The 72,089-nt window shown below is 40.8% G+C and overlaps 1 protein-coding gene across 4 annotated transcripts; it reads right to left on the bottom strand.

Annotated features, from left to right (window-relative positions):
* Positions 1-40,128: 40,128 nt before the first annotated feature.
* Positions 40,129-54,608, bottom strand: LOC137949995 (protein SUPPRESSOR OF GENE SILENCING 3 homolog). 4 transcript variants are annotated; one of them, XM_068796313.1, is made up of 7 exons: positions 54,445-54,608; positions 52,203-53,173; positions 45,933-46,227; positions 41,180-41,412; positions 40,914-41,068; positions 40,506-40,818; positions 40,129-40,429 (listed from the first exon to the last, which is right to left on the bottom strand). In XM_068796313.1, the coding sequence occupies exons 2-6, from the start codon at positions 53,160-53,162 to the stop codon at positions 40,521-40,523; spliced, it is 1,941 nt and encodes a 646-aa protein (XP_068652414.1). In that variant the 5' UTR covers positions 53,163-53,173; positions 54,445-54,608; the 3' UTR covers positions 40,129-40,429; positions 40,506-40,520. The 4 variants fall into 4 exon arrangements, with proteins under 4 accessions (XP_068652414.1, XP_068652413.1, XP_068652416.1 ...); XM_068796312.1 differs by lacking the exon at positions 40,129-40,429 and having other exon boundaries at positions 40,464-40,818; XM_068796315.1 differs by lacking the exon at positions 40,129-40,429 and having other exon boundaries at positions 40,464-40,818; positions 54,448-54,608.
* Positions 54,609-72,089: the final 17,481 nt, after the last annotated feature.

Raw genomic sequence — 72,089 nt, 5'->3', positions numbered from 1 at the left:
TAGGGGTGCCCATTTCTGATTCGCACTGATCATTGCAGCCTCAAGTATCTGCTTGAGCAGTTCCTCACTACCTCCCCGCAACAACATTGGTTAAGTAAACTTATGGGGTTTGACTTTACTATAGAGTATAAACCTGGGAGTTTGAATGTAGGGGCTGATGCTTTATCTCTTCGGGACATTCCAAAGCCGCAATTACATGCCATAAGTTAGCCCATAGCTCTCTTGTTGGATTCTGTACGGGAAGAGGCACAATAGTACCCGGAAATTATAGCTTATATCATGAGATCCGGCAGGGGACATCGGCCACCCATTGGACGGTTCAGGACAATCTGATCCTCTACAAAAACAAAATCTTTCTACACCACATGTCCCCACTGATTCACAACATTTTAGCCTCCTTCCATGGCAGTACACATGTGGCCCGAAAAAAAAAAAAATTTCGGATCAGTCGGGTATTTTATTGGAGGGGCATGAAGCGCAGTATAGCCGATTATATGGCGGCTTGTCAGATTTGCCAACGGAATAAAGCTAAATTGTTAAGCCCAGCTGGGTTGCTCCAACCACTTCAGCTTTCGTCACAGGTCTGGTCTGATATTTCTATGGACTTCATAGATGGACTTTCCTCTTCGTCAGGCAAATCCGTTATATTTGTAGTGGTTGATCGTTTCTCAAAGTACGGGCACTTCATCCCTCTAGTGCATCCTTACACTGCAACTCAGGTCGCTCAGCTCTTTATGGATAATATTGTCTGCTTACATGGGATGCCTAATTCCATTACCAATGACAGGGATGCCTTCTTTACAATACATTCTGGAAAGAACTATTCAAGCTACAGGGCACAACGTTAGCATTCTCTTCAACCTACCATCCACAGACTGATGGTCAGATAGAGGTCATCAATAGAACAATTGAAATGTATCTTTGTTGTTTCATGGGGGACTCACCTAAAAGGGGGGTTAAGTGGCTCACCTGGGCTGAATTTTGTTACAACACCTCCTACCACAACGGACTCGGCACAACCCCATTCAAGGTAGTATATGGGAGAGACCCGCCCAACCTTTTATCATATGAACCGGGTGCCTCCAAGGTTGCCACTTTGGACCAAGCATTAGCCGAAAGAGACACCTTGCTCACTGAGGTGCGTATTCATCTCCAGGAGGCACAATATACTATGAAGTTGTATTATGACAAGAAGCACCAGGAAGTCTTCTTTTCTCTAGGAGATTATGTATGGCTACGTCTCCAACACTACAAGCAGTTGTCGCTGACAACCTCCAAATGCCACAAGCTCTCTCCGAAGTATTATGGTCTCTTTTAGGTTATGGACCGCATTGGTACAGTTGCCTATGGCTTGCAGCTTCCGCCAGAGGCCAGGATTCACAATGTGTTTCATGTCTCCCAACTGAAGGCCTTCCAAGGTGATTCTCCCTTGCTGCACACACCTCTACCCCCACTACATGAGGGACGTGTCCTTTCTACTCCAGCATAGGTATTATAGGCTCACTGCATTCAGGGTGATTGGGAGATCCTAGTGCAATGGGCTGATGCTGATCCTAGTGACACGACATGGGAGCCATTAGCTGCGTTCTGCACCCTCTACACCTACTTCGAGCTTGAGGACAAACTCTTTCTCCAGGAGGGGGGGGGGGGGGGGGTGATGTTATGGACTCCATAGCATCACGAGTTATCCATAGGCATAGGAATTAAATTATGTCAATTTACTTTTAATGTAATTTCATTTGGTTTGGTTTGGTTTAGATGTAATGTGGCATGAACCACTTGACCTATGGGTCACTTTTGTAATTCCGTCCTCAACCCTATTTAGGGGAACGTCAAGGGAAGGAGAATTGAAGTATTGAGAAAATTAGAGTAAATAGGTCAGATTCTCCCTCTGAGGTCCAGATTGAGCTTCCTTCAAAGCTCCATCATTCTATTCAATTTCCATCATTCCACGTTCCAGAAACAAGAATCCTCTTCTAGCGTCAAGAACAACCATGGCGGGAAGAGAGCAAAGAAGGGTGACTCGATCCATGACTCGGGAAGAACCTAACAGGGCACTAAGGAGGCCATAGTAAATTTATGGCCAGATTTAGAAATTAAAAAATAAGCTAGACAACATTTGGGGTAAAAAAGATTAATATTGATACATTCTAATCCATTATTGGGATTCAATCCCGAACTGTCCCTATCATATTTTTTTTAAATGTATGCATAATTTTATATATAATTTATTTGACATATATTTTATGTAGAGTATTAAATGTAAGTTGAAGCTCAAACTTGGTTAAAATTATTAGACTAGAGCTCGATTAAAATTTTAGGCTCGAGGCTAGAGTTGGCTCGAGCTCGAGTTCGAAATATTTTAATCAAGCACAGCTCGAACATAGGAAGGTTCGGGCTCAACTAGATTCGATGCCACCCTTATGCCCAATTTTAAGTAAAGGTCATGCCAAATTTTATGTAGAGGTCATGCCCAATTTTATGTCAAATGTATGCATAATTTAATATATAATTTATTTTATATGTATTTTTTGAAAAGTTTTAAATGTATGTTGGAGCTCGAACTCGATACATGTATTTTTTGAAAAGTTTTAAATGAATGTTGAAGCTCAAGCTCGGCTCGAACTTGGTTAAAATTATTGGGCTCGAGCTTTAGTTCGAAATATTTAAATCAAGCTCGGCTCGAACATAGGCAGGCTCAGGCTCGGCTTGGCTCGATGCCACCCCTACACCAAAGTACTTTGGGCATTTTCCAATTATTCAACGAGTGGGACCAGTGGCCTATCAGCTGCAACTTGTTGCCACGGCCAAGCTGGACAATGTGTTTCATGTGTCCCTACTGAAACACTGTAAGTTCTTTCTCCAAGGGAGTGGGAGGGAGATGTTGAGGACTCAATAGCTGATCGAGTCTTCCAAAGGAGGCACACTGAGTCACTGAGTTAATTGATTTATTTCCATATTATTTTAAATTCGTTTTTTTGCATTATTTAAGTTAAATTGCCATAGGAGCAGAATTGTAAACTTAAACCCTAAACTATGTTGACGTCAACCCTACTTAGAGGGGAAGGAGAATGAGAAAAGTCAAGTCATGAATTAGGTTAAACAGGGTTCAGAGTTCTCCTTGACGAACTCTAAGTCCGGGTTCTCTCTTGAATCTGAATTTCTTTCTTCTCTTTTTGATTTTCTGTTTTACAATACTCTTCACCGAGAACAAGGAAGGATTCTGTCCTTTTTTGAGTTCAACAAGAGGCCTTTAGCCTCTTATCAGGGCACTGCAGCAAGAGAAGAATTTTCCTTCTTTTTTTCTAGCAAAGCTGGAGGCTTTCCCTGCCCCTAGACCGAGAGAAGCAAGGCCAGAGGTTCTCCAACCTCTAAACCAGAAAGGAGCAAGGTTAGGGACTCCTAACCCCTAATCAGTGGACTGCCCAAGTTAGAAGCTTCTCAGCCCCTAACCCGGACAGCAGCTTGTAGGGACCTAACCCTTTCAGCCGTGAGTAGCAAGGGGGCCACCCCCTCCTTTCCGTGAGCAGCAAGAGGCTTCCCAACTCCTTACCGAAAGCAACATCATAGCTACTTAAGGGAGGATCTTTTACCTCTAATCCAGCAGCTACAAGGTCTCTCTAAGTCTCTACCTAGAGCAGCAGCAAAAAAGAGGGTCCTTTCCTACTAACCAAGAGCAAAAGCTTTCTCTAACAACTCTGGATTCACCAATCCCATGCCGAGTTACTTGATCCATGACAAGGGACCATAACAGTCCTTTAATCTATTGAATTGTAACCCTATGGGCATTGCAACACAATAAATAAGAGCATTGGCTAAGAGGTAAGGCATTGAAGCCTTCTTCTCTCTTTCAGAAATCGTCCAACCTCCTTCTCTTCTCCCTTGACACATTCTCTCCTTCCCTTAATCCAAACTCTCCTCTCTCACGTCCTTCTCCTTCCTCTCTCCTCTTTCTCTTCTCGCCTTCTTCTTCCATGTTAACCTAGAGTCATTCTCATGGGGTCCTAACTTCTACACCCTTTTAGGTATTCTTCATAAAGACAGAATGATCTACTGAGCACTATCTGACCCCAAACAACAACATTGTTTGACTAAATTTCTCAAACCAAGCCCGAAGAGTTATTTAAGCCCATATAGAGACTTCCTCAGTTTGCATACTGACTCCCACTCAACCACAAAACCGGGTGGTTGATGCATAAATATCTCTTTGTTGGAAGATAGGCCCAAGCCCACACGACCAAGGAAGACTCACATATCTAAGAGTATTATAAGATGGGCCACACGCCCAAGGAAGGCCCACATATCTAAGAGTATTATAAGATGGGCCACACGCCCAAGGAAGGCCTACATATCTAAGAGTATTATAAGATGGGTCACACGACCCAGGAGGCCCACAAGATGGGCCCTAACACATAAGAAATAGGATCCACCATGATTATCGCAAGCTGAATCCTTATCACATAAGTTGGAAGATCAAGAAGGACTCACAAAGGCATCTTTATCTTATGGTCACGTCCTAGAAGAGTTCTAGTTTGAGTTATGTTTGTCTTTTATCTATATTGAGTTATTTAATTATGCTATGACTTATCTTTAAGTGTTAGAGTTTGGGTGTAATTGGAACAAAGGTAGTTTTATTGTAATTGGACTCTACTACCTTCCTCTATTATAAATAAAGGTTCATGTACTCGGATTATAATAAGTTTATGAAGTTAATGAAGTATTTCTCTTTTCCATAAATTCAACATGGTATCAGAGCAGATTCTGTGAGTTGACTTGGTCAACCCACAGAGATAATGAGATTCTCTTCTCTAAACATTAAACCCTAAGTCTATGTTCGTAGTTATTTTTTTTTCAATCCCTACACCTGTAGTTTTATTTGCATTTTTCACCTCTATACTAAGATTTTAATATTAAAAATTATATATTTATGAAAGAATATTTGAGTCTAATTTCTAATGAAAAACTATTTTTTTCCAATCGGAGTTATCTACAAAGAGAAATCGATATTTGCATGAGCAAAGGTCAGATTGCAAAAGAGGTTCGAGTAGCATCAGAAAGCTTCAAATTTTGAGGTATTTTATGCTATCAAGAACGAGACTTTATATGGAGATATATATATATATATATATATATATATATCAAAAGAAATATATGTAAGTATATTATCTTACATATTCAACCAATTTTCAATCGGAGTTATCTACAAAGAGAAATTGATATTTGAAGCATCGAAGGTCAAATTGAAAAAAAAGGTTTAAGCAGCAGGAGAAAGCTTCAACTTCCGAGGTATTTTATGCTATCAAGCACGAGAATTTTTATGGAGAATTATATAAAAAAATAAATATATGTAAGTATATTTTCTTAACTATTCAACCAATTCTTGGTCTGAATTTTTTATAAGGAGATATTGATCTTGGAAGAGTCAATGGTCAAGCTGGAAAAAATGAGAAACAGTGCTTAGTTCGGCCAGATGATATAGACCAAAATCTATCAGATTGTTTATCTTCTTATAATTATATTTTATGACAAGATATTATACTTGGATGAAAGGTATTTAAGTCTAGTTTTAGAAGGAGAAAATTTCATGTCAATGTGATCTATATTAAAAGATATATTCACTTTGGAAGAATCAAAGGTCATGCTGGTATTTTGTTATATTGAAAAATTCGAATTTATGCCCTTAGTTTTGTGTCATTGTTTGAGTTGATATATCAGGAAAATATCTCACTTCTCCCTGGTTTAAGTGCTTATTACAACATCTATGTAATTTGGTCTTATTGTTGTATTTATGATATTTGGTTCAAGTTGGGATCACTGCCATTATCTCCCAGTTTGAGGGGGAGAAGTACAATAAGTATAAGAAAGAGGTGTTTTATTCCATATGTTGTGGATAAGTTTATGTGACCAAAATATTCAAGATAGGGGAAGCACAAAAGATGAAGCTTATGCATGTAAGAAAAAATATTTATATCGGATTATGATTATTTCATGGGTCCTTCTACAAGGATTATTATTTTGGTTCATGTTATATGTGTTGGAAGATGGTCGTGTTACATTACAGCTGCTGCTATTATGCCTCTTTGGATGAGACATTATTATTGAAGAAGAGGTGGCCTCAGTACCTTTTCTCATACCATAATTTATTTGACCTTCAAAAATATCATGGTTGGGATACCATGAGAGTAGGTGCCCGGATTGGGACACCATGATAAATTTAACTCTCAAAAATATCACGGTTGGGATACTAAGAGAGTCGGTGTCCGGATTGGGACACCATTATAAATAAACCCACTACTCCCCCTGTAATTGCTTTTATTACTCCTACCACTTGAGAGTCGTTGTACTGTGGAGGGACACGGTGGTGGAGACTTCAGAGCAATGCCGATAAACACACTACTGATAGAAGACGGAGTGTGCCCTACATCCAGCATTGGGATTGGAGTATGAAACAATGTCTTACCGGCTAGGAGTGATTTTTACTCTCAATTATATTCTGACAATAGGACCTCATGGAAGGACTCAATAGCGTGAGGGGGAGTTTTGGAAGATGAAGGCATATTGGTAGATGTGCCATTTTATACAAAAAAATTATATACATCATTTGCAGCAAGCTAGGAGTTCATGTTGTTCTCTCACCCCCAGCTTGAGGGGGAGTGTTGGAAGATAGGCCCAAGCCTACATGACCAAGGAAGGCCCAAATATCTAAGATTATAAGATGGGCCACACGACTAAGGAAGGCCGACAAGATGGGCCCAAGCACATAAGGAGGAGGACCCAGCATGATTACCACAAGTTGGAATCCTTATCACATAAGTTGGAAGGTCAAAGGAGTCACAAAGGCATTTTTATCTTATGGTCACGTCCTAAAAGAGTTCTAGTTTGAGTTATGTTTGTCTTTTATCTATATTGAGTTATTTAATTATGCTAGGACTTAGCTTTAAGTGTTAGAGTTTGGGTGTAATTGGGACAAAGATAGTTTTGTTGTAATTGGACTCTACTACCTTCCTCTATTATAAATAGAGGTTCATGTACTTGGATTATAATAAGTTTATGAAGTTAATGAAGTATTTCTCTTTTTCATAAATTCTACACTCTTCTTTTATGTCCCCATTAAAAAAGATATTTTTAACATTCAATTGATATACCGCCCATAAGGAATTAGCAACCATAGATAATAAGATACGTATAGAGTTTAATTTAGCCACTGGGAAAAATGTTTCCTCATAATCTACTCCATAAAACTAAGTGTATCCCTTGGAAAAGAGTTAGGCTGTGAGATGAGCAACAGAACCTTCTAGATTGTGCTCGATAGTGAAAACTCATTTATAACCTACGGGTTTCTTGTCAGGATGAAGAGGAACTAGGGCCCAAGTCTAATTCTCATATAAGGCATGCATTTCTTCTTCCATGGCCACCTTCCATCCTGGATGTCTTAGAGCCTCCTGATGTGATAGTGGAACTGATATTGGAGAAATAATATATGCAAGAAATTGATAGCATGAAGAAGACAATTGATGGTGAGAAACAAAATTGGATATAGGATGAGAAATGGAGGGCCTAATGCAAGTCTGGAGCTCCTTTCGTAGAGCTATGGGCCAGGTATCAAATTGTGGCCAAATACAATAGGGAAAGATGGTCTTACCTTGGAGGGATACATAAATACCACAAGTGAGGTGTTGACCAAGTCTTCAGGGGGCTGAAGTACACTTAGTGCACTTTGAAAGTGAATTACCTAGTGAAAGAGAAAGTGAAAGTAAAAGTGAATTAACTAGTGAAAGTTGTAAAGTTGGGTCCAAGGCCCATCCCAAAATAAACTAAGCAACTTAGGAAGCCTCTTTCCCAAATAAAAACTCAAGATCTTTGTACTCACTAATCCATGTGGGACTATTCCGTAACACTCCTCCTCACTTGTAGGCCCTCTTTTGAGGTTCTACATGTGGATAATTTTGGTGGAGGCCCACATATGAGTACTTGTTCTGATACCATGTTATGTTGGGTTCAAGGCCATCCCAAAATGACTAGCCAACTTAGGAAGCCTTTTTCCCAACTAATAAACTCAACATCTTTGTGCTTGTTGATTTTCAGGATTCCATGGATTTAGCTCATGGAGAAAAAGAGAGAGGGACTCATTGGGAGAAAATAGGAGAGCAAAGAGGTTATGGACTTATGTCCTAACCCTTCCCCCGAAGCTAAATTTATTGATTAATAATCCTAAATATTACAGTTATGTCCCTAAACTAACTAATTACATCATTGTTATCTTTATGAGATGACTCATTATTTACCATAATGCCATCATTTTTTGCCTTCTGCTTGGTCTATGGGCCTTGAACCCATATTTTAAGACATTTGGATGTGTGGGTCTTCCTTGGTCGTGTGGGTTTGAGCCCATCTTCCAACACTCCCCCTCAAGATGGGGGTGAGAGATCATCATGAACACCCAACTTGCTGAAAATGGTGTAAAGGATCTTCCCGTATAAAATAGTAGTCCACCATATCTTCCAACACTCCCCCTCAAGCTAGTGGTCTCTTAGAGAACCAATTAGCATAATATAACAGAGTAAAATCACTCTTATCCATAAGACATTGCTCCATACTCCAGTCAAATGGTCATAGTCAAAAATATTTTCCACTCAATTTCACAGGTGAAAAAGTAACCCTATTGTGGGGCACAAAATCTACCCACTTTCTCAAGGCAGCTAAAAAAACACTTCTTGGGTGAATAATAGACTTGACTCACGCAGGATGTTGGGCACACTCCTATCCTCTGTAGGTTGTAGGTCTATAGACATTGCTTAGAAGTGTAGTAATAAACTCCTCCATCACGGTGTCCCTCCATAGGGCACCGACTCTCAAATGGTAGGAGTAAATATGCCAATTAAGGGGGGTAACAAGTAATCACCTGGAAGATAATATTTTGGGGCCACTATGTGCTTTCTTCTTCATCAAGTAACCGATGTTGATAACAATCAACAACTGAGAAGTCCTTCAATAATAATGTCTTAGGCAAAGAGACACAATAGCAGCAGTTGAAATGGGTATGGGCCTAATAACACGTATCAAATAATGAAAATTGTGTAAAAATGACCCATAAGATAATTCATTGATAGTCCATCACTAAATAAGGAAGTTGCACCAAATAATATGCTGGAACCAAAGTAATAATCGAAGTTAATAATCTAGTCGGAGACAAGGGACCGAGTCGAGCCGAGTCAGATATCAGACCATTATAGCTGAGTCAAGGAAGAAATAGGTATAGAACTCGGGACCCAAACTTGTATAAAGAGGCAATATGAGAGTGGGCTGAGTCAGATTGACCTAGTAGAGATGGCTCGGTCCGAGTTGGCCCAACTCCCTAAGTTAACTTGCTGAACCAATCAGCCACCTAACTTAGGTGGGATTTTAGTTCAGAACCAGTGTCTACCCCGGGCCGCTGGCCTTCGAACATCGCGGCACAACAGAAAATTAGAGAGCGTATTTGGCGATGAACCAGCAAGAATTTACCAAAAAATAGAGCAGCAGAGTGAAGGAAACTTTCCGAGAGTGTACCAAGGATATCCAACGGCTAGCTAAAAACATTTCGACAAGTTGACAGTCAAACCAGCATAGAGACAATAGACAAAGGAGATCAATCATTGAGAACTTTCCGAAAATAATTCAATCCAGCAGAGAGCTTTCCTCGAAAAAAAAATGTTATGGCTAAGGAAGATAATATGCCTTAATCCGAGCATAGTCAAGCTTCTACTCAATCACTGGCGCAAAATAATCTCACGGATTTCCTGTCCGTCTTCCTCGTGATGTCAATGCAACCAAGAACTAGGCAAGCCAGTGATCGCCGATGACGGTAAGTCGGATGAGTTGTGGAGAGTAAGATGGCTAGTAGAAAATTTTTGAGAACTTTCCAAATAAAAAATCAATCCAGCAGAGAGTCCCAAAAAAATTATAATAGGGATTTTTTCCATAGAGACAAAGGTGGCCGACTTCACAACCTTACCAAAGTGAGTGAGATCAAGAATGTTTCCAAGAATAGCTTGCACAAGTGCAGGATCTCTTTGTAGAAGTTGCCATCGTATTTGAATCTCGACTAACATGCTGCTGGAAGATGTCGGGATTTGTAACAGAACCATCCAAGTTAAAACTAAGGTCATTGGTGGATGCATGAGAAGTACTTGACATCATCATAACCAGATCACCATCTCTTGCACCAATAGAACTCAAGTGCTCAGAGTTCCTCATTTCGCTTCCATTGAACACTAATGACTACTGCTGAAGTGACACATAGAAGGGTATGTTTTTACTGGCATTGTCTTGATCGTCTCCTCCACCTCAGACAGACGGCTTGCACGGCCAAGAAGACCATGCATCTGTAGTGACCAGAGTCATGAGGAATTTGATAAAATTAAGTCATAAGATCAAAATATTTGCGCCCCTTCTCTAGCAGACCTGCATGGCTCCATGCAGTTAAAGACTCTGTCGAATGTGATGTCATCTAGTGTCATGGCAGCACACAGTTAAAGACTCCGTTGAACATGTTTCCCCATACTCCACCAAACCTGATGCCTAGGTCTTTTGATCCTCCCAATTTTCCTCCCCCATTTTGTCATACTAACAAGGATAGTGAAACACACAAGTGAAAACAAAAAGTGGCTTAAATGTTGTATTATAGATAATATTTTCTTTTTCTTTTACAAAAAGTGTGTACAAGGCTTTATGTTGAATTTCTGGAAAAAAAAACTTCACTAACTTGATGTAAGTTGAGTACATGAATCTCTATTTATAATAGAGGAACCAAGTAGAATCCAATTACAATTAAACTATCCTTATCCTAGTTACACCCAAAGTTAAACCATAAAAGATAAGTCCTCCATTAACTGAGACTCTTCGGTGAGACCTCCTTCAATAATAGTTCTAGCTCTGTAAGACTTCTTGTTATAAGAGTCACGTGAGACTCTTCCATATCTTCTCTTCAACATTGCCTTTATGCAAGAGTTCATAACTTCATCTTATAATGAAAAGGATTATGGGTCTTCAATTTTCTTTTGCAAAAAAAAAAAAATTCTTCATAGATGAAAAAACATCATCTTTTGTGATCCTCATTTATTGAATTTTTTGGTCACATAAAAATTATCACAACATGTGGAACAAAATACCTCTTTCTTGTACTTTGTCTTCTACTTCTCCCCCTCAAGCTGGGGATAAAAAATACAGAGAGACCCAGTTTGGACAAAATAGAACGTGGGAGTAGAAAATCACTCCTAGCCGTACAACAAAGCTCCATACACCAGCCAAAATGGTCATAGTCTAAAATGTTAGGAAGTAATGGGGCCGGTGTCAGAGAGGTGGGCCCCTAACGACTTTTTCTCTCTCTGTCGTGTGCTGTACTCAAGCCACATTAAAGGAGGGGGGGGGGGGGGGGGGGGGGGTATCGCTCCATTTTATTGAGTTTTTAGAACTTTAAATCGTTGGGACTTACAGAGAGTGAGCGAAAAATAGAGTAAGTCTCGGGACTTACAGAGAGGAGAATTTTCGAGTGACTCTCGATGTTGTTGCTGTAAGAGAGTGAGCTCTGAGACTCAAAGATGTTGCCGGAAGAGAGTGAGCTTTGAGAGTTGGAGCTGTTATCAGAAGAGAGTGAGCACTGAGACTCGGCATTATTTCTAGAAGAGAGGAGCTCTTAGACTGCATCGTTGTTGCCAAAAGAGAGCAGCTTGGGACTGCATCGCTGCTGCCGGAAGAGAACAGTTGTGTGACTCGTTAACGCTGCTGAACAGAGAGCGTTCGAGACTCCCTCTATTGTATTGTGATTCCTCTCATTTGAATAAAAATCCATTGCAGCTCCCCTGGACGTAGGCAATTTTCCGAACCATGTAAAATATTGTGTCATGCGTGATTACATTTCAGTTTATTGTCATCATTTTTTTCAAAACAACTGGTATCAGAGCTGAGTTTGGGTCTGAGGGAAAATGATGGCTGGAGATGAAGTGAAGGTATCGGGAATCAAGCAGTTCGATGGCACAAACTTTAGATACTGGAGGATGCAGATAGAGGACAACCTCTATGGGAAGAAACTCCATCTTCCACTGTTGGGGAAGAAACCGAAAAAAATGGAGGAGGCCGATTGGAATCTGTTGGATCGACAAGTTCTGGGGATTATTCGGCTAACCCTGTTGAGATTGGTTGCACACAACCTCAACAAGGAGAAGACGATTGGGGGTCTCATAGAGGCTTTGTCCGGTATGTATGTGTTAGGATCCTCATGAGCCATGGATCTTGTCACCCTCCTCTCTTCTCTTCCTTCCATTACCTTGCTTGACATTGAGATGGAATGAGGGGTTGAAGGGAATTGAATTTCGGAAAGGAGAATTGGGGAAAAATGGAAGAGAGCTTGAAGGAGCTCTTGACCTGTTTATCTAAATTACGTTAGCTAAAGTGAACTCAATTGATAATTCTCATTACCCTAGCCGTCCCCTTAAATAGGGTGGAGGACGTCCAAAACCCTAAAGACCTCTTGGGTCAATGGTTCAAACCAATAAATGCTAAACCAAACCAAACCAAAGACAAAACCAAACCAAGAAACAATTACACGGAAATTGAAAAACACATTCATTAATTCCTACGCTTGTTGGTAACTCGTGATGCTATAGAGTCCATAACATCACCCCCCTCCTGGAGAAAGAGCTTGTTCTCAAGCTCGAAGGAAGGATATAAAAATCAAAATGCTGATAACGGCTCCCGTGTGGTGTCACTAGGATCAGCATCTGCCCACTGGACTAGAATTTCCCAATCCCCTTGAATGTGGCGTGCTTGTATTACCTGAGCCGGAATAGAAAGGACTCTGCCCTCATGTAGTGGCGGCAGTGGAGTGTGCAGTAGGGGCGAGTCACCCTGGAAGGGCTTCAATTGGGAGACGTGAAATACATTGTGAATCTTTGCTTCTGGTGGTAGCTGCAAGCGGTATGCCACGGGCCCAATTTGGTCCAATATCTGAAATGGACCATAATATTTTGGAGACAACTTATGGTGCTTGGCTGCAGTCAGGGACAGCTAGCGGTAGTGTTGAAGCTTTAACCACACATAGTCTCCAGGGCAATAAGATGCCTCCCGGTGCTTCTTATCATAAAAGTGTTTCATAGAGTGTTGGGCCTCCTGCAGATGTTTACGTACCTCAGTGAGTATAGCGTCTCGTTCAGCTAATGCTTGGTCCAAAGTGACGACTTTGGATGCCCCAGGTTCATATGGTAACAAACGAGGTGGATCTCTGCTATAAACTACCCTGAAAGGAGTAGTACCCAGTGCTGTGTGGTAAGATGTGTTATATCAAAATTCTGCCCATGAAAGCCATTTCACCCATCTTCTAGGTGCATCCCCCACAAAACAACGAAGATACATTTCAATCGTGCGATTGACAACCTCTGTTTGGCAGTCTGTTTGTGGATGATAGGCAGACGAAAATGCCAATTGGGTGCCCTGTAATTTGAATAATTCCTTCCAAAAGAGACTGGTAAAAATGGCATCCCTGTCACAGATAATGGATGAGGGAATTCCATGTAATCGGACAATGTTGTCCATATATAATTGAGTGACCTGAGCAGCAGTATGTGGATGCGCCAAAGCAAGGAAGTGCCCATATTTTGAAAACCGATCAACGACGATGAATATCACCGATTTACCTGATGAAATGGGAAGTCCAGCAACGAAGTCCATGGAAATATCAGACCAGATTTGAGATGGTAGTTGCAGAGGTTGCAGTAGGCCGGCCGGACTTAAAGATTCGGCCTTGTTTCTTTGACAAATCTGACAAGCTGCTACATAATTAGCAATTGTGCTCTTCATGCCCTTCCAGTAAAAGTCCCGACTGATTCAGAAATATGATTTCTGTCGACCCTCATGTGTGCTATCATGGATAGAGGATAGGATGGTGTGAAGAAGTGGGGATTTATTATGCAAAAAGATCCTGTTTTGTAGAGAATGAGACGATCCTGAATCGTCCAATGAGGAGCAGCTGTCCCCTGTTGAATATCCTGATATAATGACATGAGATCCGGATATTGATGTACTTCCTCACGAATAGAATCTAATAGCAGTGCACGTGGGTGACTGATAGCATAAATTTGTGTGGCGGAAATATCTGACGTGATAAGGCATCAGCCCCAAATTCGAACTACCTGGCTCATAATGAACCGTAAAATCGAAGCCCATGAGTTTAGTTAACCAATGCTGCTATGGGGATGTGGTGAGGCGCTGTTCAGGAAGATACTTGAGGCTGCAATGATCTGTACGAATGAGAAACGGTCATCCCCAAAGATAAGGTCGCCAATGTTGGATAGCCTTGGCTAACCCAATCAATTCCCTCTCATATGCTGCTAACTTATGGTGGTGTTGTCCCAACTGACGGCTGAAATAAGCAATGGGGTGTCCCAATTGTTGTAACACTGCCCCTATACCTCCCCCGGAGGCATCACATTCCACCACAAATTCTGCCTCAAAATCTGGTAATTGTAGGACTGGCGCTGAGGCTAAGGCCTGTTCTGCTGAAGAAGACCAGTGGAAGACATTTTTTTTTAGCAGGTTGTTGAGTGGTGCTGCTATCTGGCCATAAGATTGGATAAATTTTCTATAATATCCCACTAAGCCCAAAAATCCCTTTAATGCTGTGGTGGAGGTGGGAATCGGCCAATCTGTAACTACCTGTATCTTGCTCTGGTCAACTTTCATGCCCACAACTGATATGACGTGGCCCAAATATGCCACCTAAGATGTACCCATAGAACATTTCGATTTATTCAAAACCAAATGATGAGAGCGTAGAATGGTAAATACCTGATGGAGGTGGTGGAGATGTTCTTCCCAATTTTTGCTATAGACCAGAATGTCATAAAAAAAAACTAACACATAGTGGCGCAGAAGTGATGAAAAGACCTCACTCATGAGGGCCTGAAAGGTGGATGGTGCATTGGAGAGACCGAAAGGCATGACGAGGAACTCGAAATGACCGTGATGTGTGCGGAAGGCAGTCTTCTCCACATCCGCCTGGTGAACTCGTATTTGATGATAGCCCGATTTCAAATCTAATTTGGTAAAAATTGTTGCACCATGTAACTCATCCAGCAACTCGTCCACGACTGGAATGGGGAACTTGTCCTTAACTGTGTGCAAGTTGAGTTGCCTATAGTCGACACAAAATCTCCAAGATTTATCTTTTTTACATACAAGTAACACTGGTGAGGAGAAAGGAGATCGACTGGGCTGGATCACACCCTGAGCGAGCATATGCATGCACTGTCATTCTATTTCATCTTTCTGGATATGCGGGTAACGATAAGGCCGCACCACTACTGGATCAGTTCCCAACTTTAAATGAATGCGGTGATCGCAATGACGCACTAGTGGTAGACCTGTAGGGTCATTAAATAAATCCGCAAATACTGTAAGTAAAGGAGTTAACTGATCATCACTCGTGTGTTGAATATGCAAAGTGTGAAGTGCGTTAGGGACCTGTGCCACAATGCCTTGTAATGTAATCTGGCCCTGTGGTGCTGAAAATGTCATAGTCCAAGCCTGAAAGTCCCATAATATCGGTCCTAATAACTGGAGCCATTTGACCCTGAGCACCAAATCAAATCCAACCAATGGAATGACTAGTAAATCTGCCTGAAAGGAATGCCCCTCAATGGTGAAAGGGGTGTTAGCACATAACCCCACACTAGCAATTTTGGCCCCATTGGCCACTGAAACTGAGAGTCCCCTTTGTTGTTGAATTTCCAATCCCAATTGTTGCACGGCTGGTGCACTGATAAAATTATGTGTGCTGCCCGAATCAACTAAAGCAAGTAGCATGAGATGATGTAACCTGGCCTTTACCTGCATGGTATTAGAACTACGCAGGCCATGCATGGCATGGAGGGAGAGCTCTGCTTCTTGTTGTACCTCTTCAACAATTTCATTTTCAAGAAGCTCTTCTGAATCTTCTTCCAACAATTCAATACTGAATAAACGTTTACAGGTATGTCTGGGCAGAAATTGTTCGTCACAATTAAAACATAGGCCCTTTGCCTTTCGAGCGTCCATTTCCTGTTTAGTCAAAAATTTACGTGGCATAGAGTGTGGAGGCACACTGGTAGCCTGATCTGCTCGGTAAGGGGCAGAGGACCCAAAACGTGGACCAGATGCAGTACCCTGTTTTCTGTTTTGCCAAAATGGTTTTCTTTGTAAAGACTCTTTTAGAACTCTCTGTTTGTGTTCCACAGCTTTGGCATAATTCATTGTTGAGTCAAAATTTGTCGGACCAAGTAATTCCACTTCCAATCTGACTGCCTCTGTCAATCCAGCAATAAAAATCTAAACATGTAGGTGAGGAGGAACAAATTCACTAGCTCTGGCCAACCTTTCTTGGAACGTTTTTTAGTAAACCTCTACGGTGCTGATCTGTTTGTAGTTGATCAATTCCCCTACTGGGTTGCTGCTAGCTGGAGGTTCGAACCTCAACTGGAAAGAATGTTTAAAGTGCAACCAATCCTGAATGGAGTGGACATTTCGGTAGTGATGGAACCACATGAGCGCTTCATCGAGCATGTGGTAGGCGGCCAAAGTAACCTTGTTTATTTCCACCGTTTGTTGATGATAGAAGAATTGTTCACATTTCGTGAACCATAGTAAAGGATCTTTAGAGCCATCATATGTAGGAAAGTTGAGTTTAAAGTACCTGGGAACCGTTGATGGTCCTTGTGCGTGAGTTGCCATTGAACCCATTGGTTGGCGCAGGGTTGGATTTGGTGGTGGCGTGAATTGTTGGTGGGGAACTGGTTGTGGTTGAAAATTGGTTGCTGGTGGTGGCGTTGGTGCTTGAAGTGCAGCAAGTTGTCGGAGGATGGTTTGTAGAGATGATTCCAGTGTTTTTAAGGTAGTATTGATGTGAGAAATTTCAGTACCTTGAAGAGTGGATCGTTGTTGTAGTTCTGAAAGTACTTGACGTATGTCCTCTGGAGAAGAGGAATCACCGAGGGTGGACCTGTCTGATACCACGTTGTTAGGATCCTCACGAGCCATGGATCTTGTCACCCTCCTCTCTTCTCTTCCTTCCATTACCTTGCTTGACATTGAGATGGAATGAGGGGTTGAAGGGAATTGAATTTCGGAAAGGAGAATTGGGGAAAAACGGAAGAGAGCTTAAAGGAGCTCTTGACCTGTTTATCTAAATTACGTTAGCTAAAGTGAACTCAATTGATAATTCTCATTACCCTAGCCGTCCCCTTAAATAGGGTGGAGGACGTCCAAAACCCTAAAGACCTCTTGGGTCAATGGTTCAAACCAATAAATGCTAAATGAACCCAAACCAAAGACAAAACCAAACCAAGAAACAATTACATGGAAATTGAAAAACACATTCATTAATTCCTACGCCTGTTGGTAACTCGTGATGCTATAGAGTCCATAACAGTATGAAAAGCCTTCAGTGAATATCAAGATTCATTTGATGAAAAAGTTATTCAATTTGATGAAAAAGTTATTCAATTTGATGATGGCAGATGGTACATCTGTTGTACAACATCTGAATAATTTCAATTTTATCACAAATCAATTATCGTCGGTGGAAATTGAATTTGATGATGAGATACGTGCACTGATACTATTGGCTTAATTGCCAAATAGTTGGGAAGCCATGAGAATGGCTGTCAGTAATTCTACTGATAAATCAAAGTTGAAATATGATGATATTCGTGATTTGATTTTGGCTGAGGAGGTGCACGGGAGGGATTCAGGTGAGACCTCGGGTTCGAGTTCAGCATTGAATGTTGATTCTTGGGGGAGATCACATGACAGGAACTCAAACAGAGGCAGATCAAAATCAAAGAGCAGGGCCAAGAGCAAGTTAAGGCCTGGTCAGTAGGTAGCTTGCTGGAATTGTGGCAAAGTTGGCCACATAAAGAAGAACTGTAAAAACCCTAAGAAGACCGAGAATGATAGTGCTAATATGGTAACTGAAGAAGTACAAGATGCACTATTGCTTACAGTTCATAGTTTAGTTGATTACTGGATACTGGATTCAGGGGCTTCCTTCCATACATCTTACCATCGGGAGATAATGCAAAACTATGTTGGTAGTGACTTTGGCAAGGTCTATCTGGCTGATGGAGAGACTTTAAACGTGGTGGGGATGGGAGACATTGACATTGCACTGCCCAGCAAGAACAAAAAGACCTTATAAAAGGTCATGCACATTCCTGAGTTGAAGAAGAACCTCATTTCTGTTGGACAACTTGATGATTGTGGCCATTCAGTGGTGTTCTCAGATAGCACCTAGAAGGTCACCAAAGGGGCATTGATACTGGCTCGGGGTAAGAAAACTGATACACTCTATTCGACTACTAGTTTGAATAACACTATTGCTATCACCATTGCAAAACGCATAGTAGATTTGTGGCATTGTAGGCTTGGCCATATGAGTCAAAAGGGCATGAAAGAACCGTTGTCCAGAGGCAAGCTACTAGAACTGAAATCAATTAATCTCGGTATGCATGAAAGTTGTATTATGAGGAAACAAAATAAGGTCAGTTTCTTGAAAAGTCGCAGAACACTGAAGGCAGAAAAACTGGACATAGTGCACACTGATGTGTGGGGACCTTCCTCAGTGGCATCCCTTGGAGGTTCTCATTACTATGTCACGTTCATTGATGATCACAGCAAAAAGGTATGGGTTTATTTTTTGAAGCATAAATCTGATGTATTTAATGTGTTCAAAATTTGGAAAGCCATGGTTGAGGCAGAGATAAGCTTGAAACTGAAATATTTGAGGTCTGATAATGGTGGTGGGTACATTGATGGCGGGTTCAAGGAGTACTTTGCAGCTTTGGTATCAGAATGGAGAAGACACTTCCCAGGACACCACAACAAAACGGAGTTACTGAACGTATGAACAGAACCATAAATGAGCGTGCTAGAAGCATGAGGTTGCACGCTGGATTACCACCAACTTTTTGGGCAGATGTAGTCAATACTGTAGTCTACTTGATAAACAGAGGGTCATCAGTTTCGTTGGATTGTGGATTGCCTAAGGAGGTCTAGAGCGATAAAGAGGTCAAATTTTCTCACCTTAAACTTTTTGGTTGTCTTTCTTATGTTCTTGTTGATTCTGATGCTCGTAGTAAACTTGAGGTTATGTCAAAGAAATGTTATTTCATTGGCTATGGAGACGAGGCATTTGGCTATCGTTTTTGGGATGATCAGGGTTAGAAGATTATAAGAAACAGGAATGTGATTTTCAATGAGAAGATTGTGTACAAGGACAAGCCCAGTACAATTGTTGAAGCTGCTCCTCAGGAGTCTGAGTTCATGAGATTGGATGACCTACCAGAGGCCATCGTGCAATGCAGAGATGCGAGTGACTGGGAGAGTGGGTCCAGTGCACCCATTCCTATTATTCCGTAGTCAAATTCAGAGTTGTCCACTCCTACAGCTGAAATTTTCAGGTTAGTTAGGACTATTTGGCCTCCACAGTGTTTTTAACCTACTTTGAATTATATTCTATTGACAGATGGTGGAGAACCGCAGATTTACGAAGAAACCTTGCAAGATGAAAATTTTAGCAAGTGGGAGCTGGCCATGAATGATGAGATGGATTCCCTATTAGGGAATCAGACATGGGAGTTGACAGAACTTCCACTAGGGAAGAAGGCATTGCAGCACAAGTGGGTGTACCGGGTGAAAACTAAGTATCATGGCAGTAGGAGGTACAAGGCTAGACTTTTTGTAAAGGGCTTTTAGCATAAGCAAAGTATTGATTACTTCAAGATTTTCTCTCTTGTGGTGAAGATCACAACCATCAGGTTAATACTGTCAATGGTTGCAACTGAAGATTTATTTCTTGAGCAGTTAGATGTGAAGACAACTATTCTTTGTGGAGACCTTGAAGAAGACATCTATATGCACCAACCTGAGGGGTTTATAGTACAGGGAAAGGAAGGTTCAGTTTGCAGACTGAAGAAGAGCTTGTATGACCTGAAGCAAGCTCCTTGACAATGGTACAAGAAATTTGACAAATTTATGTGCAGTGCTGAGTACATCAGATGTCAGACAGATTACTGTTGCTATGTCAGGTATTTTGCCAATTCTTACATTATTTTTTTGTTGTATGTGGATGACATGCTTATTGCGGGGGCTAGTATTGATGAGATCAGTAATCTGAAGAAGCAGATGTCAGAACACTTTGCAATGAAGGATTTGGGACCTGCGAAGCAAATCCTTGGTATGAGAATTATTAGAGACAGAGTCAGAGGCACGTTGAGGCTCTCGCAGGCTGAGTACTTAGCAGGTTAAATATGGACAAGGCCAAACCAGTTGTCACACCCTTCGGCAGTCACTTCAGACTCAGCAAGGATCAATCACCCAAGTCAGAGGAGGAACAAGATTACATGAGTAAGGTTCCTTATGCCTCAGTCATTGGTCCATTTATGTATGCAATGGTTTGCACTAGACTGGATATTGCCTATGCAGTGGGAATTGTGAGTAGATACATGAGTAACCTAGGAAAACAACATTGGGAAGCTGTGAAGTGGATTTTGAGGTATCTAAAAGGCTCCTCAAAAACATGCTTGTGTTTCTCAAGAAGGAGCTTAGAGGTGAGAGGCTATGTTGAAGCTGATCTAGTTGGAGATATTGATAGCAGAAAAAGTACCATAGGGTTTGTTTACACTCTAGGTGGTACTGCAATTTCATGGGGTTCAAATATACAGAAAACAATTTCTTTGTCTATTACAGAAGCTGAGTATATTGCAATATCAGAAGCTGCAAAGGAGATGATCCAGCTACATGGTTTCTTGGAGGAATTGGACAAAAAGAATCAGAAGGGTACTCTCTATAGCGATAATCAAAGTGTCATATTCCTTGACAAGAACCAACATTTCATTCCAGGACTAAGCACATTCAGATCATGTATCATTTTATACGTTCATTGTTAGATGACAAATAGTCGTTACTTGAGAAAATTTGTGGAAGTAAGAAACCCTACTGATATGTTGACAAAGGGTGTTATACTTGAGAAACTAAAGTTGTGTGCAACTTCAATTGGTCTTCTAGTATGAAGACAGGGGCAGTGAGTTGCAGAGGTGGAGGATATCATGTTTGAGAAAGAGCTGTTGTATTGATATGTGTGAAGACAGATTGATATCAGTCTTCAAGTGCAAGATTGTCAGGAAGTAATGGGGCTGGTGTCAGAGAGGTGGCCCCCTAAGGAATTTTTCTCTCTCTGTTGTGTGTTGTTCTCAAGCCACATTAAATGGGGGGGGGGGGGTGTTTCTCTCCCTTTTATTGAGTTCTCAGAACTTATTGTAAATCTTTGGAACTTACAAAGAGTGAACAAAAAAATAGAGTAAGTCTTAGGACTTACAAAGAGGGGGTTTTTCGAGAGACTCTCGGTGTTGTTGCCTGAAGAGAGTGAGCTCTAAGATTCGGCGCTGTTGTCAGAAGAGAGTGAGCTCTGAGAGTTGGCATTTTCTTCGAAAGAGAGGAACTCCGAGACTGCGTCGCTGTTGCCAGAAGAGAGCAACTCGGGACTATGTCGCTGCTGCCGGAAGAGAACAGCTCTGTGATTCATTGACACTGCTGAACAGAGAGGGTTCGAGGACTCTCTCTATTGTATTGTGCTTCCTCTCATTTGAATAAAAATCCTCTGATGCTCCAGTGGACGTAGGCAATTTTTTGAACCACGTAAGATATTGTGTCATGCGTGATTACATTTCACTTTATTGTCATCGTTTTTTCATAACATAAAACTCACTCCGCTCAATTTTAAAAGTAGAAAAATTGCCCAACTTTAGGGCCTAATTAAGAGACTACTTGCTTTTTAGGGGTAGCTCAAACACAAATCACCTTTTGGGTGAAGAACAAAAGACTTGACTCAAGCTGGATGTTAGACAAACTCTTATACTTTTAGGTAGTGGGTCTAGGCATTGCTCTCAAGTGATAAAAATACGAGATGATAACGTGAAGAAATACTAGAGAAAAACAACTTTAGGAAGGAAGTGATTATGCAACGCTCATACTTCCAAAGTGACCTTTAAAAAAAAAACTATAGGAGACTATAATGGTAGAACTTAATAAATTTGACCAAGTACGAATATTTTTGGGGTGAACACAATTTTTTAGAGTTAGCTCTACTAAAGATACACAACCAAGTAACAAAAAGGCAAAACTTGAAAGCAACATCGAAGCAAGATATTGCAAACCATGAATGAGCACATGTTGGAATGATTAAGTCTGACCAAAACTCACAGATTACAAGAGAAATTTTAATAAAAAAAAACTTGGATTTTAGGAGAAAATGAAACTCAATTCTCATCAATGCATGGAGAGATAATAGGAGAGAAAATAAGGGGGAAAGAAATTTTTGGCTGAATTGACCTGTGGTACTTCTAATCTCAATATCTCCAAAAATATATCTTAGAATCACAAATGGTTTGTTGATTAAGAAACTAGACTCAAAGAGATTTAATTTTGACACCTAATTTGACATAAAAATATTCGTTCTATGACCTCTTGATTTTCTTCATTTTGTAGATAAATCTTAGCTGACTCCAATGCGAATATCTCCTTAAATATAGGTCAGGTTGGCATGAAATATTGAATTTATGATCCCAAGACAAGGTCTTTGGCCATGGTCATGAAATAGGAGAGGAAGAAAAGGAAGAGAAGAAAGGAGAAGAGAGAAAGAAGAGAGAACTTGGCTAGAGAAATGGAGAGAGAGAGAGCTTGGGAGAGGAGACAATTCTAAGGACTAATCTGAGAGAGAAGAAAGGAGAAGAGAGAAAGAAGAGAGAACTTGGCTAGAGAAATGGAGAGAGAGAGAGCTTGGGAGAGGAGACAATTCTAAGGACTAATCTGAGAGAGAAGAGAGGAGAGTTAATGATCTACCCCATGCCTTGAGCCTCTATTTATAGTTGTGGTAGGAATTTTACAATGACTAAAATACCCTAAGGGCTACAAGCTTTGAAAATTAAAAGACATAAGTAGACATACATCTTCTTAGATAATCACACCCTTATGCCATCCTTATGAGAAAACCTTTTAAATTACTTCTTTTGCCACTTCATTCACATGGGGATGGTAATTACATTGATGCCACTTGGAGGTGTCTTCCAATAAAATTTTCTCCTTTTGAAATTAGAATCCAATACCTTTCATCCAAGTATATTTTTTCTTCATAAAATATACTTCTTTTAATAGAAATAATCTAATAGATTTTGTACTCTATAATCTGACCGAACTAGGTACTCTTTCTTTTTTGGCCAGTATGCCCATCGACTCTTCTGAGATCGATATCTCCCTCTAGAAACGTCAGATTGGGAATTGGTTGGATAGATAAGAAAATAGAATTATAGATATTTCTTTTGATATATAATTTTCATATAAAGTCTCGTTCTTAATAGTATATAATGGCTTAAAAGTTGAAGTTTTTTTTCTACTACTCGAACCTCTCTTGCAATCTAACCTTTGCGGCTTCAAATATTGATTTCCTTTTGTAGAAAACTCCAATTGAAAAAAATATTTTTGCGTTGGAAAGTAGACTTGAAGATATTTTCGTCAATATATAGTTTTTAATATTAAAATTTGAGTGTGAAGGTGAAAGCACCAAGAAAACAATGGCTACAGGGACAGGAAAGATAAGAAAAAAGATAGAATACAAACCTCAACTACTAGAAGTGATAGATCTTAAATAAATATCACATTATCTCTATGGATTAATTGAGTCAACTCAAAAAACCCACTTAATGCTATGTAGAATTTCTAGAATAGAGAAAATTTTCACTGACATGCTGTAATTTAAGTACATGGGCCTTGTTGGAAGATGGGCTCAAGCCCACAAGCTCAAGGCTAAAAACCCACACATCAAAGGAGTGGCAAAGTGGTTATTTGTGGTATGTTCCATAAGGATGGTATGAAGATGTAAATACATTGACTTTGTCTTTTAATCTATTGAGTTGTAACCCTAAGGGCTTTGTAACACTATAAATAAGAGCATTGGCTAAGAGGTAAGGCATTCAAGCCTTTTCCTCTCTTTGGAAAAACGTCCAGCCAACCTCTCTTCTCCCTTGAAGCATTCTCTCATTTCCTTAATCCAAACTCTCCTCTCTAACGTCCTTCTCCTTTCTACCTCTTCTCTCACTTCTCTCCTTCTTCTTCCACGTTAACCTAGAGTCATTCTCATGGGGTCCTAACTTCTACATGGTATCAGAGCTTGAAGGTTAGGATCCTTATTCAAGTAGTTATGCCATCCATTCAAGAAGTGTGTATAGAAGGAGTTCTGCCATGAAGAGATAGGTAAAATCTTTTTTTTTTTTTTTTGCATATTCTCTCTTTACAGTTTGAGTTTTTTTCTCTCTTCTTAAATTCTTGATTCATGTCAAGGAAAGATAATCTTCATAAACATTGTGAATATCTATCTTGTATGACTAAAAGGATATTGTAGTCATGATCATCTTGTAGAAAAATTAAATGATTGATCAACGGTTGGTTTTTCGGTTCATTATTTGGATTCAATTACCTTTATGTAATGGGAATCACATATTGTTGATATGGGATTCCACCATATGTTGCTGTCAATAAGCTAACGTTACTCATGGGTGAGAGGTGGCTAAGACTCAGCTTCTTAGTTCCTCTGCCCTTCCCTCTTTTGATGACATCAGTGCTACATTGTTAAGGATTCCTGATCCATCTCCTCCTTCTCCAATTGATGCTCCATCAGCTATGTTCTCTGGTAATCGGGGTATATCATCCCCATTTCGAGGACGTGGAAGAAATACAAGAGGAGGCCACAATAGAGGTGGTTGAACGGGTCCGACCCATTCCAGCACTGAGCCTCGATTGTGCACTTATTGTGGTGGTCATAACCACCTTGTGGATTCATGCTGGAAACTCCATGGTAAGCCTGATTGGGTGACAATAAATCTAACCTCAGTTAATGTTGAGAAAAAGGAGGATAGGACTAATTCTCATTTCGGGAATGTGACCATCTCTACTGAAGACTATGCTATAATTCAGAAGCTTAAATCCTTATTGGATCAGTTCTCTACTCCACCAGGTCCTACTGCTACCACTACCATTGCCTCAGGCATGCTTTCTTCCACTTCAACCCCTTCCTCTTGGATCATTGACTAGGGGCTTCCAAACAATTGTTAGGTAACAAACACATGCTTCATTCATTGTGTCCATATCTTCCTCCTAAATTGGTCACTATTGCTAATGGTTCCCAAACAAAGGTGTATGGCAAGGGTTCCTCCTCTCTTACCGTGTCTATTCCTCTCCAAGATGTGTTATTTGTTCCTCAATTTCTGTTAAATTTGCTCTCTGTTAGTCTATTAACTAAACAATTGAATTGTTCTATCACCTTCTCACCATCTTCGTGTATATTTCAGGATCTAACTATGAAACAGGTGATTGGTGGCGGCCATGAAAAAGGGGGTTTATACTATTTTACTCTTCCACCAGTAGCTGCTATTTCATCCACTAAATTCGAGGATCAACTGTGGCACAACCGGCTTGGTCATCCATCTACCTCGTCACTTTGTTCATTAGTTCCATCTCTTAAATCTTTGTCTAATTTTAATTGTGAGGCATGTCAATTAAGTAAGCATGTTAGGAGTACATATTCTCCTAGTCTTAAAATTATTAGTACTGCTCCATTTGCATTAATACATTCTGATGTATGGGGACCTTTAAAGGTCTCTAACCTTTCTCAAGTTCAATATTTTGTTACTTTTCTGGACGATTTTACCAGAGTGACTTGGTTGTTTTTGTTTAAAGAACGATCAGAAATTCTTTCTATTTTTAAAAACTTTCATGCAATGGTTCTAACGCAATTTGAAAAAAAAATTCAAATCCTTAGATCCGATAATGCTAAGGAATATTTGTCTAATGAATTTAAATAGTTTTGTGAGGGTAATGGGCTTCTTCATCAAACATCATGTCCTTATACCCCTAAAAAAATGGTGTTGCTGAAAGAAAGAATCGTCACCTCCTTGAAGTTGCTCAGGGTCTCCTCTACTCCATGAAGGTACCCTACTTTTATTGGCCTCATGCTATTCTTACAGTAAGCTTTATCATCAATAGGTTACCTTCATCAGTAATTAGAAATCAAACTCTGTATTTTGTTGTGTTTCATGTTGAAGATTCATTTTCTCTTCCTTTTAAAGTATTTGGTTGCACATGTTTTGTTCATGATACTTCACCACATAAAAGTAAACTTGATCCTCGGTCTCTGAGGTGTATTTTTTTGGGGTATTCTCGAACTCAGAAAGGATATATTTATTATAATCCTACACTTTGGAGGTTGATGGTATCTCGGGATGTGACTTTCTTTGAAGACACTTCCTTCTACTCCTCACATGAGGCTCCTCCAGGATTTACATTTCCTCTTTCCACTCCATGCCCCCTTGTGCCGTTTCATGAAGATATTACTCAACCCCCTAAAGCACTAGCTGTCCCTCACCTGTGGAGTTGTCCGATCCACCAGAGGTAAGTCTTTCTCCTCCTCCTTTGTTTGGGCCTGAATTTGATACTTAGCCTATTGCATTACGAAAGGAACCCCATTCTTGCACTACTTCTCATCCAATTGCCAATTTTATGTCTTCTCATCTCTTATTTTCTCAGTGTGTTCAGTTTCTTGCTTCTCTTTCGTCTGTTTCCATACCACAATCCTATCAGGAGGCCCTGAAGCATCCAGGATGGAAGGCGGCTATGGATGAAGAAATACAAGTATTATATGAAAATCAAACTTGGACATTGGCATCGCTCCCAAAAGGGAAAAGACCGGTTGGTTGCATATGGGTTTTTTTGGTGACACACAACCTAGACGGGTCGGTTGCTCACCTTAAAGCACGTCTGGTTGCAAAAGGTTATGCTCAGTGCTATGGGATAGATTATGACAAGACTTTCTCTCCAATTGCAAAACTGAACTCGATACGTATCATCCTCTCTATTGCTGCTAACTCATCTAGGCCAGTATATCAACTCGATGTAAAAAATGTATTTTTAAAGGTGATATACGCGAAGAAATTTATATGGTCCAACCACCAGGATATGTGGTTGAGGGGGAGTCCGTATGCCGGTTAAAGAAATCTTTATATGGGCTTAAACAGTCCCCTGGGGCCTGGTTTGATAAATTCAGTCAAGCGCTTCTAGGTTTTCATAGGTGCTCGATTAATCACTCAGTATATGTAAAAGATACTATCAAAGGGAAGATATTATTGGCTGTGTATGTTGATGATATTATCTTGACTGGAAATGATGCTCATAGTATACAAGAAGTGAAGAATATGATATGTAAAAAGTTCAAGACTAAAGATTTGGGTAAGCTCAAATATTTTCTGGGTATAGAAGTCCTTCAGTCAAATCATGGAATAGTATTGTCTCAAAGAAAATACGCCTTGGATCTTCTTGAAGAAACATGAATGAAAGGTTGTAGACCAGTTGATACACCTATGGATGCGAATGAAAAATTGTGTGCCACAACTGGAGAAGATGTTGACACTGGCAAATATCAAAGACTTGTGGGAAAATTGATCTATCTCATGGTAACCAGGCCAAAAATATCATATGATGTAAGTGTGGGAAGCCAATTCATGCACAAACCACAAATTACTCATTGGCAAGCGTTGAAGAGAATACTATGATACTTAAAAGGTGCTCTAGGAAGAGGATTGTTATATAAACAACATGGTCACTTCAATATAGAAGGCTTCTCAGATGCAAATTGGGTTGGATCACCCGATGATAGAAAATATACGTCTGGGTATTGTACCCTTGTTGGGGGGAACTTGGTCACATGGAAAAGCAAAAAGAAAAATGTGGTTGCAAGATCTAGTGCTGAAGCAGAATACTGAGCTATGGCCCACACTGTAAGTGAACTTTTATGGATAAAGACTCTTCTTATCGAATTAGGATTTTATAAAGGAGGCTCTATGGGTCTACATTGTGATAATCAAGCAGCTATTCACATACGTTAAATCCAATCTTCCATGAAAGAACTAAGCATATTGAAGTGGATTGTCATTTTATACGGGAAAAATTTCAAGCAGGAATAATTTCTCTTAAGTATGTTTCATCTCAAGAGCAATTAGCTGATATCCTCACCAAACCGGCAACATCCAAAATTCTATCTTATATATGTGGCAAGATGGGTATTTATGATGTATTTTCTCCTCCATCTTGAGGGGGAGTGTTGGAAGATGGGCTCAAGCCCACAAGCTGAAGGCTAGGCTAGAAGCCCACATGTCAAAGGAGTGGCAAAGTAGTTATTTATGGTATGTTCCATAAGGAAAGCATGAAGATGTAAACACATTGACTTAATGTATCTTTTAATCTATTGATTTGTAACCCTAAGGGCTTTGTAACACTATAAATAAGAGCATTGGCTAAGAGATAAGGCATTCAAGCCTTTTCCTCTCTTCGGAAAAACTTCCAGCCACACTCTCTTCTCCCTTGACGCATTCTCTCATTTCCTTAATCACAACTCTCCTCTCTAATGTCCTTCTCCTTTCTACCTCTCCTCTTTCTTCTCTCCTTCTTCTTCCACGTTAACCTAGAGTCATTCTCATGGGGTCCTAACTTCTACAGGCCTTACTTAGGATTACAATTGAACTACCCCTGTCCCAGTTAAACCCAAAGTTAAACACTAAAAGGTAAGTCCTAGAACAATTGAACAACTAAACATAAATAGAAGACTAACATAACTAAAATACCTTTAACTGAAAATCTTTTATGAGAGTCCTTCCATAATAATTTTGGCTCTATAAGGCTTCATTTTGTGAGAGTCATGTGAGACTCTTTCATACCTACTCTTCAACATAAATGAGTACATACAATTATATCATCAACAAAATGTACATTGGCAGTAAAAAAGATGGGTGGATCCTAAAGTGACTAAGCTAGAAGCGGGAGATGGTTGACAATGGTCTCGAGGAGGTGCTCGATCCTCTACTATCCAGCCTTCAATTGGTTTTGTATGGCAAGAATAGCTGCTTTAAGTTGCCACAACATCATCAACCGTTGTCTCTAATGCTTTAAAAGCTATCGATGGAGTCTGGGCTTCCTACTTTTGTGAGGCATCTCTTCATCAATTCAAACTGGTCTACAGGAGACTCAGGGCTCTCCTAAGGGTGCACGTTGTGGTACAGATTCCTTTGGGATCTTCTCCTCTTGAATCCATTGTCCCCTCCATTTGGCAAATCCAAGTTTTCCCACTTTTATTTCTCCTATGGACATCTTCATTATCATGTCGACTAACACTTCATTCGATAAATCTACTCCACAAGAGAATCCTTAAATCCTAACAGTATACTTAATTAGGGTTAGGGTTAGGGTTTAGTGTATTTAGGGTTTAGTGCTTAAATCCACTCGAAAACAGTTTCTAGTATTAGTACCCCAATATGATAAAAATATAAAAACAAGAGAATCCTTAAATCCTAATAGTATACTTAATTAAAACATAACCCTTAAATCCAAAATTAGGTCAAACATGCATTATTACTATACGAATAAGTAATTTCATGTATAATTAAAATACTTATTATATTATTTAACAATTACATTTTATTGTACATTAATACAGTAATTACGTTAGCCAATGAAATTCGCACGTGATTAATTATTAAAAATAAATAAATAATATTATAAATAACAGCAACGAATGTAATAAGTTAAGTTATTAATTTATTAATAAAATATGATATACTTTAACCTAAAAATGAATGATTAAACAGGAAAAAGTTGATCTAATCATAACTTTAACACACTATATATTTGTACGTATTATTAATTAATAATATGTTTCCATTAAATTTAAAATCATTGATTTTATTAAATAAAAAATATTTTAATTAAACCAACATAATTGATCAAATGCTTGATTTAACAATATCTTAATTACCACTATTAAATCACTAATATAATAAAATAATTTAAAAATAAATATAATGAATAAATAAAAAATTATTTCATTAATAAAAGAAAATGGATATTTTATGTGGTATTAATTGATTATATATTTTCGAAAAATTAAAAATAATTAATTGATCAAATGCATATTGTAGCTATATTTTATTTACAAGACTTAAATATCTAGTTTAATATTGTAATAAAATTTAATTTAATTAATATATAAATAAATAGTTAACTTCATTAATAACCTAAGAAAGATTATTCTAATAATGAGCTCGTGCCTTTAATATTAAAATCATCAAATTACAAGTTTAGTACATAAGAACATTACATGTTCAAAAGCAATAAGATACAATCATCATTTATCATTCCACATGCAAATCGCTATGTCATCTCGAAATTGTGCGCCTCTGGATTCTAATGTACGCTGCCTCCAAAACCTTGTTGATTGGGTATTCTCTTCCACAAGACCATCGCTATCATCGTTGTTTGTATCATCCGTTATAGCTAATTGGAGTCCATCACCTCCTCCACCGAACTTGTCATCCGAATCATCATCTTCCAATTCAAATATATCTTTGTAATCCTCTCTACGTATATAATTGTGTAATATGTAACAAGCAATTACAATTTTTGTTTGTACCTCAATGATGGGGCTTGGATTTCGTTAGCCAATGGACGTCAGTCTAGGCGAGTTAGCCTTGTTTGAACTGGACTAAACACCCCAAACTCTAAACACTAACCCTAAACCCTCAACCTTAATTCCAAAACCTAAACCCTAAACTACATATCTTAAAACCCCTAAAAGCCCCAAACCTTAAAACCTAAACCCTATCACCCCAAAACCGAGAACCCTAATTTTTTTTTAAAAAACCCTAAACCCTAAACCCTTAAATACCAAGCACTAAACCCTAAATACACTAAACCCTAACCCTAAACCCTTAAATACCAAGCACTAACCCTAAATACACTTCAAGCAGGCCTACCTAATTTACGAGCTTCATGGAGATTATGGCTATCTCAACATAGCTATGTTGAGAAGGTGTTGGATAGGTTCAATGTTATGGACTCCATAGCATCACAAGTTATCCATAGGCATAGGAATTAAATTATGTCAATTTACTTTTAATGTAATTTCATTTGGTTTGGTTTGGTTTACTTTGGTTTGGTTTAGATGTAATGTGGTGTGAACCACTTGACCTATGGGTCACTTTTGTAATTCCGTCCTCAACCCTATTTAGGGGGCGTCAAGGGAAGGAGAAATGAAGTATTGAGAAAATTAGAGTAAACATGTCAGATTCTCCCTCAAAGGTCTAGGTCGGATTCTCCCTCTGAGGTCCAGGTCGAGCTTCCTTCAAAGCTCCACCATTCCACGTTCCAGAAACAAGCATCCTCTTCCAGCTTCAAGAACAACCATGGAGGGAAGAGAGGAAAGATGAGTGACTCGATCCATGGCTCGGGAAGAACCTAACATTCAACATGGGTAATGCAAAACCAGTAAGTACACTTTTGGCGAATCATTTCAGATTGTCTACCACTCAATGCCCGAAGACAGGTGATGATGTTCATGACATGTCAAAGGTCCCATATGCCAGTGTAGTGGGGTGTTTAATGTATGCTATGGTTTGTTCAAGATCAGATTTGGCACAAGCTATCAGTGTGGTTAGCAAGTTTCTATCAAATCCGGGTCGACAACAATGGGATGCAGTCAAGTGGATTTTTAGATACTTGAGGGATACTATAGACTATGACATCATGTTTAGCAGACAATAGAGTGATGCTTCAATTATGGGATATGTGGATGCAGATTATGCAGGGGACTTGGATGACAGGAGGTCTACCACAAGTTATGCATTTACTCTTTTCGGATGGCCTATTTGTTGAAGGTCCATGGTACAGTCTATAGTTGCACTATCTACTACTGAGTCAGAATATATGGCAGTAACGGTGGCTGCCTAGGAGGCTTTGTGGCTTACAGGGTTGGTTAAGGAGCTGGGTGTCCAACAAGGTGGAGTTCAGTTGCATTGTGATAGTCAGAGTGCCATTTATTTGGTAAAGAACCAGGTGTATCATGCAAGGACCAAGCACATAGATGTGAGGTTTCAACGGTTCATTGAATTGGTTTCATTAGGTGAACAACTACTTGAAAAAGTTTACACTTCTGAGAATGCAACAAACATGTTGACAAAGCCTATTACTATAGATAACCCTACTTAGTGGGGAAGGAGAATGAGAAAAGGCAAGTCTTGAATTAGGTTAAACAGGGTTCATAGTTCTCCTTGACGAACTCTAGGGTTTGGAGTTCTCCTTGATGAGCTTTAGGTAGAGGTTCCCTCTTTAATCTGAATTTCTTTCTTCTCTTTTTGTTTTTCTGTTTTACAATACTCTTCACTGAGAACAATGAAGGATTATTCCCCTTTTCCAAGTTCAACAAGAGGACTTTAGCCTCTAATCAGGGCACTGTAGCAAGAGAGGAATTTTCCTTCTCTTTTTGGAGCAAATTTAGAGGCTTTCCCCGCCCCTAGACCGAGAGAAGCAAGGCCAGAGGTTCTCCAACTTCTAAACTAGAAAGCAGCAAGGTTAGGGACTCCTAACCCCTAATCCGGGGACTGCCCAAGTTAGAGGCTTCTCAGCCCCTAACCCGGACAGCAGCTGGAAGGGACCTAACCCCTCTCATGCGTGAGCAGCAAGGGGCCCACCCCCCTCCTTTCCGTGAGCAGCAAGAAGCTTCCTATCCCCTTAGAGAGAGCAGCATCATAGCGGCTTAAGGGAGGATCTTTTACCTCTAATCCAGCATCCACAAGGTCTCTCTAAGTCTACCAAGAGCAGCAGCAAAAAGGAGGGTCCTTTCCTCCTAACAAGAGCAGCAGCTCTCTCTAACAACCTTGGATTCACCAATCCCACGCTGAATTACTTGATCAGTGACATGGGATAATCATAGTCCTTTAATCTATTGAGTTGTAACCCTAAGGGCATTGTAACACTATAAATAAAAGAATTGGATAAGAGGTAAGGCATTGAAACCTTCTCCTCTCTTTTAGAAATTGTCCAGCTACCTTCTCTTCTCCCTTGACGAATTCTCTCCTTCCCTTACGCTAAAATCTACTCTCTCACACCCTTCTCCTTCCTCTCTCCTCTCTCTCTTCTCTCCTTCTTCCACGTTAACCTACAGTCCTTCTCATTGGGTCCTAACTTCTACACCCTTTAAGATATTCTTCATAAAGACAAAATGATCTATTGAGCACTAGCTGAATCCAAACAACAATATTGTTTGGCTAAATTTTTCAAACCAAGCCCGAAGAGGCTGTTTAAGCCCATATAGAGACTTCCTTAATTTCCATATTGACTCCCACTCAACCACAAAGTTGGGTGGTTGATTGCACATTTATCTCTTCTTTTATGTCCTCATTCAAAATGATATTTTTTTACATCCAATTGATATACCGCCTATGAGGAATTAGCAACTATAGATAATAAGATGCGTATAGAGTTTAATTTAGCCACTAGGGAAAATGTTTCCTCATAATCTAGTCCATAAAACTAAGTGTATCCCTTGACAAAGAGTTAGGCTTTGAGACCAGCAACAAAACCATCTAGATTGTGCTTGATAGTGAAAACTCATTTATAACCTACGGGTTTCTTGTCAGGATGAAGAGGAACTAGGGCACAAGTCTAATTCTCATATAAGGCATGCATTTCTTCTTCCATGGCCACCTTCCATCCTGGATGTCTCAGGTCCTCCTGATGTGACTGTGGAATAGATATGGGAGAAATATATGCAATAAGTTGACAGCATGAAGAAGACAGTTGATGGTGAGAAACAAAATTGGATATAGGATGAGAAGTGAAGGGCCTAATGATGGGCCAAATACAACAGGGAAAGATGGGCTTACCTCGGAGGGATCCATAAACTCCACAAGTGAGGTGTTGACCGAGTTTTCAACGGGCTGAAGCAGATCTACGTCAAGTGGCACGATGGGCTTCAGAGCTGCCTAAATGGATGAAAGACCCGAGGTGCATTTTTTGAGTAATAAAAAAATGTGTCATAAAAAAGGTGACATCCCTAGAAACAATTATGTCCCAAAGAGAAGGATTATAATAGACATAACCTTTTTGTGTACTAGAGTTAAATACACTTAGTGCACTTTGAAAGTGAATTACCAAGTGAAAGTGAAAGTGAAAGTGAAAGTGAATTACCTAGTGAAAGTTGTAAAGTTGGGTCTAAGGCCCATCCCAAAATAAACTAGCCAACTTAGGAAGCATCTTTCCCAACTAATAAACTCAAGATCTTTGTACTCACTAATCCATATGGGACTATTCCGTAACACTCCCCCTCACTTATAGGCCCTCTTTTGTGGCTCTACATGTGGATAATTTGGGTGGAGGCCCACATAAGAGTACCTACTCTGATACCATGTTAAGTTGGGTTCAAGGCCATCCCAAAATGACTAGCCAACTTAGGAAGCCTTTTTCCCAGCTAATAAACTTAACATCTTTGTGCTTGTTGATTTTCAGGACTCCATGGATTTAGCTCATGGAGAAAAAGAGAGAGGGACTCATTGGGAGAAAACAAGAGAGAAAAGACGCTATGGACTTATGTCCTAACCCTTCCCATGAAGCTCAATTTATAGATTAATAATCCTAAATATTAAACTTATATCCCTAAAACTTTGACTAATTACATCATTGTTATCTTTATGAGATGACTCATTATTTACAATAATGGCATCATTGTTGGCCTTCTGCTTGGTCTGTGGGCCTTAAGCCCATCTTCCACATCTCTTGGATATGTGGGCCTTCCTTGTTCTTATGGACTTGAGCCCCATCTTCTAAGACACTTGGATGTGTGGGTCTTCCTTGGTATGTAACTTTGGGCCCATCTTCTAGCACTCCCCCTCAAGATGGGGGTGAGAGAACATCATGAATACCCAGCTTGCTTCAAATGGTGTAAAGGATCTTCTCGTATAAAATGGTTGTCCACCATATCTTCCAACACTCCCCCTCAAACTGGTGGTCTCTTAGAGACCCAATTGGCATAATATAAGAGAGTAAAATTACTCTTATCCATAAGACATTGCTCCATACTGCAGTCAAATGGTCATAGTCAAAAATATTTTCCACTCAATTTCACAAGTAAAAAAGTAGCCCTTCTGTGGGGCACAAAGTCTACCCACTTTCTCAAGGTAGCTCAAAAAACACCTCTTGGGTGAATAATAGACTTGAATCACACTGGATCTTGGGCACACTCCTATCCTCTGTAGGTTGTAGGTCTATAGGCATTGTTTAGAAGTATAGTAATAAACTCCTCCATCACGGTGTCCCTCCATAGGGCACCGACTCTCAAATGGTAGGAGTAAATACGTCAAGTAAGGGGGGTAACAAGTAATCACTTGGAAGATAATATTCTTGGGCCACCATGTGCTTTCTTCTTCATCAAGTAACCGATGCTGATAACAATCAACAACTGAGAACTCCTTCAATAATAATGTCTCAGGCAAAAAGACACAATAGTAGTAGCTGAAATGGACCTGGGTCTAATAACACATATATAATAATAAAAATTCTTTAAAAAGGACCCATAAGATAATTCATTGATAGTCCATTAAATAAGGAAGTTGCACCAAAAAATATGTTGGAACCTAGTAATAATCCAAGTTAATAATCCAGTCAGACAAAAGGGACCGAATCAAGCCGAGTTAGATATGAGATCAATATAGCTGAGTCGAGGAAGAAATAGGTATAGAACTCAGGACCCAGACCTGTATAAAGAGGCAATAAGAGAGTGGGCTGAGTCAGATTGACTTGGTTGAGTTGGCTCGATCCGAGTTGGCCCAACTCGTTGGGTTAACTCGTTGAATCAATCAGCCACCTAACTTAGGTGGGATTTTAATTCAGAACCAGTGTCTTCCCCGGGCTGCTAGCCTTCGAACATCACGGCACAACAGAAAATTAGAGAGTATAGCCAGCGATGAACCTGCAATAATTTATCAAAAAATAGAGCGACAGAATAATGGAAACTTTCCAAGAGTGTATCCAGCGGCTAGCTAAAAAAATATCGGCGAGGTGACAGTCAGACCAGCATAGAGACAACTGATGAAGGAGATCAATCATCGAGAAATTTTTGAAAATAATTCAATCTAGCAGAGAGCTTTCCTCGAAAAAAAATGGTATGGCTAAGGAAGATAATATGCCTTAATCCAAGCATAGTCGAGCTTCTACTCAATCACCAGAGCAAAATAATCTCGCGAATTTCCTATTTGTCTTCCTCGCAATGTGTTGGGATCTTCCCATCTATGGATCGTGTCACCCTTCTTCCCTCTCTTCCCTCCAGATTGGCTGTTGACGCTGGAAGAGGATTCTTGTTCCTTGAACGTGTAATGGTGGAAATCGGAATGGAATGGATTGAACCTTGAAGGAGATTCGACCTGGACCTCAAAGGGAGAATACGACCTAGACCTCGGAGGGAGAATCTAACCTGTCTAGACTAAATTTCTTAATGCTTACCTTCATTCATCTTGACGTCCCAATAAATAGTTTTGGGAATGAAAATACAAGCTAGACCCATGGATCAATTGGTTCGCGCCAAATTACCTCCAAACCAAACCAACCCAAATTGAGATACATGAAAAGGGAAATAACATAATTTAATTCCTACGCCTGTTGATCCCGAGTCTATAACATCACCCCCCTCCTGGAGAAAAAGATTGTCCTCAAGCTCAAAAGAGTGGTATAGAGACTGGAAAGCCGCTAAGGGCTCCCATGTAGTGTCACTGGGGTCAGCGTCATCCCATTGCACGAGTACCTCCCAATCGCCCTAAATGCGACGAGCCTGCAACACCTGTGCTAGAGTAGAAAGGACATGTCCCTCATGTAGTGGTGGCAGAGGAGTGTGCAGCAAGGGGGAGTCACCCTGGAAGGCCTTCAGTTGGGAGACGTGAAACACATTTTGGATCTTTGCTTCTGGTGGAAGCTGCAAGCGGTAGGCGATTGTGCCAATGCGGTCTAACACCTGAAAGGGACCATAATACTTCAGAGATAACTCGTGGTATTTGGAGGTTGTCAGTGAAAGCTGCCTGTAATTTTGGAAACGCAGCCATACATAATCTCCTGGAGAAAAGAATACTTCCCAGTGGTGCTTATCATAATATAATTTCATAGTATGTTGGGCCTACTGGAGATGAGTGACGCACCTCACTGAGCATGGCGTCGCATTCTGCTAAAGCCTGGTCCAAGGTGGCAACCTTATGCACCTGGTTCATACGATAAAAGTTGAGGCGGATCTTTGCCATATACTACCTTGAATGGAGTAGTGCCGAGTGCACTGTGGTAGGATGTGTTGTAACAGAATTCTGCCCATGCCTGCCACTTAACCCACCGTTTAGGTGAGTCCCCGCACAAAACAACGAAGATACATCTCAATCGTTTGGTTAACAACCTCGGTCTGTCCATCAATCTGTGGATGGTAGGCGGAAGAGAACACCAACTTTGTGCCTTGCAGCTTGAATAATTCCTTCCAGAACGTACTAGTAAAGACGGCGTCCCTATAATGGAGGCCAACATCCCATGTAACCGGACAATATTATCCACGAATAGTTGAATTACTTGAACTGTAGTGTAAGGATGCGCCAGAGGTAGGAAATGGCCATACTTTGAGAAACGGTCAACCACTACAAATATAACTGATTTGCCGGACAAGGGGGGAAGGCCATCAATGAAGTCCATGGATATATCGGACCAAACTTGTGACGGTAGCTGAAGTGGTTGGAGCAACCCTGCTGGACTTAAAGATTCAGCTTTATTCCGTTGACAAATTTGGCAAGCTGTCACATAATCGGCTACACTACGCTTCATGTATTTCCAATAAAATTCCCAACTGATCCGAAAATATGTTTTCTTTCTGCCTTCATGTGTACTATCATGGAAAGAGGGTAAAATGCTGGTAATAAGTGGTGACGTGTGGTGCAGAAAAATCCGGTTTTTGAACAGGATTGGACAATTCTGGATCGTCCAATGTCCCCTGTTGAATCTCATGATATAATGCAAAAATTTCCAAATACTGTTGTGTCTCCTCCCTAATAGAATCCAACAAGAGAACTCTGGGCTGACTGATAGCATATAAGTGCGGCTCTGGAAGGTCCCAGCTAGACAAAGCATCAGCCCCCACATTCAAACTACCAGGTGTATATTCAATTGTAATGTCAAACCCCATCAGTTTACTCAACCAGTGCTGCTGAGGGGAGGTGGTGAGGTGCTGCTCTAGAAGATATTTTAGGTTGCAATGATCAGTTCGAATCATAAATGTGTGCCCCCAGAGATAAGGCCGCCAATGCTGTATTGCTTTAGCTAAACTGATCAATTCCCTCTCATAAGCTGCTAGCTTGTGATAGTGGAGGCCAAGCTGGTGGCTGAAGTAAACGATCGGGTGGCCCTGTTGCTATAACATTGCACCGATACCACCAACTGAAGCATCACATTCCACCACAAATAACTCATCAAAGTCCTGTAGCTTCAAAATCAGCGCTGATGATAAGGCGTGCTTCAATTTCTGAAAAGAATGATCTGTTGTCTCGGACCAAGTGAAGGCATTTTTCTTGAGTAGGTTGTTAAATGGTGCTGCAATCTGGCCATAGTTGCGGATAAATTTTCCGTAATACCCCGTGAGGCCCAAAAATCCCCTTAACGTTGTGATGGATGTAGGGGAAGGCCAATCTATGACAGTCTGAATCTTACTTTGGTCAACCTGCACCCCAACTGCTGAAATAATGTGGCCCAAATATGCCACCTCGGAGGTGCCCATAGAACATTTGGACTTATTTAAAACCAAATGATAGGAGCAGAGAAGAGTAAAGACCTGGTGAAGGTGCTGAATGTGCTCGTCCCAAAGTTTGCTATACACCAATATATCATAAAAAAAATACGAGAACATATTTCCGCAAGATAGAGCTAAATACCTCATTCATGAGGGCCTGGAATGTGGATGGCGCATTGGAGAGACCAAAGGGCATCACGAGGAACTCAAAATGACTGTGGTATGTGCGGAACGTAGCCTTCTCCACATCTGAAGGATGAACGCGAATCTGATGATAGCCTGACTTCAAATCCAGCTTGGTAAATATAGTGGCACCGTGTAACTCATCTAACAACTCGTCCACCACTGGGATGAGAAATTTGTCTTTAATAGTGTGAGCATTGAGTTGCCGGTAGTCCACACAAAACCTCCATGACTTATCATGCTTTTTGACTAGTAATACCCGGGATGAGAAAGGAGACCTGCTTGGCTAAATAATTCCCTGGGCGAGCATATTTTGGCACTACCTCTCAATTTCATCCTTCTGTAAGTGGGGGTAACGGTAAGGCCGAACCACCACAGGTTCAGTTCCCATCTTCAATCTAATGCGGTGATCACAGTGGCGAATAGGCGGAAGAGCAGTAGGATCATGAAATAAATCTTCAAAATTTGTAAGTAAGTGAGATAACTTACAGTACTCGGTGTTTTGGTCCTGAACTAACTGAAGTGGCAAGGCACTGTAGCCTATGTGCCCTGCAAGGTGATCTGACGCTGGACTTCTGTGAAGGTCATGGTCAGGGCCTGGAAATCCCACAAAATAGGCCCCAACAGTTGGAGCCATTTAACTCCAAGGTAGAGTCATCACCTAGGTAGACATTTTAAGGCTATGTAGCCCAAGTTCCTCAATTTAAAGGTTTTAGTGAAACACCTTAGAAGGGGATAAACAAGCTCCTCTCCCCAACAACCTCCCATGACTATCTAGTGTAATTATTCTTGCTTTGACTAAGAAATACTTTGAAGTAGAAACCAGTATTTTTATTGTATATTTATTATTTAATTAGCAGTAATAATCTTTGATAATATTTTTTGAAGGAAAAATGAGAAAAATAATATTATGATAATATTTATTATTTAGTGTTAATTAAGAAGTAAAGAGTGAAATAGTAAAATCATAAATAGTAAAAATTAGCAATGAACAAATAAAAAAAATTGAATTTTATCTGCATAAGAACTAAACAAATAATTTGAACAGTTATCATATAGTAAATCGAGTGAAATTATTAAACAAAAGGTGAAACTCGTGCACTTAAAGTAACTAAAATGGTATTATCGTAGTGACACTAGTTAAGGATCATATAATACCCTATCTGGCCCATTATTTGCATCAAACAGAGACTTCTCTCTCACTTGCCGTACTTGTCCTTAAAGCGTATAAAATGCTAATTCAGCAACGTTGAAGTTGAACATCAACATTATATCATCAGAACTGGCTGTCCTGTGTGTCGGCTTCTTCAATGGAGAAAACCATAACATACAAACCCTCATCACATAAACCTTCTTAGATTAGATGTTGGGACCCTCGATATACTAATGAAAACTGGTAAAATAACTTTACTTTCTATCGCTCATATTCATTTCTGCGAAATGGAACAGTAAAATAGTCCGTCTCAAATGTCAGAAGTAGTGTTACTTCCGGTCTCATTTCAGTAACGCCTACATCACGAAGAAAACAAAAATTAAGAACAGCACTGTGCGGTAACTAAAATAGCTTGGATGTTCGTGTTGATACCTTTTGAGTAGCAGTTTACTGTTTTTGTCTCAAGAAGAGCCAGAAGATGCAGAAGGTAACAAAAAGAAAAATTAAGAACAGCACTGTGGGGTAACTAAAATAGCTTGGACGAGGAGCGGCCTCAGTGTACATCTCCATCAGGTTATTCAGATCATCATCAAATCCTTTCTCTAACTCCATCTCTTCTTCATAGTGCCTCCTCTTCATTTCAGTCCTCTTCGCTTTATAGCTTTTCTCAAGCTTCTCTCTCTCCTCCTCAAACTCATCCACACATTTTTCTTGACAGTTGATGAACTTCTCAATTTTTTCCTGCCTGCAAGGTAGGGAGACCAGGAACCACCATACAAGTGAGAACAACTTTTTCTGTTATTTACCCATTAACTTTTCATGTAGGATTGATTATGTTACCGAAGTTTACGATCTTCAGAGCTTCCAGAACCAACATTGCTTAACTCTACAGCACGGTCCTCCTGCAGGGCTTGATCAAAGGCTTGCTCTTTTGCTTCTCGAGCATCAAGCATATCAGCAATTTTCTCATTAAAGAATTTCTCCATGTTATCCATCTAAAAGTTATCCATTTGATATTGGAAAACAAAGTAAGGAGCTACATACAGTTAAAGAAAAATTGTTATAAGAAAATATTAAAGCAAAATAAGAGGTAGAAATGTTATTACCTCCTCCTTGATCTCTTCATATTGTTTCTTTGCTCGGAGTCTCAGTATGTGATATTCTTCTTTTGCAATACGAAGCTGATTGCTCATAAGCCCCACTGTTTCTTTGAAAGCCTTCCGTTCAGCATCTTTGTTCTTCAGCCAGATCAATTGTTTGTTTTCTTCACTCATCTGCTTCATTCCACCCACAACCTTTTCTTGGTAAGATACCATCTGAAATTTTAGTCTGGACTTTCCTGTTACTCATACAAAACAGAAATGAATCCACTTAACGAAACGTGGATGAATTTTGAACATGCTTATTAGACAACAACAACAACAAATACTAAAGACAACATTCTAAATACCAGAACAACATTAGCTGTAAGATTCTTCTATGCCTCTAACAAATACAAAACATGATCCAACAATTTCTCAATCACAGAATCTAAAAACAGCTAATCAACAAGAAATAGTAGTAGTCACTAGCGATTCCTAAAAATAAGTGCAACCAACATCCAGGTTGCTACAAAATGTCAAAAAAATGTATTTGTTCCCTTTCTATGATCCACGGCAACCAGGGGTAAGGCTCGTTTGAGTTAACGAGCCGAGCTCGACCGAACCATGGTTCGGTTCGAAAGCTCGCAAACCAACTCGTTAACTTAACGAGGGCTCGGAATTATGGGAGTCGGGAGCAAGAGCGCTGCGGGAGGTCAACTTGGACTTGGATTGTTTTTTGTCCTTCTTCTCGCTTTTATTAAGCCAAAGCTCCGCTACCTTCCGTGATTTTAAAAGTTTTTTAATTAGAGTGTTGACGTCCAGCGGTGACCATGACGTTATGCTTCTGCGAATCAATGGTCATCGTTTAAACACATAAATATTCTGCAAAGACAGTGAAGTGTTGAATTTATGGAAAAGAGAAAAACTTCATAGACTTATTTTTAATCAAAGTACATGAACCTCTATTTATAATAGAGGAAAGTAATAGAGTCCAATTACAATTAAACTACATTTATCCCAATTACACCCAAACTCTAACACTTAAAGATAAGTCTTAGCATAATTAAATAACACAATATAAATAGAAGACTAACACGACTAAAACACCTTTAAACTAAAACTCCTATGAGACTTGCTTCTATAATAATTGTGGCTCTGTTAAACTTCTTATGTCATCTCACGCGATCATGGTGGGTCCCATATCTTATGGGTTTGGGCCCATCTTCCAACACTCTCGGATATGTGGGCCTTCCTTGGTCTTATAGGTTTGGACCCATCTTTCAACACACTTGGATATGTGGGTCTTCCTTGGTCGTGTGGACTTGGGCCCATCTTCCAACACTCCCCCGCAAACTGGAGGTGAGAGAACATCATGAACTCCCTGCTTGCTGCAAATGATGTATAAGATAAAATGACAGTCTTCCATTCTTTCAACACTCCCCCTCAAGCTAGTGCTCTCTTCCATGAGGCCTAACTGGTATAAGATAAATAAGAGTAAAATCACTCCAAGCCATATGACATCGCTCCAAACTCCATTCATAATCCATGTTGGATGTAGGGCACACTCCTATCATTCTCAGGTAGTGGCACTCATATCTTTCGCAAGTAGTGGCTCTATACGTAGTGCTCAAAAGTGTAGTAAAAACTCCTCCATCATCGTGTCCCTCCACAAGACAACGACTCTCAAGTGGTAGGAGTAATAAATGTCAATTAAAGGGGACAACATATATGTAATAATAAGTTCCTCCATCACAGTGTCCTAACCTGTGCACCGACTCTCACAGGTAGAAATGGGTGATAAATGTCTGTCACTCACAAGATAGCGATAAAAGACGTGATACGTGATAAATCTCTGTCATTCACAAAACGGCAATAAAGGACGTGATAAGTGGATAATGCCTGCCATTCACAATCAATGGACTTAAAACACCCATATACGTACGTGATGGACTTAAACTCCCAACCAAAGCAACACTCAAAAGGTTAGCCCAAAGATGTATTTGAGAGTCAAATAAAGGATGGTAGGAGAGTCTGCCAAATAACTAATAGGTAATGGATAAAGAGGAAGACAAAATGTTGGGGCCACCACTTCTTCAATAATAATGTCTCATCCAAAGAGACACAATAGCTGCAGCTGAAATGAGCTTAGACCCATATAACATGAACCAAAATAACAAAAATCCTTGTAAAATGAACCATAAAATAATCTGATGCAAGCATGTGCACCAAATAATATGTTGACCAAGGAATATGTTGCAAATATTTCAAAATAATAATCAAGCCAGAGAAATATAATTGAGTCGAGCCAAATCAGGTATCACCAATAATTACCATAATTATTATTATAAGTCAAGATTCTTGGTCTTCAATTTTCTTTACTCTTTCTTGTACTTCTTCTTCTACTTCTCCCCCTCAAGCTGGGAGGTAATGGCATTTTTCCCAGCTTGAACGAAATAACATAGATGTAGTAACTGAAAAAGGGGTAAGTGAGATATTTTCCTGATATAGTTGATCAATAACAACAACTCAAAAAGTGACGCAAAACAATCGGCTTAAATTCGGATTTTTCAATGCAACCGGACACCAGTATGACCTTTGATTCTTCCAATGCGAATATATCCTTAAATATAGATTAGATTGACATAAAATTTTCTCCTTCTGAAACTAGACTTAAATACCTTTCATCGAAGTATAAATTTTCTTCATAAAATATACTTCTATTGAGATATATAATCTGATAGATTTCGGTCTCTGCCTAACTAAGTACTCTTTCCCCTTTTCCAGCATGACCATTGACTCTTCCAAGATCCATATCTCAAAAAAAAAAAAAAAAAAATCGAGAATTGGTTGAATAGGTAAGAAAATAGACTTACAAATCTTTCTTTTGATATATTATTCTCCATATAAAGCCTCGTTCTTGATAGAATAAAATAGCTCGGAAGTTAAAGCTTTTTGGTGCTGCACGAACCTCTTTTGCAATCTGACCTTTGCTGCTTCAAATATCGATTTCTCTTTATAGATAACTCCGGTTTTAAAAAATCATTTTTCCTTGGAAAGTAGACTCGAATATCTTTCCGTCAATATATAATATGCATTATGAAAAGCTCAATATAGAGGTGAAAACGTAAATCAAATAACAAGTATAGGGATTGAAAAAAAATATGAACCTAAACTGGTAGCGATAATAAATCAGAATATGATCACATTAACTCTATGGGTTGACCAAGTCAACTCACAGAACCTGCTCTGATACCATGTAGAATTTATGGAAAAGAGAAATACTTCATAGACAGACTTATTTGTAATCAGAGTACATGAACCTCTATATATAATAGAGGAAGGTAGTAAAGTCCAATTACAATTAAACTACCCTTGTCTCAATTATACACAAACTCTAACACTTAAAGATAAGTCCTCGCATAATTAAATAACCTAATATAAATAGAAGACTAACATGACTAAAACACCTTTAAACTGAAACTCCTCTATGAGACTTGCTTCCATAATAATTGTGGTTCTGCTAGACTTTTTATTGTGTAAGACTTCTTATGCCACCTCACGTGATCATGGTGGGTCCCATATCTTATGGGATTGGGCCCATCTTCCAACACACTTGGATATGTAGGCCTTCTTTGGTCTTATGGGCTTGGACCCATCTTCCAACACACTTACATATGTGGGCCTTTCTTAGACGTGTGGGCTTGGGCCCATCTTCCAACATGAAATTTCTCCCCATTTGGTGAAATTTCATTTTTTGATCTTTTCAACACAACGTCATATTTCTATCTACTTAAATAGTTAGATGTGTGTATATTTTTTTATTGATTATGGCTTCGTGATTAAAATCTAGCCAAAGCTGGTTCTAACTGTTAATGAGAGAGAATTACAGAAATTGTTGAGGAAAAATTACACTTTTTAATTTTTTATTTAATAACTTTGATTCTTCAACAGGGTAATTTAATTAAAACTTTCATTAAAAAAAATTATTATAGTTTTATTATTTTAAAATAGGGAGCATTTTCCTCCTCTCACTTCCAATAAAAAATTAAATAAATAAAGAGTGTTGGGTGAGTAAGAGCTTCCTGCCTTATGTCTATGGTGCATTGGTTATTCGGGGTGATGTGTATTGAACTATTCCTAATTGTGTTTATCTATTGCTCTACATCTTCTTCTGCGTTACAATAATTTTATATAAAATTTATTTGACATATATTTTTTGAAAGTTTTGAATGCATGTTGGAGTTTGAACTTGAGCTCAACTCGGTTAAAATTATTGGGCTCGATCTCGGTTAAATGCAAGGAAGCATATGGGATACTCATCAAGGTGGCAAAAAATCTGTATGCAGTCTATATACACCACCACAGCCAAACCTTTAATGCCAATATTGCATAGTTTACAAATTAAATGTAACAGATCTAACAATCTGACTAATGGTCCATACACTGCAGATAAATTTAAGGCAACCACACTTAATTCGCTACTTAAATGATCTTGCAGTTTTAGCACCTTCGTTCAAAACTCAAAAGACTAGCAGGATTAATGTCTCAACAGTATTTATAAAATATTGTTTTGGCCTTCCAAGTTTGAGGCAAAAAAAACAAAGCCCCAAACAACAAACAAAAACAGATGTTCAAATACAGGCAACCTGTAATAGAGAATTGAATGCTATGTCTCTCATCATTCATGTTCATCTGGTGTACAGGGCATATGCAAGTGACTGACCAGACATCCATCATTAATTGTCAAACAGTTCCCTTTTGAATAAGCAAAACATACCTTGTGAGTGCTGATTGAAATGATCCAAATCTTCTTTGCGTGCCATGTAACCATATAACTGGCGCTTTCCACCAGGATAAAAGAGCACACGTCTATTTTCCCATGCATCCCGATCGGTCCCTTGCTCTTGAAATTGCTTGTGTAGATGTTCAGCCTCATGATAACCAACTGCTGAAGCCTCAAATAACAGAACAGTAATCCCACGGTGGCCCTGAGGACCATAGGAATGCCGAGCCCTAACTGCCTGATGTAAGCCAAAATAGTCCAGCAGCTCTGAATTTCCCATGCCAATCCACTGCAATTTTTTTAACAGTTACTGGGTACTACCAAAAGAAAATATATACAACCAGAAAGGCGTGCATACAAGGGCATCACTGCCAATCAAGTCCATGATCATTAATCAAAGCTTAGCAGTAAAAAGATAATAAGGTAGCAAAATAACATTTTTTTTACAAAGCAATATAACAATATCGACCCCAATATCCCACCACCCCTCCTCCCCCCAAACCCACCACAGTCGTTACGGAAAAAAAGCCTCCCATTTCCCCCTTCGCCTTCACATATTCCAGAAAAAAAAAGAGAGGGCAAAGCCAAAGCAACCAGCCCTCAGAAAACAAGCACCCCCACTGTCTATCCTCCAAATCTTTCCCCTCCAATGCCCAATTATATGGCAATTTTTTACCCGATTAATCAAACTAAGGCTCAGACCGATCTCCTCCAATTCCTGCAAGAACAAGAGCAAAATTTCATTCCTAAAGAATTCATAGAAATGACGCATCTCGCATGGATTTTCTGCAGCTACTATCACGAAGCTTCTGACCGCCTGGAGAAGGATATCACCCCACCCCGTTCTAAATGATTATTCTCTTGGATTATCAGAGGAATCGGCTCGCGGTCCAAGAGCGCCATCATCAAAGCAGCCCTTTGTGAATGTAAACCAAAAATTGTAATATTTGTAGAAACTAAGCTGCAAACTTTTGACAATTCTATTGCTCGTGAATTATGGTATTATATGGACCCCGCGTGGGCAACGGTTGACGCGATTGAGCGCTCTAGTGGCATCCTTGTCATCTGGGACCCAAAAGTTGTAGATGCCACTCTCTCTCAATCGAGCCAATTCTCCATTGACATTCATTTTCATGACCATTCCTTGGGGACATCCTCGGCGTTGGCTAGTGTCTACGGCCCAACTCGACAAAATGATTGTACCTCCTTTTGGGAGGAAATACTTCAACTTGTCCAACTTTAGGATTTGCCCTGGCTACTAGCCGGGGATTTCAACTGTCAGAGCTAGGTGGTTCCGTCCACCTGGGTGGTTCCATCCACCACTGATGGGTTAGGTACTTGGCTTTCCGCACTTAACATACCAGTCTTTTGGGTTGTATTAGCTAGGCGTTTGACATGGTATCAAAGCTAGGCACCACGTTCCGCGTTCGAATCCCGGGTGAAGCAGTAGGGAACGGGAACGGTGGGTGTCAGAGCTAGGTGGTTCCGTCCACCGCTGATGGGTTAGGTACTTGGCTTTCCGCACTTAACAGACCGGTTTTTTGGGTTGTATTGGCTAAGTGTTTGACATCAACACCATCCTTTTATGCTCAGAAAAAAGCCCACCCACCATCAGAACCATTTCCACAATGAGAGCCTTCTCCGATGACATGGGAAGCCTCGAGCTATCAGAAATTCCTCTTTCTAGAAAAAAATTCACTTGGTCAAATGGTCAATCCTCTCCTATTCTTTGCCAATAATGAGTGGCTCCAATTATTTCCAAACACCTCTAGCCAAGTCCTAAACAAAGTTGACTCTAATCACTGGCCTATTCAACTCAGCACTCGCCCTCCTGCCTGGGGGATTTCTCCTTTTCGTTTCAAAAATTCTTGGACCCTGAATGAGTCCTTCAACTCTGATCTTGCTGTCTAGTGGCAAGAACCCGCCCTAATCTGGGCTGGGCACTCCCTCTCAAAATAAAAGCTCTTAAGGCGAAGATCCGCACTTGGTCTATTAATCATCGTGTTGTTGCTGCTTCCCAGAAAGACTCAATTCGCCGCTGCATTTCTGAGCTTGATCTACTCGAAGAGCAAAGGTCTATTTCTCCTCCCGATTTACTTCTTAGAAAACAATTAAATTTGGAATATTGAACTTTACTTCGAAGTGAATCTGTTCACTGGAAACAGCATGCTAGATTTCGTTGGTTGACCGAGGGGGATGGAAACACAAAGTTCTTCCATGCCATTGCCTCGGCCAGGAGGAGGGCTAACCGTATCACTTCTCTCTATCATGGAGACCAAGTGATCACAGATAGTCCCTCTATATCTGATATTCTTGTCAAGTACTTTCAGATCTATACACTGAGGAGCGTTACAATCGGCCCAAGCTGTTCTAGCTCGACTACTTGCGTGTCTCTCCTTCTTATGTGACCGACTTGGAAAGGCCCTTCACCACAGAAGAAATTGAAATTGATTCTGCTTCTCTTGGCCTTCCAAAAGACAAAGCTCCTAGACCTGATGGTTTCAATGGTGAGTTTTACCACAAATTCTAGGACACAATCAAATCTGAAGTGTATGCTTTTGTCCAAAATTTCCACCAAGTCGGCATCACTCACAATGCCGTGGGTGCATCTTTCATTGCTTTAATCCCAAAGAAATCCAATTCTGCCCTCCCCCAATATTTTAGACCAATAAGCCTCACAACTAGCTTCTATAAAGACATTGGTCGACTTCTCGCAAACCGTCTTAGGGCCCATCTCGCCAAAATCATAAACCCTTGTCAAAGTGCTTTCATTCATGGTAGGAATATCATGGACTCTTCTTGGCCGCTCACGAACTCCTAGATTCCTTCAAAAAATCCAATCTGCCCAGATTCGTCCTAAAACTTGATTTTGAAAAAGCTTTTGACCGCATAAATTGGAAGCTAATTGATAACCTCTTTGACCGAATGGGTTTTGGGACTAGGTGGAAAATTTGGATGAGAAGTTGCATTTCTACTACATATTTTGTCCCTTTTAACGGAAAACCGTCCGATTTTTTCAATGCAATAAGAGGAATTAGGCAAGAGGACCCTCTCTCTCCCTTTCTCTTCACTCTCATCGATGAGCAGCTTACATCGGATGATACCATACTCTTTGGTGAAGGTACAATGAATCAAATCTCCCATATAAAAGCCCTGCTCAACTTATTTGAACTCTCCTCTGGACAAAAGGTTAGTTGGTCAAAATCATCCATATTTGGGTTCAATATTGACTCCTCAATTTTAAATTCTATGGCAAGTTATTTGGGATGTAAAATTGCAACCCCCATGTACATACTTGGGACTTCCACTATCACATGTTCTACCCTCTAAAAGTGCCTGGCACCCCGTCATTGAGCATCTTGAAGGCCGACCGGCTTCTTGGAGAGGAAGATTTTTGTCCAAAGCAGGTAAGCTTGTCCTTATCAAATCTTGCCTCCACGGTATTCCTTCTTATTTTCTCTCCTTGTACCATTGCCCTACCTCAGTTTGAATTATAATTGAATTACTTAAAAGGAGATTTTTGTGGGGTGGGCCAAATGGGGAAAGAAAGTACAGCCTCGTGAAATGGGTTGACATATGTAAACCGATTGTAATGGGTGGCCTTGGGATCCGGGATATTACAACAACTAATTCCGCATTATTACTAAAATGGATCTCGAAATTTAATATGCAACCTGCTTTGATATGGCGGGCCATTGTTGCTGCTAAAACAGACAAAATCTCTGGCAGGTGGACAGGGGGTGGAAAATATAATGAGTTATCTCCCGTGTGGAAAAAGATTGCAAAAATGTTGCCTGCATTCAAAAGTGTAGTCAAATGCTACTATTGTACGGGATGTCAGACAAAATTCTGGGCAGATTGGTGGGTAGGCCAAAGCAGCTTTAATATCAGCCATAGTCAAATCTTTTCTTTGGCAAGAAACAAGGATGTGACCATTTCTGTCCAAAGGACAAATTTTAGCAAGTGGAACTTAAATCTTCAGAGAACATTTTTTTTTTTTTTTGAAAATGATGTATATATTTACAAAAAGAATTACAAAGAAACTGGGAGCAAATCCCTAACAACAAGAGATTGAAAGGTTGCTCCTGACTTGGTGAGCACATCTGCTACCGAGTTAGCAGATCTCGGAATGTGAGACCAAATACAAGAAAATTGAGAAGCCATTTCAAGAATTTCCCAAAGAGAATCCCAATGCCACCACCGGGGGGGAGGACGCATTTTCACACTAACCAATTACCACCTTCGAAGTCCCCCTCAATGTGTAGAGGACCACTATATTTGTCTCGAAAATGGTAGAGCTCATTGAGAAGACCTTGGAGCTCAAATCTTTGAAGAGCGTTATCAGATGCAGAAACTGCCGACCACATTTTGTTATACTGCAACTATGCCCACACTGTTTGGACCAAACTAATTAACAAAATTGGTCTGCAATATTGCCCATCTCAAAATCTCTCATCCACAATCCTCACTATTACTAGCGCACATCTTCCGAAGCTTGAAAAATTACTTATCTCATGCTACGTTGGTCATATCATCTGGGCCTTATGAAAAGAAAGAAATAACCGAAAATTTAACAGAAAATCTCTTCCGAAAAATATTCTAATTAATACAATTGTGGGACAAGTTTCCTGGTAGATACTCATGCAACAAGAATTTCAAATTTAAAGGACTCCAACCTTCGTGGAAATTCGCGACTTGTAGCTGAAATGTCTTACCCATCCCGCCCCCCGGTTATGGAAACTTGGTCCCCACCTCCAATGGCACATTTCAAATTAAATTTTGATGGAAGCACTTTTGGCTGCTCTGGGCCTGCCGGATTTGGAGAGGTCATCCATGACGAAATGGAAATCTTCTTTTTTCCTATGTTGGGCCGATTGGAGTATCTGACTCAACTATTGTTGTGCTTTTTGGGTTGCATCATGGTTTAAAACTTTTCAAGCAACGGCTAGCGGGCCCTCTTTGCATTGAAAGAGATTCAAAAGTCCTTATCAACTGGTGTGAGAAGTCCTCTAAACTTCATAGGCGGCATTGAGATCTGTAATTTATTTTCTCAATTGCAATGCAATTGGAAATACATTCCTAGATCCACTAATCATCTAGCAAATATTCAGGCAAAATTAGGTTTTTCCCTTCAACATCTTGTTGTGGCAGAAGGTCATTTTTAGCAAGGTATTGTACTCTTTCCCTTCTCTTTATTGAAATATACAACTTTTACTCAAAAAAAAAAAAAATATCGACCCCAATATCGCTACAATATAAGTCCGGCATTTAAAGAAATTAATATTTTGAACATGACAACAGAAAGAAACAGATGTTATATAAATCTTCCTTTCTATTCCTGTGAGCTTCTACAATCAATCAAAACTTGCAATGCCATTATTCCGTCAAAAGTTGACAAAGTCTCACAGGGGCAGAAGTATGTGAGTATGTCTCATCGATATTAAAGAAAAAAAAAAGGTAGTAGTTCACCATAAACCAAAACAACTTCACAAAAATAAGTAACAAGAACACAAATTCTAATTGAAACAGACTGGGTTTAAGTCTTTCCTAAAAGAACTGACCGAAGTTAGGAAGCCTTCTCTCAAGTAACAACCACAGGAATTTCTTTGACTTCATTAGTGTAAAGGATCTATTCCCACTAGAGTCACTCTCACACCTTAAGCCTAAAATAAGGGATAACAAGCCTGAGACACGTACAATCTAAACAGCAGAAAAACTAAGTGAGACACGAAGTATGCCCAACAAGATAAACATCCTACTCCAATATCATGTTATATTAAGATTAGGTTCATCCAAAAATGACAATATGAAAGTCTTTTTTCAACTAGTAGCCAGAAGATTTGACTTAAACTTCCAACTTATGTCAGATTATTCACACTAATGTTACCACTAGAGGTCATGAATCATCTTTCATATAGCAAGGTTCTGTGTGGAGGGGTTGTTGCATTCAAAGGTGAACTTGATGAATTTCAGTCAGGCATTTTCAATGTTTGGTTTTGAATGTCAATAAATAGACACTACTATTCCAAAAAAAAAAAAAAAAAAAAAAAAATAGTTAACACTAAGGACAGACTCACAAGGCACCTTTTTGTCGATTATGTCAAAAGATAAAGTCTCTAGAAAGTCTTGATGCATATTCAATATCTTGCTACAATAAAAAATAGATGTAAAAGCCTTATGATTTCCTCCACAACATATCTACATTAAAAAGTGTAACAATATTTCTCTAGCAAATCAACTGAGAAAGAGGGCCAACAGAAGTACCTTTTCATTCTCATCTTTCTCCAGTAAAGTATTCCTGATAATGACCATCGGAGGCCAAACTATCTCCTGATCAGTAGAAGAGGAGCGCAAACCCCTCCACTTACCAAATGCTTCATTAGGTGGTACTACTGAGGTAACTCTGAGGCGCAGCTCCTGTTCCAGTAATTCCGCAAGCTCACGGTGCAGTCTCACTCTTTGTGATCCTTTTGTCTTGGCATGCGTCATCAGAGGCTGAAGACCTTTGTACCTATCAATAGCACCAGGACCATCATGGCAAGCTGGACAGTGCCATTGCCTTTGCGAATCAGACAACTCTTCTACAGCCAAATTATCAAGGGCCTCAAAGAAGGCTATGAACCACTTGCTCTTCTTACGTGTCTCATGGCTCTTTTGACTAGCATCAGAATCATAATCATCACTAAGGATGTCATCGTCACTGTCCTCCACAAGTTCACCGTCATCAGCTTCAGCATCTAGCGGGTGTTGATTAGTATTAGGCAAATAGCTTCCTCCTGCTGAATCCTGAGGAAAAGAACCAGACTTAACATCATTATTGTTTTTTGCATCCACAGGTGCTGACTTGACATCTCCATTTCCCCTCCCAGCTGGTCTTCTTGGTTCTTGTGCTTTGTTCTGCCGATTGTTTCCAGAAGCCTCGACTTTCCGGGTATTATTAGCAGCACTTGGTTTCGGTTGCATTTCTTGATGGTTCCCTGTCTTGGGGGAAGAACTAGAGGCTCCTCGTGACTTAGCTGCAACGTTTATGTTTCGGTTTTTAGATTTCTTTGCTACTTCACACCCACCATCATGTTCAGAACCCACCATCGGATCTACCAGGACAGGATTAACTTGGTTAACTTGAGCATTCATGTTTCCAGAACCAGACTCTCCTGACAAAGTCTGCTTGGGACTGGCACCAGCAGCCAAAGATGCCTTGCCACTTCCTTGTTTTGAATTCATCTGTTGTATTCCTGCATCATGGTTTCATGGAATATAAAATATAAAAGTGTGGTATCCATGAGTGCAAAAAGGAAGACCATCATACATATAGAAGCAATCACTGAAAATTAAAATGCATTTCACACTCCAAATCCATGTGAGAAACAGCAACTTGATCAATTATATATACAAAACAGATACCAACTGAACATTTTACAATATGTTCAACCCGAGCCTCAAATAGAAAGTAAGCCCAAAACCAGTCCTTAGTGAAGCTCAAAATCAATGGAGTAAGAAACAACTTTACAGCATAAAGATACAAAAAAAAAAAAAAAAAAGGAGAAGTTCTTAACATCTTAAAATATAGATAGATCCAAAAAAAATAACAGAGACATGCGGGTCATTGACACAATAAAAAGCACCACACTCACATATCTAGCAGCCCGAGAAAAGTTTGAATCGAAATTAATTCAGGAAATTCCAGTTTATCAACACATCGTAAAAGAGAGAAAGAGACAGACTAGACAGCACGCAAAGCTACGCGTCGTGTGTGTGTGTGTGAGTTAGAGAGAGAGAGAGAGATCTTCCTTATATTAGATGAGAATAGAAAGATCCTTCATAAAAACCAGAATTCATATAAACACGAAGATACACAACGAGAGGCAGGAAGAGATTTAGAACTTTATTAAAGGAAACATTTCACTAGATACTAAAAGAGTACGAAGTAAAGAAGGTTTCAGCTTTCAGAAGCTAGTAGAGTCGTACATGTTGAGAGAATAAAGTGGCTACAGCATTCTGATCGAGATATAAACACCTAATGATAAATGAAGGAGCTTCTGGCAACAGAAATACAGATGGCAGAGTACGATAATCACGAGGTTAAAATATATACTGAGAGAGTTGGCTTGGAAGTAAGTAGAAGCAGCGAAAAGATCACAGTCATAAAAAAACAGAAGGACACAACAAATAAAGCTGCCTTGAGACGTCCAGAGACACTGAAGAAAGCCACTGTAAGGAAAAAGTAAAATCACGGAGAGTTTTAGGGCGAAAGGTTACATAAAACTCCGGAAAGAAATCAAAATGCAAACAAAGTGCAAAGAACGAGAAAATAACACGGCTACATAACACATAGGAGCGAGAAAAAGAGCAACTAAAACCTGAAATCAGTACGAAATCGTCAAACAGATAAACAAATAATCAAGGAACAATTATCAAACAAAATGTGAGGATCATTGACCAATAAATCACAAGTAAGAAAATCATCGCATAAGGCGAACTAAAGTACGCTGGAAGCAAGAGTTACCACCGATGCTGCGAAAAACTCCACCCGCATCAGCCGCCCGAAGTCCACAAAATCTTCGTCGTTCAGATCAACAGAATAGGAACAAGTTCCGTAGCCGGAAAGGAGTAAGACAGCTCCAGCAACCTCAGCCGGGAGCGGATTCTTCCAGTACGTTGGAACCGGGAGACAGAATAAAGGGAAAGAGGAAAGGGTAGTCGCAATCGCATGGGACATGACGTGCGTCGCAAGTTTTTTATTTTACCGCTGCAGTAAGCCTGTAAAATATAGTGGCGACCGCCGGACGGCGAGAATGCGGACTTCAAAATTGATTTAATTTCGACTTTTGTAGTGAAAGCTTTGTAAACAAAAAGGAATTGCGTGAGATGCGTAAGGCAGGAAGAACCACAGACTTCTCACAAATGAGAAGCAAGAGAGATTCTCAGTCAAATATGAAGGGGAAATATCATAGGTCTCTTAAATATTAAAAACTGCCTCATTAGGCTGTGCTTGTACTAATAGAACAGTGTAAAAAGATATCTCACACAAAATTTCTTGCCAACCTTAACTTTTAAGTATTTATGCCATTTTTTGGGACGAATATGTCTCTGGTTAATATAAATTACAAAGATGTAACCCTTATTCAATACATAATGAAATTTTAGCACCGTCGCTACGGTGGATATAGGCATATTGCAGAACCACCTAAAACCCTTTGTTTTCTTTGTTCTTCTATGATTCTTCGGAGCTGTTATTGTAATATAGTAGTTTCATTAATCTATAAATAGAGTTGTAGGAGGAGGATTAAAAAATCAGGTCCATAACCTCTTCTTCCTCTGGTTTTTTCCCTATGAGTCTCTCTTCCTTTTTCTCTATAAGCTAAATCCATAGAGTCCTGAAAATCAACAGGATATTAGAACATTGATTTTTAGAACTTGTAGTACGGTTTTCAGTCTTTCTGAAACCCATTATTTTTTATTGTCGTATTGAAGTTTTCATAGTCGCTGAAATTCAGATTTAAAATTTGATATCTTGATACCTAGCTAAAAATCCTTGTTAGCCATTTATTTAGAAGAGAGAATTTTCCTGTTCATGTAAAAGCTCTCAGTCTGGTCCGAAGGAGAATTTCACCGAAGCAAGAAAGCGGCCTTGAGCGAGTTTCGGCGTCTCAGCTCTATGTTATTCCGCTGGGCGACATCTCCATATAGAAGCCATCGTCCGGGACTCGTATATTTTCCGCTAGTTGAAAGATTGTCGTCACCGATCAGTTTCGTGGCCCGTGCTGCTTCACCAGCCTCTGTTCCCGAAAACTCTGCCTTCCCCGACATTAATAGACTCCGAACAAAAACAATGGCTACCTGTTACTCTGCCAAAAAATCCGTCCTAGGAACTAGACAATGTGAATAGGTCATCCGACGAGAGGCCTTGTTTCCTCCCGACCGTTACGGGAGACGATTCCATTTCCAGCGCATGACTTCTCTCTTTCTTGCGGTGGTACTCTTTGGCAGCCATTGATTCCAGTCCATATCTGTTCTGCGAATGACATACACGACACCAATATCGTATCATAATTCCGGGATTTGTCTGCTAGAAAGTTTTTGTATTCCAAGAAAGTTTTTGTTGTTTTCGAATTGATTCTCGCCCGATAATTATTCTAGTGCAGAGGTAGGAAACACAGAGCAAATCCACGTATCCATGGTTCTCTGCTTAATCTGGTAAGTTGTTGGTTCTGTTTCATCTCATTCCAGAAATCCGAACAAAAATTATTTGCAGCAGAAGATTAAAATCCGGTGTTGTTCTTGTTTCGCAAAACTCTCCACTTATTTCTGGAATGAAGTTGCTAGATCCTTTCTATTTTTCGTTTCCTTTCTGAGAGTCCAGAATCCGAAAAACAATTTTGAACCGCTGCTCTGTTCGGCGCCGAGAGGAGGAAGAAGATACTGTAGAAAATTTATATGTTTCCTAAGTTATGAAACCATAATTAATCAGCGTCAGTTCAGCGCAGCTTGTGCCCGTTCCAGCCCAACACGGACTGGCCGCCGAGTCAAACCAGCAACCCGATCGCTTTTGCACTAGTATTTCGAGTTAACTCGGACCAACTCGGATCGAGTCAATCCGGTCCGGATCAACTCAGTCAGTCAACTCAAACATGGTACACTTATTTTTCTACCTCGGTATATGTGTCCAAGTTTATACATATTTCAGTGTGACTCGGTAAATTTTTTTCTGGCTAGATTTTGAAGAATTGATAGATAATTTCTTGGTCAGCATATAATTTGGAACAGATATTTACATTAGATTATTTTAATGGGGTCAATTTTCAAGGATTATTTTGGTTCTTGTTATATGGGCCCAACCCATTTTAGCTCCTGTTATTGTGTCTCTTTGGATGAGACATTATTATTAAAGAAGAGGTGGCCTCAGTACCTTTTCTCATACCATAATTTATTTAAATCTCAAAATTATCACGGTTGGGACACCATGAGAGTTGGTGCCTGGATTAGGACACCATCATTTATTTAACTCTGAAAAATATCACGGTTAGGACACCATGAGAGTCCGTGTCCGGATGTGGACACCATGATAAACTGCCCACTTCCCTCCCCCAACCCCCCCCCCCCCCCTCTCCATTAATGTCATTTATTACTTTTACCACTTGAGAGACGTTGTCATGAGGAGGGACACGGTGATGGAGTTTTTTTTTTTTTTTCACACCCTTCAGCGTATAGACCCACTACCTACATTAATAGGAGAGACACTACCTACATTAATAGGAGAGACACTACCTACATTAATAGGAGAGACACTACCTACAGAAGATAGAAGTGTGTCGAACATCCAACATGAGTTATTTGATTGGATTATGAAGCAATGTCATGCGACTTGAAGTGATGCTACTCTCACTTATGTTATGCCAGTTGGGCCTCATGAACAAGAGCACCAGCGTGAGGGAGAGTGTTGGAAGATGAAGACAAATTTTATACATCATTTGCAACAATCTGAGAGCTCATGTTATTCTCTCAACCCCAACTTGAGGGGGAGTGTTGGAAAGTAGGGCCCAAGCCCACACGACCAAAGAAGACCTACATATCCAAGTGTGTTGGAAGATGGGCCCAAGCCCATAAGACCAAGGAAGAACCATACATCTAAGAGATATAGAAGATGGGCTCAAGGCCCACAAATCAAGGAGAAGGCCCATAGGCCCACATACAATGATGGCAGGAGGGTAAATAAAGGGTCATCTCATAGAGATGACATTGATGTAATTAGATTAAAGTTCAAGGGTTTAAACCATCAACCCTAAGTTCAGGGGTATTATTGTAATACAGTAGCTTCATTAATCTATAAATAGAGCTGCAGGGGAAGGGTTAGGAAATCAAGTCCTTAACCTCTTCTTCCTCTACTTTTCTCCCAATGGGTCACTCTCCCTTTTTCTCCATGAGCTAAATCCTTGGAGTCCTGAAAATTAACAAAATGGAAGTGAAGGTTGTGGCGACTATCAGGCTTTGTCTGGCTAATGACATGATGTATCCCGTCATGGATGAGGAATCATCGAAGGAAGTTTGGTTGAAACTGAAAAGTCGGTATATGTCCAAGTCATTGAAGAACAAAATTTATTTTAAGCAGAAACTATATGGTCTTAAGATGTCAGAGGGCTCGAATTTGAGCCAGCGTATCAACGTTTTCAATCGGCTCATTAGTGATTTGAGGATGGTTGAAGTGAAGTTTGAAGGCGAAGACAAGGCATTAATGTTACTGAATTCCCTACCGAATTCTCCTACGTACGAAAATTTGGTTATGACTTTGATGTGGGGCAAAGAAAGTCTCAAATAGGAGGATCACAAGTGCTCTATTAAGCTTCCATTAGAGGAAGAAAGCTAGTGATGAGACTTCACAAGGTGAAGGACTTGTGGTGAAGGGTAACCAGGAACGTGGAAAAAACATGTCTCGGAGTGGATCGAGTAACAACAAATCTCGGTCTAAATCCAGGAAGAGGAAGGACATCACGTGTTTTAAGTACGGGGAAAAGGGGCACATATAACGGGATTGCCCAGAGAAAAAGAAAGGGAATGCAAAGCACAAACTGGGCCCATCAAAGTGTGTGAATATAGTGGAAGAAGAAGACTCAGGGAGTGGTGATGGGGATATGCTTTCTGTTTCATCCAGTTCAGATCATCTAAGATATTTTTGGATTATGGATTCAACATGCTCTTATCACATGATACCCAATAAAGATTGGTTTCACACCTATAGGTTAGTAAACTCTAGTTTTGTTATGATGGGTAACAATACTTCATGCAAAGTTGTTGGAATAGGGAGTATAAAAATTAAAATATTTGATGTTGCGATTAGAACGTTGTGTGATGTTAGACATATAATGGATCTAAGGAAGAATCTGATTTCATTAAGCACTTTAGATCGTAATGTTAGGATCTTCCCGAGCCATGGATCGAGTCACCCTTCTTTCCTCTCTTCCCTCCATGGATGCTCTTGACGCTGGAAGGGAATTCTTGTTTCTGGAACGTGGAATGATGGAAATCAAAGAGAACGCAAGAGCTTTGAAGGAAGCTCAACCTGGACCTCAGAGGGAGAATCCGACCTAGACCTCTGAGGGAGAATCTGACCTGTTTAATCTAATTTTCTTAATACTTGCTTTCCCTTCTCCTTGACGTCCCTCTAAATAGGGTTGAGGACGGAATTACAAAGGAAACCCATAGGTCAAGTGGTTCACGCCACATTACAACTGAACCAACCCAAAGAAAACCAAACCAAACAAAGTAAACTAAACCAAATGAAATTACATGCAAAGTAAATTGACTTAATTTAATTCCTATGCCTCTAGATAACTCGTGATGCTATGGAGTCCATAACATCACCCCCCTCCTAGAGAAAGAGCTTGTCCTCAAGCTCGAAGTATGGGTAGAGGGTGTGAAACGCAGCTAATGGCTCCCATGTCGTGTCACTGTGGTTAGCATCTGCCCATTGCATGAGGATCTCCCAATAACCTTGAATGCGGCGAGCCTGTAATACCTGTGCCGGAGTAGAAAGGACACGACCCTCATGTAGTGGGAGCAGCGGTGTGTGCAGCAAAGGTGAATCACCTTGGAAGGCCTTCAGTTGTGAGACATGAAACACGTTGTGAATCCTGGCATCTGGCGGAAGCTGCAATCGGTAGGCCACTGTACCAATGCAGTCCATAACCTGAAAGAGACCATAATATTTCGGAGAGAGCTTGTGGCGTTTGGAGGCTGTCAGCGACAACTGCCTGTAGTGTTGGAGACGCAACCAAACATAATCTCCGGGAGAAAAGAAGACTTCTTGTTGCTTCTTGTCATAATACATCTTCATAGACTGTTGTGCCTCTTGGAGATGAGTTCACACCTCATTGAGGAAGGTGTCTCTTTCGGCTAATGCTTGGTCCAAAGTGGCGACTTTAGAGGCCCCTGGTTCATATGATAAAAGGCTGGGCGGTTCTCTACCATATACCACCTTGAATGGGGTTGTGCCGAGGGCGTTGTGGTAGGCTGTGTTGTAACAGAATTTAGCCCATGCGAGCCACTTTACCCACCTCTTAGGTGAGTCCCCCACGAAACAGCGAAGATACATTTCAATTGTTTTGTTGACAACCTCTATCTAACCATCAGTTTGTGGATGGTAGGCTGAAGAGAAGGCTAATGTTGTGCCCTACAGCTTGAAGAGTTCTTTCCAGAAGGTACTTGTAAAGATTGCATCCCTATCACTGGTAATGGAATTAGGCATCCCATGTAAGCGAACAATGTTATCCATAAATAGCTGAGCGACCTGAGCTGTAGTGTAAGGATGCGCCAGAGGGATGAAGTGCCTATACTTTGAGAAACGATCCACCACTACAAAGATAACGGATTTGCCCGACAAAGAGGGAAGTCCATAGAAATATCAGACCAGACCTGTGACGGTAGCTGAAGTGGTTGTAGCAATCCAACTTGACTCAATGTTCCAGCTTTGGTCCGTTGACAAGTCTGACAAGCCGCCACATAATAGGCTATACTGCTCTTCATGCCCCTCTAATAAAATTCCCGACTGATCCGGAAATATGTTTTTTATCGGCCCTCATGTGTACTGTCATGGAAGGAGGCTAAAATGTTGTGAATCAGAGGGGATGTGTGGTGTAGAAAAATTCTGTTTTTGTAGAGGACCAGATTGTCCTTAACCCTCCAAGTGTTTTCCGCTGTCCCCTGCTGGATGTCATGACATAAAGCTATAATTAACGGGTACTGTTGTGCCTCTTCATGTATAGAATCCAACAAGAGAGCTGTGGGCTGACTGATGGCATGTAATTGCGGCTCTGGAATATCCCGGCGAGATAAAGCATCAGCCCCTACATTCAAACTCCCCGGTTTATACTCTACAGTAAAGTCAAACCCCATAAGTTTACTTAACCAATGCTGCTGTGGTGAGGTACTGAGGCGCTGCTCAAGTAGATACTTGAGGCTACAATGATCAGTGCGAATAAAAAATGAACGTCCCCAGAGATAAGGGCACCAATGCTGTATAGCTTTTGCCAATCCAATCAATTCCCTTTCATAAGCAGCTAACTTGTGGTGGTGTTGTCCAAGTTGGCAGCTAAAATAAGCAATCGGGTGGCCTTGTTGGTGTAACACTGCACCAATACCGCCCTTTGAAGCATCACATTCCACTACAAAGGACTCATCAAAGTCGAGTAGCTGCAAAACTGGAGCGGATGATAATGCCTCTTTCAACTACTGAAAGGAATGATCCGCTGTCTTTGACCAGGTAAAGGCATTTTTCTTGAGGAGGTTGTTGAGTGGAGCTGCAATCTGGCCATGGCTACGAATAAATTTTCTATAATACCCAGCTAGGCCCAAAAATCCCCTTAAGGCTGTAATGGATGTAGGAGTAGGCCAATCTGTGACCGCCTGTATCTTACTGTGGTCGACTTTCACCCCCACTGCTGAAATAACGTGGCCCAAGTATGCCACTTCTGACATGCCCATAGAACATTTGGACCGGCCCATAGAACATTTGGACCGATTTAAAACCAAATGATGTGAACGGATAAGAGAAAATACCTGTTGAAGGTGTTGAAGATGTTCTTCCCAACTGTTGCTATAGACCAAAATATCGTCAAAAAATACCAATATGTATTTTCGCAAGAGAGAGGAAAATACCTCATTCATAAGGGCCTGGAAGGTGGAATACGCATTTGAGAGACCAAATGGCATTACAAGGAACTCGAAATGGTCGTGATGCATGCGGAACACTGTTTTCTCCACATCTGATGGATGAACTCAGATTTGATGGTAGCCAGATTTCAAATCGAGTTTAGTAAAAATAGTAGCTCCATGTAGCTCATCTAGCAACTCGTCCACCACTGGGATAGGAAATTTATCTTTAATAGTATGGGCATTGAGTTGCCGGTAATCCACACAAAACCTCCATGACTTATCATGCTTGCGGACCAGTAATACCGGTGATGAAAAAGGAGACTGCTGAGCTGAATAATACCTTGTGCTAGCATCTTCTGGCACTGCCTTTCAATCTCATCCTTTTGTAAGTGGGGGTAACGATACGGACACACCACTACAGGCTCAGTTCCCGTTTTCAAATGGTTAGGGTGATCACAGTGCATAATTGGCGGTAAAGCAGTAGGGTCCTGAAAGATATCCTCAAATTCTGTAAGTAAGTGAGATAACTTACTATTGGCCGTGGACTGGACCTGGACAACCTATAGTGCGCAGGGCACTGGTGCTTGTGTGCCATGCAATATAATATGACGTTGGTCCTCTGTAAAAGACATGGTTAGAGCTTGGAAATCCTATAGTATTGGCCCCAACAATTGAAGCCATTTAATTCCTAGTACCAAATCGAATCCTGATAGTGGAATCACCAGAAAATCGGCAATAAATGCATGTCCCTCAATATCAAAGTGTGTGGCTGGAGAAATGCCCACACTACTAATTTTACCCCCATTGGCTACAAATACAGAAAGAACAGTATGTTGCTGGACTACTAACCCAAGTTGTTCTGCCGCCGGCTGACTGATGAAATTATGTGTACTGTCCGAGTCAACTAAAGCCAGTAACTGTAGATGATGTAACTAGGCTTTAACCTGCATTGTGCTTGAACTGCTTAGACCAGTCATGGCATGAAGGGAAATCTCTAGATCCTCTGGGTCTGTTTCCACAATCTCCACCTCAGGTAGTATGTCATATCCATCCTCCCACATACATATACTGAACAATCATTTACAGTGGTAACCAATGACATATTGTTCATCACAATTAAAACAGAGGCCCTTGGCCTTTCTCTTATCCATTTCCTGTCTGGAGAGTTTTTTGAAGTAAGGAGCAGGTGGAGCTGAATTAGCTGTGTCTGGGCGTGGGGCTGCACTATCTCTAGAACGTGGAGGTCCATAGTAAGGGGTTGGCGCTAAGGCATTGTGCCTTCCTGGTCAAGCTGGTTTTCTGACCAGTGACTCCTTTAGAACACACTGCTTGTGCTCAATTGACCTGGCTAAATTCATAGCGTGGTCCAAATCTGTAGGAGCATGTAATTCAACTTCCAGTCTCAGAGCTTCTGTCAAACCCGTAGTAAAAATATGAACATACTGTGTGTGACTGAGAAACTGGTTTGCTCTAGCTAACCTTTCCTGGAAGGTCTTTTAGTACACCTCTAGTGATCCAGTTTGTTCGTAATTGATTAATTCACCCAATGGATTGCTACTTGCTAGAGGACCAAATCTCATCATGCAAGGCTGCCTAAAGGTTGCCCAATCCTGAACTAATTGGTAATTTCAGATTTGGTGGTACCATAGAAGCGCTTCATCGAGCATGTGGTAGGCGACCAAATAAACTTTCTCATCCGTAGGTATTTTTTGATGATAAAAGAATTGATCACACTTGGCTAACCAAATCAAAGGGTTCTTAGACCCATCATACGTACGAAAGTCAAGTTTTAAATACCTGGGAACAATATTTGGTCCTTGAACGGTAGGCCCCAGATGGGGATGGTGTTGACGCATTGGTGGTTGGGGGAGGTGGTGGGTGAAATTGATGGTGGTTGTCCGGTGGATAGTAGGCAGCCGGTGGTTGTGCTCGTATATGATTGTCCTCTTGTCGCCGGAGGAGAGCTTGGATGGCAGGATCCATTGATTTTATGGCTTCACGCAAATCATTGGTTGTTTGACGCACCTCTTCCAGGGATTGAGGAATCCTGAAGGTTTGTCCTCTGCCTAGTATCTTCCACAAATTGCCTCGAATCATCAGGGGAAGAGGAATCCCCAAGGGTGGACCTGTCTGATACCACGATGTTAGGATCTTCCCGAGCCATGGATCAACTCACCCTTCTTTCCTCTTTTCCCTCCATGGATGCTCTTGACACTAGAAGGGAGTTCTTGTTTTTGGAACGTGGAATGATGGAAATCAAAGAGAACGCAAGGGTTTTGAAGAAAGCTCAACCTGGACCTCAGAGGGAGAATCTGACCTAGACCTCTGAGGGAGAATCTGACCTGTTTAATCTAATTTTTTCAATACTTTCTTTCCCTTCTCCTTGACGTCCCCCTAAATAGGGTTGAGGACAGAATTACAAAGGTGACCCATAGGTCAAGTGGTTCACGCCACATTACAACTGAACCAACCCAAAGTAAACCAAACCAAACAAAGTAAACTAAACCAAATGAAATTACATGCAAAGTAAATTGACTTAATTTAATTCCTATGCCTCTGGATAACTCGCGATGCTATGGAGTCCATAACACGTAATGGGTATAGTTACAAGTATGCAAGTGGAGTAATGAAAGTGAGCAAAGGTGTCTTAACAGTGATGAAGGGGTAGAAAATATCTGAAAATATATATACACTACAAGGTACCACAGTTGTAGGTGGAGTTGTAGTTGTAGAGTCTGAGTTAGATTCTACAGTCTTGTGGCATATGTGGTTAGGTTATATGGGATTGTGTGGGATGATGGAGCTTCATAAGAGAAATCTATTAAAGGGTGTCAAAAAATGCAAGCTTGATTTCTGCAAATTTTGTGTTCTTCGGAAACAGAATAAGGTGCAGTTCAAGGCAGTCACACATAAGACAAAGGGGATTCTTAACTATGTTCAGTTAGATGTTTTGGGGCCAATAAGAGTAGCATCACGAGGAGGACACATATACTTTGTGACCTTTATTAATGACTACTCACGAAGGGTTTGGGTACACTTCATGTAGCACAAGTTAGAAATGTTTGCCAAGTTAAAGTTGAGGAAAACTGAAGTAGAAAATCAGACAAAGAGGAAGATTAAATGACTCAGATCAGACAATGGTATTGAGTACACAAATTCAAAGTTTAATGAGTTGTGTGAGCAACATGGGATTAAGAGACACTTCACTGTACGCAAGAAACCACAATAGAATGGTGTGGTAGAAAGGATGAACAAAACAATAGTTGAAAGAGCTAAATGTCTCTGGTTGAATGCAGGGCTTGCAAAGAACTTCTGGGCAGAAGCAGTGAATATGGCATGTTTCTTGATTAACAAATTACCTAGAGTAGCACTAGATAGGAGAGTATTAGAGGAGGTGTGGACAGGCAGTGAGGTAGACTACTCTGGCTTGAGAGTGTTTGGATGTCCAGCCTATGTACATCTTTCTAGTGAGAAGAGGTCGAAGTTTGATGTAAAGTCTAGACAATGTATCTTTCTGGGGTATCAGAAAGGGGTGAAAGGCTTCAAGCTTAGGGACCTGAAGGCAAACAAGATGGTGGTCAGTAGAGATGTGGTTTTTTGATGAAAAACGGGAGCCAAAAAATTGCAGCACCAATGACCATGTGGTGCAGGTGGAGCTAGAGAACCATGGTAGAGAAGCGGATGCTTAGCATGCAGAAAGTTCTATCTTAGGTGATCAGTAGCATCATAGTATAGCCACTAACAGACCCAAACACACTATCAAACCTCCTACCAGGTATGGTTTTGAAGATTTGGTTTCTTATGCGCTTATTACTAGTAGTGGGGATCCTACTACTTTTCAGGAGGCAGTACAAAGCCAAGAGAAAAGTAGATGGATGGGTGCTATGGTGGAGGAGATGGAGTCTCTGCATAAAAACCAGACATGGGAGTTGGTGGATCTTCTCTAGGGGAAGAGACCTATAGGATGCAAAAGGGTGTATAAAAAGAAAGGAGCAATATCAAAAAAAGAGGGGGGAAAATTCAAGGCTCGTTTAGTAGCAAAGGGTTACTCATAGAGGAGGGTTGACTATGATGAGGTATTCTCTCCTGTGGTTAGACACACCTCCATTAGGGCAGTGTTGGCTTTAGTAGCACATTCAGACATGTAGTTGGAGTAAATGGATGTAAAGACAACTTTCCTTCATGGTGACTTGGAGGAACAAATTTACTTGGTGCAGCCAGAAGGGTTTAGTCACCCTAATAGGAACATTTGGTCTGTAATTTGAAGAAGTCACTTTATGGGCTGAAGTAGTCTCTGAGGCAGTGGTACAAGCGGTTTGACTCTTACATGATCTGAATTGGCTACAAAAGATGTGAGTATGATTGTTGTGTTTATGTGAAAAGCCTTGATGATGATTCTGTTATTTTTCTGTTACTTTATGTGGATGATATGTTAATTGTTGCAAAGAATATGAGTGAGGTCAACAAGTTGAAGACTTTGTTGAATAGAGAATTTGACATGAAGGATTTGGATGCGGCCAAGAAGATTCTTGGGATGGAGATTCGTAGGGACAGAGCTTCCAGGATGTAGAATTTAGGATCTCATGAAAGGAACTTTAGATCAACAAGAAAGAAGAAGAAGAAGGAGAAGAGAGAAGAAGAAGAGAAGAAGAAGAATGTGGAAGGAGAGAGTTTGGATTAAGGGAGAAGAAGGTTGCGTCAAAAAGAAAAATGAGGGTTGGACGAATTTGTTGAAAGAGAGGAGAGTGCTTCAATGCCCTACCTCTTAGCCAATGCATTTATTTATAGTTTTACAATGCCCTTAGGGCTACAACTTGATAAAATAAAAGACATAAAAGGAACACATATTTACACTTCTATGCCATCTTTATGGAAAGTACCATATTTTACACATATGTCACTCCTTTGACGTGTGGGCTTCTTGTCTTGAGCTCGTGGGCTTGAGCCCATCTTCCAACACTCCCCCTTAAGCTGGAGGAGAAAAGACATCATAAATACCCAACTTGCCACATATAAATGATAGGATTTTAGATGTAATGGGTTTAGTGAGAATATCAGCTACTTGCTCTTGAGATGATACATGTTTGAGAGAGATTATTCCTGCTTGAAACTTCTCCCGTATAAAATGACAATCCACCTCAATAAGTTTAGTTCTTTCATGAAAAATTGGATTTGAAGTGATATGAATGGCTGCTTGATTATCATAATGCAGATTCATGGACCCCTTTTTATAAAAACCTAGTTCGGTAAGAAGGGTCCTGACCCATAAAAGTTCACTAACGGTATGGGCCATAGCTCTGTATTCTGCTTCGGCGCTAGATCTTGTGTTATGGACTCCATAGCATCAAGAGTGGCTAACCGGAGAAGAGAATAGATGGAGTAAACTTGTATTTCAATATCTTAGGGGTTTAATTGTAATTTGAAGTTCCATAAGGGTCTAATTGTAATTATAGAACCTTTGATGTTTTCCTTGACCTATTTAGGGCGTCAAGTGAAGTAATGAAGACAAGCATTGAGTATTAGTCTAAATGAGATCAGGGTCTCTCTCAAAAGAGGCCTAACGTGAGAGCTCCTTTCAAGGCTCACGTCCTTCACCATTGGGCGTTCCAAGAACCCCAAATCCTTCCCTTCCTCATCATTCAATCTGGAAGCTAGAGGAGATCGCCGGGTGACTCGATCCATGGCTAGAGAGCCTAACAACGTGGTATCAGACAGGACCACCCTTGGTGATTCCTCTTCACCTGCAGAAATTCGAAATTTTGTGGAAGAAAACCATGCTGGTCTACAATCTCAAATCAATGGCTTGGAGGGAAAATTCCAGATGTTGCTGTCACGCATGGAGGAAGGCTTCACCCAGCTCTCAGTCCAGATGGCATCCTCCTCACGTCCAGCAGATCCCCTCAACCCTCTTCCAACACCTCCACCTCCTCCCCTGCGCCAAACACCTCAACCTCGTGGGGGCCTCAATCCAGCCCCTCCTACCGTGCCAAGGTACACAAAGCTTGATTTTCCAACGTATGATGGGTCCTCCGACCCTTTAATGTGGTTGCACAGGTGTGATCATTTCTTTTCCAATCAAGGAACTCTGCCCGAAGGCAAGGTTCAATTGGCCGCCTTCCACATGCTCGATGAAGCGCTTATGTGGTTTCATCAATTCAAAAACGAATTCATGGTCTATGATTGGGAATTTTTCAAAGAAAATTGTATGCTACGGTTTGGTCCTCCGCTTCGCAGCAACCCAGTTGGGGATTTGGTCAATCTAAAACAGAGTGGAACTATAGAACAATATCAGAAATTGTTCCAAGAAAAACTTGCTCGTGCAAGTCATTTGGTCCGACCTGAACTTTATGTCAATTTGTTCACGGCTGGCCTGGTAGAACCCCTTCGCCTAGAAGTGGAATTGGAAGCCCCCACCTCCCTAGCCCACGCAATGAATTTGGCAAGAGCATTGGACACCAAACAGCGCCTCTTCCGTGAGTCCTTAAACAAACGTCCTCCTTGGCAACCTCGCCCACAGCCCCATGGCCCTTATCCCACTCACCCCAGGCCTCCTCCCACCCAACCATCACCACCACCACCAGCCTTTACACCCCCACCTGGTTTTATCAAACGTCTGACAAAAGCCGAAATTGATCAGAGGAGGGCTCAAGGCCTATGTTTCAATTGTGATGAGAAATTCGTCAAGGGCCATCTATGCAAAAGACTATTTTGGGTAGAAATAGAAGACCCCTCAGAGGATGACTTTCAGGAGGATATGGACCAAACCGAGGAGGAAACACCAGAAATCTCCCTCCATGCCATGATCGGCCTGCATAGCACAAATACCATGCAGGTCCATGCCACCTTGAAACATCATATTCTGCTAGCACTCGTGGACTCAGGCAGCACACATAATTTTATAAGCAGCCAGGCAGCACAACAGTTGGGTTTATCACTACAGCAGAAATCAGGCATATCAGTCTCAGTGGCTAATGGTGACAAGGTCACCACCGTGGGGTTCGGTTCCGCAGTGCCCTTTACTATTGAAGGTCACTCCTTTGTAGCAGATTTTTTGGTCATACCGTTGGCTGGGTTTGACCTTGTCTTGGGCATTAAATGGCTACAGCGCTTGGGTCCGATCTTATGGGATTTCCAATCCCTGACCATGAGTTTTAACCAGGACACCCATCCGATCACCCTCCATGGCAATAGCGCCCAGAGGCCATGCAGCCTCCACACACTTTCGGTGGATACTTCAAAAGGGGATAACTTAGCTTCATTGTTGGCCGAATATGCTGATTTATTTCAGGCACCTGCCGACCTTCCTCCTATCAGAGTGTGTGATCACAGAATTCGTTTGAAGATGGGCACAGAACCAGTGGTAGTGCGTCCCTACCGCTATCCCCATGTGCAAAAAGATGAGATAGAACGTCAATGTCAACAAATGCTACAACAAGGTATTATTCAGCCTAGTCGTTCTCCTTTTTCATCCCCGGTATTACTGGTAAAGAAATCAGATAAATCTTGGCGCTTTTGTGTGGATTACCGTGACCTCAATGCTCGCACCATCAAAGATAAATTTCCAATTCCAGTGGTCGATGAATTATTGGATGAGTTACACGGCTCTCAATTATTTACAAAGTTGGACTTAAAATCAGGCTACCATCAGATTCGGGTTTATTCAGAGGATATCGAAAAAACTGCCTTCCGCACCCACCATGGTCACTACGAGTTCTTGGTGATGCCATTTGGGCTATCCAATGCCCCGTCCACCTTTCAAGCGCTTATGAACCAGGTATTTCGCCCTTTCTTACGGAAGCATGTCTTAGTTTTTTTTGACGATATACTGGTCTATAGCAAAACTTGGGCAGCACACTTGCATCAATTGAGACAGGTTTTCACCATTCTCCGAGCACACCATTTATTTCTCAATCGTGCCAAATGTGACTTTGCCACATCCGAAGTAGCTTATTTGGGGCATGTGATATCAGCATCCGGGGTGAAACCAGACTTCAGCAAGATACAATCGGTGATGGATTGGCCCACACCTCACACCGTTACTGCTTTGAAAGGGTTCCTTGGTCTCGCAGGGTATTATAGAAAATTTATCAAAGACTACGGTCACCTGGCAGCACCATTGCATAATTTACTGAAGAAACATGCCTTTCAGTGGTCTCAGTTGGCAGACTCCTCATTTAACAACTTAAAACAGGCATTAGCGTCAGCACCAGTTCTCCAATTGCCCAACTTTGCCGAACATTTCATTATAGAATGCGATGCATCCGGGGGAGGGATTGGTGCCGTCTTGCAGCAACAGGGTCACCCTATTGCCTATTTCAGCCGCCATCTCGCTCCTCACCATCACAAGTTAGCCACGTATGAAAGGGAACTTATCGGTTTGGCCAAAGCGGTGCAGCATTGGAGGCCGTATCTGTGGGGCAGACCTTTTGTGATCCGGACAGACCACTGTAGCCTCAAATATTTATTGGAGCAGCGCCTTACTACCTCCCCACAACAACATTGGCTCAGCAAATTAATGGGATTCGATTTTCAGGTGGAATACAAACCGGGTTATCTCAACAGGGCAGCAGACGCTTTGTCACGCCGGGAACTAGAGGAGTCACACTTGCACGCATTGAGCCACCCCAAGTCGCCCTTGCTGGACACAATCCGTCAGGATACTAGCCATCATCCAGATCTCCTTGAGTTACAAGTTCAAATCGCAAACCATTCCAAGGACAAGAACTGGACACTACAGGACGGTCTCATTCTGTATAAAGGACGCATATATCTTCATCCTTCGTCGGTACTCATTCCTGCCATTATTGCCTCCTTTCATGATAGTACACATGAGGGCCAGCAGAAAACATACTTCCGCCTCAGTCGGGAATTTTATTGGAGCGGTATGAAGCGGGTCATTGTGGAGTATGTTGCAGCGTGCCAGATCTGTCAGAGGAATAAGTCAGAATCCTTACAACCAGCCGGCTTGCTCCAGCCACTTCCACTTCCTTCACAGGTATGGGCAGATCTATCAATGGATTTTATCGATGGTCTTCCTCCTTCTGCAGGGAAATCTGTTATTTTTGTTGTGGTAGACCGGTTCTCCAAATATGCCCACTTTATGGCCCTCAGCCATCCGTATACAGCCACACAGGTCGCTCAGCTCTTCATGGATAATATTGTCCGTCTCCATGGCCTTCCGGAGACCATCACCAGCGACCGTGATGCTATCTTCACCAGTAAATTCTGGGGGGAACTCTTTAAGCTCCATGGTTCTAAGTTAGCTTTTTCTTCAGCATACCACCCTCAAACAGACGGCCAGACAGAGGTGGTTAACCGCACCTTGGGTATGTATTTGCGGTGCTTTGTGGGGGACACGCCCCGACTGTGGGTTCGTTGGTTAGCATGGGCGGAGTATTGTTATAATACCTCATACCACACCGCCTTGGGTACTACCCCTTTTCAAGTTGTTTATGGACGCGAACCTCCGCGACTACTTTCTTATGAAATGGGGTCTTCTCGGGTAGAAGCATTGGACCAGGCCTTGGCCGACAGAGATGCAATGCTTGCTCAAGTCCGCCTTCAGTTACAACGTGCACAAGCAACTATGAAACATACTTATGACAAAGGACACCGTCCCCTTACCTTTGCACCTGGAGAATTTGTTTGGCTCAAACTTCAGCCATATCGCCAACTTTCTCTAGCAGCCATCAAACGCCATAAGCTCTCTCCAAAATTTTATGGGCCATTCCAGATCACGCAACGTATTGGCACTGTGGCGTATCGTTTGAAACTACCACCAGACGCCAAGCTCCATGACGTCTTCCACGTCTCCCTTCTCAAGCCGTTCAAGGGAGACTCACCACTGCTGCATACCCCTTTGCCTCCTCTCAAAGATGGCAGGTCCATGCCCACGCCTGCTCAGATCCTTCAAGCCAGGCGAGTTAACAACGCTTGGGAAATGTTGGTTCGGTGGACTGACAAGGAATTGATAGAAGCCTCTTGGGAGACCCTCGAGTCCTTCCAGACTCTATTTCCCACTTTCGAGCTTGAGGACAAGCTCTTTCTTCAGGAGGGGGGTGATGTTATGGACTCCATAGCATCAAGAGTGGCTAACCGGAGAAGAGAATAGATGGAGTAAACTTGTATTTCAATATCTTAGGGGTTTAATTGTAATTTGAAGTTCCATAAGGGTCTAATTGTAATTATAGAACCTTTGATGTTTTCCTTGACCTATTTAGGGCGTCAAGTGAAGTAATGAAGACAAGCATTGAGTATTAGTCTAAATGAGATCAGGGTCTCTCTCAAAAGAGGCCTAACGTGAGAGCTCCTTTCAAGGCTCACGTCCTTCACCATTGGGCGTTCCAAGAACCCCAAATCCTTCCCTTCCTCATCATTCAATCTGGAAGCTAGAGGAGATCGCCGGGTGACTCGATCCATGGCTAGAGAGCCTAACATCTTGCAACCACATTTTTCTTCTTACTTTTCCATGTAACCAAGTTTCCCCCAACCAGAGTACAATAT

This window comes from Aristolochia californica, unplaced genomic scaffold, assembly GCF_029961685.1.
Source record: "Aristolochia californica isolate CCGP_79_NKW_82.1479 unplaced genomic scaffold, dmAriCali1.0.hap1 SCAF_14, whole genome shotgun sequence".
NCBI classification, from domain to species: domain Eukaryota; kingdom Viridiplantae; phylum Streptophyta; class Magnoliopsida; order Piperales; family Aristolochiaceae; genus Aristolochia; species Aristolochia californica.
The sequence above is the reverse complement of the archived record's forward strand: the minus strand, read 5'-3'. Positions and strand labels throughout refer to the sequence as shown.

Excerpts from the sequence above, each read along its gene's own strand:
- LOC137949995 (XM_068796313.1), bottom strand. The coding sequence starts at position 53,162 with ATGAATTCAAAACAAGGAAGTGGCAAGGCATCTTTGGCTGCTGGTGCC. Across the intron at positions 46,228-52,202 it reads AGAAAGATGAGAATGAAAAG|TGGATTGGCATGGGAAATTC; the intron begins GTACTTCTGTTG and ends AAAAAATTGCAG. Across the intron at positions 41,413-45,932 it reads TTTCAATCAGCACTCACAAG|GAAAGTCCAGACTAAAATTT; the intron begins GTATGTTTTGCT and ends TATGAGTAACAG.